Source organism: Channa argus, chromosome 1 (genome assembly GCF_033026475.1).
Source record: "Channa argus isolate prfri chromosome 1, Channa argus male v1.0, whole genome shotgun sequence".
Taxonomy (NCBI): Eukaryota; Metazoa; Chordata; class Actinopteri; order Anabantiformes; family Channidae; genus Channa; species Channa argus.
In genome coordinates, this window is record NC_090197.1 from 28127682 (window position 1) to 28199770 (window position 72089).

Genomic DNA, 72089 nt, shown 5'->3' on the forward strand with positions numbered 1-72089 from the left:
GCAGCTCAACCATCAGGATTCTGTTTCTGTGGAGTGACCCCACTTGAAGCCAGACTGGTTAAAATCGAGGAGGTTGTTCTTGGAAAGAAAGTCAGAGTTGATTGAAGATTGCTCATTATATGGTCTTGGCCAGAAATGGAAGAATAGAGACAGGTAGGTAATTCAACACAAGGGAGGGATCAAGAGAAGGCTACCTAAGCAGTGGGGTAATCAGGACCTGATTGCATGAGGTTGGAAAAGTGCCTGTTGTGAGAGATGTGTTGATGATTGTGTAATAGCTGGCATTAATGCAGTTACAACGGATCAGATCCAGAGAGCAGGTGGTCAGATGGTTAGGGAGGAGGAGGGTGATACATGGTCCTCAGTCAAAGTTGAAAATGAAGAGAGCGATGCAGTGTTGGAAGAAGTTAGCAGGATATCATCAACCGGAGGAGACAACTATGAACTAATGGCAGAACCTCATTATTAAAGAAGCCGGCAAAGCTATCCACAGTGAGAGAGGTGGATGGAGGAGGTGGAGATAGGAAGGAAAAGGACTTTGGTACTCGTGCGGTAAGCGGTATTGTGTCACTTCCTGTTTCTGCAAACTCTTGGATTTCCACCGAAGGACTGTCTCCACACCATGTAAAATAATCCAGCTTGTCAGGCCCCGGTTCAAACCTCTGTCCTTCAGCCCATCTTCTTTTATGTTTTTTTTTTCCCCACTGTATTTAGGGGATTTAGGTCACATTATCAAATGCAGATAAAAGAATGTAAATTTAAAAATGAATTTGAATTAAGAATATGAGCATCAGTGACAACAACAGTGGGGAAGAGACTTTGTTCCAGGGTGATAATGATGATGAGAGATGTAATTTTTCTATTTGAAAACTCACAATTGCTTTTACAATTTAAGGCATTTTTTTTTTTTTTAAGAAAATCAAGTCGTATCTCTTATATGCAGAACATTCAAAATTATAATCAATGAAATCCTTCTAAAATTTCAAGGTGGCTAAATAAAATATTATATTCTTCACTTCCTCAAACCCAACATTCCTCTTTTCATTCAGTTGTTACCTTTCAGGAGTTGCCACAGCAAATCATGTGTCTCCATCTAACCCTGTCCTCTGCATCCTCTTCTCTCAACTAACTTCTTGTCCCCTTTCTCTACATCCATAAATCTCCTCTTTGGTCTTCCTCTAGACCTCCTGCCTGGCAGCTCCAACCTCAGCATCCTTCTACTGATATATTCACAATGTCTTCTCTGAATATGTCCAAACCACTTGAATCTGGCTCTCTAACTTTATCTCCAACAAATCTAACATGAGCTGTCCCTCTGATGTCCTCATTGCTGATCCTGTCCATCCTCGTCACTCCCAAAGAGAACCTCAACATCTTAAGCTTTGCTACCAACAGCTCTGTCTCCTGTCTTTTCTTCAGTGCTGCTGTCTCTAAGCTGAACAACATAGCTGGTCTCACCACCGTCTTGAACACCTTTCCTTTCATTCTTGCTGATACTCTTTTATCACACAACACACCTGACACTTTTCTCCACCCGTTCCAACCTGCTTGCACTCACCTCTTCACCTCATTTCCACACTCTCTGTTGCTCTGAACCATTGACCCTAATTACTTAAGGTCCTGCACCTTCTTCACCTCTGCTCCCTGTAACCTCACCGTTCCACTTAGGTCCCTCTTATTGACACATGTATTCTGTTTTACTGCGGCTAAGCTTCATTCCTCTGTTTTCCAGAGCAGACCTCCACCTCTCTAGATTTTCCTCCACCTGCTCTCACTACAAATCACAATGTCATCTGCAAACATCATAGTCCATGAAGATTCCTGTCTAAACTCTTCTGTCATTCTGTCCATCACCAGAGCAAACAAGAAGGGGCTCAGAGCCGATCCTTGATGCAGACCTCCACTTTGAACTCCTCTGTCACACCTACAGCACACCTCACCATAGTCTTACAGCTCTCATACATGTCCTGCACCACTCTAACATACTTCTCTGCCACTCCCGACTTCCTTATACAATACCACAGCTCCTCTCTTAGCACCCTGTCATACGTTTTTTCTAAATCTACTAGGACACAATCCAACTCCTTCTGACCCTCTCTGTAGTTCATCAGCATCCTCAAAGCAAATACTGCATCTATTGTACTCTTTCTAGGCATGAAACCAAATTCCTGCTCACAAGTGCTCACCTGTCCTTAGCTTAGCTTTCACTACTCTTTTCCACAGCTTCATTGTTTGGCTTATCAGCTTTATTCCTCTGTAGTTGCCACAGCTCTGCACATCTCCCTTGTTCTTAAAAATGGGCACCAGTACACTTCTCCTCCAGTCCTCGGGCATCCTCTCACTCTCCAAGATCTTGTTAAACAAACTAGTCAGAAACTCTAATGCCACCTCTCCTAGACACTTCCATACCTCCACAGGTATGTCATCAGGACCAACTGCCTTTCCACTCTTCATCCTCTTCAACGTCCTCCTTACTTCACTCTTACTAATCTTTGCTACTTCCTGCTACACACCAGTCACTTCTTCTATTCTTCGTTCCCTTTCATTTTCCTTATTCATAAACTCTTTAAAGTTCTCGTTCCATCTTCCCATCACAATCCTGGCACCTGTCAATACTTTTCCATCCTTATCTTTAATCACCCTAACCTGCTGCACATCCTTCCCATCTCTATATATTTGTCTGGCCAACCTGTACAAATCCACCTCTCCCTCTTTAGTGTCCAACCTAGCATACAAGTCCTCATATGCTCTGTGTTTGGCCTTTGCCACCTCTACCTTCACCTTACGCTGCATTTCCGTGTACTCCTTTCTACTCTTTTCCCACTTCTTCCTAGCTAACCTCTTTCTCTGTATACACTCCTGAACTTCCTCGTTCTACCACCAAGTCTCCTTGTCCACTTTCCTCTTTCCTGATGACACACTGAGTACCCTCCTACCTGTCTCCCTGACCACATTAGCTGTAGTGGTCCAGTCATCTGGAAGCACCTCCTGACCACAGAGAGTCTCAGCTCCTCCCTGAAAACTACACAACACTGTTCCTTTTTTAACTTCCATCAATTTGTCCTCTACACTGCCTTTGTCGTCTTCATCTTCCTCACCACCATAGTCATTCTACATACGACCATCCTGTGTTTCCTGGCTAGACTCTCCTCTACCAATACTGTACAGTCACTGATCTTTCAGATTAAAACCTTAGCATAAGATGTAGTCCACATTAGTGCTTCTACCTCCGCTCTTATATGTCACCGTATGTTCCTGCCTCTTCTGGAAGAAAGTGTTCACTATAGCCATTTCCATCCAGTCTACCACCATCTGTCCTTCTGCGTTCCTGTCCTGAAAACCAAACCTGCCCATCACATTCTCATCACTTCTGTTCCCTTCACCTACATGTCCAGTGGAATCTGCACCAATCACCACTCTCTCACCTCTGGGGATGCTCTGAACCACTTCATCTAACTCAATCCAGAATTTCCCCTTCCCTTGAAACTCACATCGTACCTACGGGGCATAACCACTAACAACACTGAACATCACGCCTTCAATTTCCAGCTTCAGACTAGTCACCATACCTAATACCCTCTTTCACCTCTAGAACGTCCACAAAAACTCCTCTTCCTCAACTCTGACATTTTTTATTTATTTGTCCATTCAGCTTATCCCGTGATTTCAGAGTCGCCACAGCGGATCATTGTCCGCATGAGAATTTGGCATAGTTTTTTTTATGCCGGATGCCTTCCTGATACAACCATCCCCAATTTCTACCGGGCTTGGACCGGCACCTCACAGCTGGGGATGGGGATGGGCTGTTAAGTGTTTTGCCAAGAGACACTTGGACATATAGCCGGGACCGACGATTGAACTACTGACCCTGTGGTCTGTAAAATGTATACATTGTATACAAAAAAAAAAAAAAACATTTGTAAAAGTGGACAAAGCAGATGTAGACATGTTCTGAGTGAGGACATTGTTAACAAAAGGTTAATGAGGGGGGAGAGATGTAGGGCTGGACCGTGTACTAAATGTGTGGATTAACAGATTATACTGTATATTGGAATATACTGATGATCAAGTCACGTTGAGATTGTTGTTTTAGCAACATATCAATCATCTCTAATCTTCTCTGGAGCAGGTTTGCTCAGGTTGAATTGGTGTAAAGAAGACAACATGTTAGATTTAAATAGTGCTGGAACAAGAAATTAATCTAACCATGGAGAGAGAGACAGAAAATTATGTGATGCAACAATATAGTTAGACTTAGAGACCTAAAGAACCCATTCCTGTACTATTCCAATGAATATTGAATATTGAATATATTGAATATTATGGAGGATTGGCAGAGGTAGAACTATACTAAGCACATTCACTCAGTTACTGTACTTGGGAAATATTTTAAAGTACTTGCACTTAATTTTAATGTTTCTCTTTGATACTACTCAGATGCTGCACTACATTTCAGAGGAAATTGTTTTTACTTCAAGAATTTATTTTTATTTAAACATTTCCACTGCAGCCTGATCTGTACTTCCTCTTTTATTTTAATGCAGCCAAATTACTGTTACTGAGATCTGGATAAAGTTCAAGATGATCCCACAGTCTAGAACAACACAATTATATCACACCTGCAAGCTGTCAGCATACTCAAAATACCAAGTTAGATAGTGTGATGTTTTTGACCCTGTTTATTTAAACACACTTACTCATGAGGAATAATAAGGTGATTCTGGTCTGATGCAGATCTTTGTCCCTCTAAGATATGTATTTTTATCTTTTTGCAGTTTAAAACAGCCCAACAGGAGACAGTTTCGTCACCTTTTTTTATTTTTACACTTTATACAGCAGATTGCAGACATGTGTAGGTGTCTGGTCATCTCCAAATGTTGTCAGATAATTCTTGGTAGGGTTAAAATGAAATGGTATCACCTGTCATTGGAATTAAATTCTCTTGTCTATTTGTGAAGTCAAATCGACATGAAAGTAAATTTTAAATCATCAGTTTGAGGATCATCTTCTGTTAAATGTTTTAAGAATTTGAGAAGCATGTGAGAAATTTAGGATTATGAGATGCTCCACTGAACAAAACTGCTGTCAAACATTTGAAAGACAGGACTTTGTTTTAAACTAGTTTCTCCTCTGTGTCTGAAAACATTTTCTATTCTAATTTAATGAATGATCATATTGTCTCAGCCTTTTTTAACGTTCAAATTGTAATTTTTTTAGGAATTACATTAATTCTTCCAATTACTTACATTTTATTGTTGAAACATGTTTTTTTGCTACTATCTTAGTTATACATTTTGTAACAGAGCCACACACCCCTGTGTCTGTGTCTGTTTGCATTGAACTGATGAATGTGGATAAAATGAAACTAAACTGTTTAACAGCTTTTCACCATTTGCATAAATATTTGCATTCCTGATTCTCATGTTATCACGAGTTCCTGTGTTACATTTACAGCTATTATTTGTCCATATGGTAAAATAAGTAAGCAACATAAATCCTACCTTTGAGAGTCTACTGGTTTTGCCTCTGCAAACACACAGTCTGTGGTAATTTGGCAAGTAATCAAGGGAGGGAAGTGAATTAGACAAACTTGTGGAGGAAGTGGGTTTGCAAATGTGTTCCACTGTCTGACAAGTAGTTCTGACTATAATCAGAGGCATTACACTGTGATACACTTTGACAATTAGGGTGAATAATTATCAAAGTGCTGTTCATGTTTATGGCACCTTGCCTTTTGAAACGAGCAGACAAATCAATACATCTGATTTTCTGCAAGTAATTTTCTTGGCCCTGTGGTCTTAAAATATACCCATACATGTAAATTATTAAAAGTAAAGTTAGCTAACAAAAGGCTGGGAACAACATCAGAGCCGAAAACAGTGGACATGTGACTTATTTAAAAGCCAAAGATAGGGATAGAGCAATTTTGAGGCTCGACCTTGGAGTCCTAAACAGTTACACTCCATTTATCCACTTAATGCTCTAGCCTGTCTGGAGAGAGTCTGACTTAAGGTAAGGAAGGAACAGAGGGAAGTGGCTTTTGTGTCATGACTGGCATTTACATTATTAGTTATGCAAGTGCATAATTTTTATGTCTACTGGTATTTTAATGATAATGGATTCCAACCTCTGTGCGTGCAAGTCCTGAGTAACAACGAGTTGACAGCAAGGCAGACAAAGAGCTTGGTGTGATATGATGATAATTTCTTCATAATAAGACAAAAGAAAAAAACATTCCACAAGATTTATAAAAATCCAGGGCAGGTGATGGCAGAAGCATCTGGAGAGGTGGGGTGGTGAACAAGCAGGATTTCTATTGGCAGAGGAGAGAGACAGTGGGTAAATCTTTGTGGTTTTGAAGAGTATTTGAACCAAGATGGAGGTGGAAATGCGGTGGGAGGATGGCATCAGTCACACAATGAGTGTTTAAACTGCCAACAGAACAGGTTCAAACAGAAAATGGAAAATTCAAGCCTACAACATTCAGCTAGTGAGAGGGACAGTAGAACAGGTTATATAGATAGTGGAGCAGGTGAATTCACTTGAGCTGATGAGAAGGAACAGAGGTGGCCAAGACAGGGAAGACAAGATAGTCAGCTGTCTACAAAACAGGAAGTGGTCATTGCAGTTTTTTCAATTGACCTTTTTTTTAAATTGAGCGCTGTAAAAATTTAAAAACAAAAATTTACTTATATAAAGTACATAGATTATGTTGCTTATATGGAACTGGGGTCATATGGATTCACGGTATTTTGGAGAAATTTTTATCATCTGGTTTGATCAAAGACATTTAAACTCTAGGATAAGAAATGATTCGGAGAAGTGACAGTGATGTGTTAATGTCATTTAATCAGACACAAGATCAGACACAAGAGATGTGTTTCATTATCATATTTACAATAAATTAAACCATCAAACATTGAGTGTTTACTTAATTACAATGAATCTAAAGGCTTCTCCAGATTATATACGAGTTTTCTTGATGGGGCTGTTGGCAAACACAGATCTTATTAAACACGCTTCAGTATGTTACTGTCACTTTTAATGATCATAAGTTCTCATTTTTCAGTTTTTACAATAAAATGCATAAACATTTTCAATTCAGACAGACTACAATACATGGTAGAAAACTATAAGTAATAGATCATAGTACACAGCAGAAAAAGTTTAAATTAAATAAATGAGAAGGCTTCTTTTGTCTTTTTTGTTTATGTTGCAAAATGCAAAGGGAAGATTCTTTTTATTTGTGGTCCTGTAGTTTGTTACAAATCTTCTGCAAATATGTACTGAACTGTAATAAACTGAGGTGGAAAGAGTTCAGAAGTATCATTACTGTGGTGAAATTGTACCCCGGGAACAGGGATTGAACCACTGACCCTGTGATCCGTCGATGACTACTAACTGAGCTACAGCCGCCCCATTACTAGGTATTTTGTTTATGGGACCCCTCCCAGGAAATACAGGAGTATAACACTGAGCTAAGTTCCTCAAAAAAATAACATCTAATTTTCTACTGCGGTTGAACTATATACACCAAGAAACATCCAACTGGGGCGACTGTGGTGCAGGAGGTAGAGCAATTGTCCACCAATCCCGCAAACCAATTGGTTTGATCCCTGGCTCCTCTGGTCACATGTCTTTGAGCAAGACACTGAACCCCAAGTTAGTTGCTCCTGGTGAGTGTGGGTCAGCTGAATGGCAGCTCCCCCAATAGTGTGTGAATGTTTGTGTCATTGTGTGTGTGAATAAGAAGAAGTGTAAAGTGCTTTGAGTGCCAATAGGCAGAAAAGTGCTATATAACTGCAGAACATTTACTATTAACCAACGTGTTGATCTATTGATATCATTACTTTCCATTCTACAACAACACACAGAGGCCAAAACCTTGCCTACAGCTCCTTTCCTAAGCAAAACATACAGAAAAGAGTCTCCATTAGGATTGAACTGAAGCACAATGAATGACAGCTCAGTCAGGAAAATAGTTTTTCTAGTTTTTTTTGCCAGGAAGAAAATTATGCTGGGCAGGAACAGCAGTGTGTAAATAAGCAGCACCAGAACCAACGTGGCCACAATTCGTCTTTTTTCATCAGGGGGGACAAGGATGGCTGCAGACAGAGCTTTAAGGGTCTCACCCAGTGAGAAAATGAGCAGTGGATATGGAAGAAGGAGGAAAACAGCAAAAATGGTTTGTGCAACATAGGTATCAACCCATGAAAAGACAAGGAGGAAAAAGACAAGAGCAAAGGCCAAGACCACAACACAGACCATCAGAGAGATCTTGATTGTTCGTCTGAAGCGGTACCACAGTGGCCATCTGATGACCAAATACCTGTAATACAAGAGAGACTGATGGAGGAGCATCAGAGTTACTGGGAATAGACACAGATTCAGCTACTCGCACACTGGATAGATGCATAACTACCTTTCCAGGGAGACGCACACCATGAAGCCAACACCAGCCAGCAGACCAAAGATGTATAAATAGGAGAAGGTATCCGAGACTATATCTGCAGTGTCTGTCATCAGAACACTCATGGAGCAGAGCTGAATAAGGTCAGTGAGGAGAAGGTTGATGACGTAAATTGGACCAGCTTTGTCTTTTCGCACCTGCAGAATTTTAGTAAAAATGTAAAAACGGTCATGCAGCCAGCTATGAAGCCACCTCATCGACTCTGCTTTGCCCAGTTGCAGTTACAACCATTTATGCATTTTAAAATAAATCACATTTTCGTTATTGCATATAGAAATATAAGCTCTGACGCCGACTGATCACAGCCACAAAAAGCATTTACGCCTGTTTTTCAGATATGACCAATTCTGTCATGAAGACAGGTGCATTTATCAAACAGTATCATCAGCATGTCGTGTTTTGGAATGCAAGGTGCACCTCTCACCTCTGCCTATGCAAATTTAGGAAAAGCATGAGACAAGTTTACATTATGTTTAATGTAATTTATGTCTAAATGTGCGCACTGTAAGATAATTTTCTTTACTTTCCCAAAATTGTCCAAGCCTCATTACACCATGTCCCAAAGTCAGGTCAGTGTCGTTTCCAGACAGGCTGGACAACAGACACAAGACATCCAGTAATAAATAGCATTTAGAATGTGACTATATAAACAGTTCTTCGCTCTTCAGACTTTGTCATTAAATTTGAAATGAAATACTGGCCAGTTTTTACACATACTAAAACTTAACCATGTAACACAGTCTAAATACCAGTGGTTTGAAGTCTAAACATAATCATAATACACACTCCAGAGAAAATACATCATAGATGGCCACTAGGACTGAAAGAAATCCAGCTGCAATGATAACGTATGTCACCACATTTAGAATGAAGCATGTTGATGACGATCCATCTTTATATTTAGTGGTGTTGCCGTAAGCGTAACTAATGTTCCGTGAGGTGCTGTTGAAGTCGTAATTTCCCATTCTCCACAGTGACTCCTATAACAGAGTTAAAGGTTTTAAATAAATCTCACATATTTCAATGAGGTGCATCTTCACCCACACTAAATATAAATGTAGGTGAAAAATAATATTTTATCATTGAAATTAAAAAACAACTGTAGGCTGTGACATTTATTATCTGCAACAACATCAACATTGACCCTATGGAAAGTCACAGCATCATTCAACAAAATATTCTGAAGTGAATCATTCGTTGGCTTCAAATTGCAGTGGGTGACATAACTCTATAGTGCTGGACACCTCTCGGTAATCAAAGTGTCACAATACAAAAAAGTTACTTATATATAATATATGCATATGTATCAGGATGTCGGTCGTTAAAACTTCCTCCTGTCCACAGTGTCTATGTATGTTTCCAATGAGAACACAACCACAGTTTACAGTCGAGCTTTAAGATATTATATCAAAGGAATTTCAAGTATGATTTTTTGTCACACAGTAACTTTATTTCTCATGAGCTCAATTTGGATGTAAGAAAATGAAAAAACCTATGAATGTCATAGGCCTGGGATAAACTGTACCCCCACAGTCCTGATCTGTCAGCTTATCACTGTTTACATATTCATTTGCTTCACAGTTCTTCATCGGTATGTGTGGTAATCTGTATTTCTTATATTTTGAGTAATATCTTTATTTTGGTCTATTCAGTCAAATAGGCAGATTTTTGTATACTGTGATATTTTACTTTAAGACAAAGTTTGTAGACAAAATAAATCTTTAGTAGCACAATCCCAAGCTATTCATATTCCTGTTTCTCATTTGTCAATACATTTAGAATGTTTTATGTATTAGATCATACATATAATAATATAAATAATGCAAAACAAACCTTATCTCCAAAGGATGGAGGACCAGAGACTTGTCTTCATTTGCTAGAGTCTACTACTTTTCTTTACACAGTCTGCTTTAATGTGGAAACTACTAGAGGGAAGTACATTTCATATTTACTTCCACTGAAGATTGAGCAATGGAGAGTTCAAATGAAACTCAGCAAAAAAAAAGGCAATGGGAATCACCAGCCATTTATTTATGAAAACCAGCGATGAAGTCTGTTTTGAAAAAGTGAACAGTTTTAAAAAGTTTTAGTGACTCCTCAGGAAATTAGCTTATTAAGTTAGGATCTAAAAATGAACAGTTTTTGTGCTTTTTGGAAATGAGTTACTCTAATCATTTTGGAGTTTATACTATTAAAACCTCACACGTTTATTCTTTTAACAAATCAGCCTTCAGCTTGTCTCTTCAGGAGTCACCACAGTAGAACATGTTACGTATATTGATTTGGCATGAGGTTTTACACGCGATGTCCTTCCTGCCGCATTCCACCCAATTTTTATCTGGGCTCAGGACCAGCACCAAAGTTGCCCGTAGGTGGCTGGGCGGGGCTACACCTGGTGGGGTGGGATTCAAACCCGTGGCCTTCTGCATCCCAACCCAATCCTCTACCACTGATCCACCAGGCCTCCCTATGTTTTATCCCTTTAACTTTTGTCGTAATTGTCATTAATTGTCATTGGAAATTCATAAAAAAGGTTGCCTTCATGGCAAACTTACACAACAAAAGGCCTCAAAAATGGAAAAACCTAAGGAAAAAAATTGGTAACTAATAACTACCAGGTATCAACTGTTTTTGTATAAACACAAATCTTTTTACATCACAATTTTTCAATGTCTGCTGTTAAAATGGTGTCAAAGTTTTATTTGAAAAGCTTGTTGTATAAAATGTGGAATAAAAACTATGTGCAATGATTTAAAGACCCAAAAACAGACAGTGGAGAAGTGACAGTGGCAACAACAGGACCCCCAACCCCTTCAGCCAGAAATAAAAAGATCAATGAGGAGTAGCAGCAGTGGCACAATGAAATCAGGGACAAAAAATTTGTATTTCCTAGGTGTCTCTTCCTTTCCCAGTACTTTTAGTTCTTTGTGTTGTGCTGAGTTTGGCCTGTCTGAAGCTAAAACCACTGGACTCATTGTCTCTTTTTACACAAAGCCACTGAATTCATAGTAAAATGTGCCTTCATTGAATGGTGTCAAATTTAGATCTAGAAGAAGCCACAGGATTTGCACCACTATGAAAATATTGTTTACAAAAGCCTTTTACTTGAGCCTTTGTTTTTTTTTTTTGTCCTTTCGGCTTATCCCATGAGTTCAGGGTCGCCACAGGGGATTACTGTCCACATGTTGATTTGGCAGTTTTTACATCGGATGCCCTTCCTGACACAACCCTCCCCAATTTCTACCGGGCTTGGACCGGCACTGCACAGCTGGGGATGGGAAAGGGCCGTTGGGGGTTCAATATCTTGCTCAGAGACACCACAGTAAAACAGCCATAATTACAAACACAGTCAAACTGGGCTCTCTTACCTGAATCCAGGTGATGTTTAGTCATCTTCCATGTCTATAAATTCATGGCAGCTTACACCTGTGTAAAGTTTCTATTCTGCAGCAAATACAATTCTGTTCAAGGCCATGGACACTTTTATAATTATTTTTAATTATTTATTAACTTTTATAATTATTTAAAACATTAAGTTTACATTACATTTATTGTGAAGCCGTGGGAAATGTAATCTGTTCTCACTAATATTTACCCTTTTTACTTAGAAAAACTTTGGTACAGGACCTGATAATTTGTTAGGAGAAGAAATAGACACATTCGAGCTGTGGTCAAGCTGTGGTATAACTTCTCATGGGCTGTTGTGCAAGCAGGTTGGAACAGGTGGAGAAAAGTTCCAGGTGGGTTGTGTGATAAAAGAGTATCAGCAAGAATGAAAGGAAAGGTGTTCAAGATGGTGGTGAGACCAGAGATGTTGTTCGGCTTAGAGACAGTGGCACTGAAGAAAAGACAGGAGGCAGTGCTGGAGGTAGCAGAGCTTAAGATGTTGAAGTTCTCTTTGGGAGTGACGAGGATGGACAGGATCAGGAATGAGGAGATCAGAGGGACAGCTCATGTTACAAGTTTTGGAGATAATTATATTGTATTTCCTTTTATTTTGCTTTGTTTTACTATGCTTTCTGCTGCTAGGTAAATCTGATAACTGCCTGACCTGGATAAATGTAGGTTAAAAAAAAAATTGAATGCAAGTATTTTATGAAATTTGACTTAAACTCATACCTTTATTCAACAGAATCAATGCAAAGGGTGATACTGAGATCTTGACTGCAGTAAACTGGGCAGGTCCAGCTCAAAAATAGTTGTTTTAATGCGCAAAATGTCACGCAGGTTGGAGTCGCTTAGTCTTGTTCTCACACGGTTCCTATTCATGTTCATAACTGAGAATGTCTTCTCGCACAAGTATGTCGAGCCAAATAAGCTCAACATTTTCTTAACAAATGTTCGAATCTCTTGGAACCTGTCTTCATGCAGCTGCTGGTAAAAGTTGACAAGAGGGAGTTGTTGGTGGCGGCTGGAACACTCAATGTCACACTGCAGCTCAATGAGCTCCAACTGCAGGTGGGCTGGAACGTCACTGGGATCCACGGAAAAAGGAGAGGAAAAAAGCGTGATCTCCTCTTCAATAGTTGCAAAATCCCTGAAAAGCTGTTGAAACTCCTCAGCCAGAGATGAGATGTTTGCGGCATACGTCCTCATTTGTGCATTGATATTGTGCGCTGGAAAACAGGATATTATTTCTTGCAGAAATGTGTGGTATTGGGCTGCGTTTGTGACCGGTGGTTTTGGAAAAGTAGCAGCTTGGTCCGAAAGGCTTTGATATGTGACTACAGTTGGCTTATCACTGCATTTTGCCCCTGAAGCCTCGTGTTCAGGGCGTTCAGATGTCGGGTTATGTTGACTAAAAATCCATAATCAGCCAGTCAAATAGGATCAGTTGTTCAATTTCCTCTTTAAGAGAGTAGAAACGATGCAGTGCAGACCCCTGACTGAGCCATCTTACATCAGCCTAATACACAACATCTCCGTATTCAGCGTGAATGTCCAGTAGAAAATGTTGAAACTGGCGTTGGCACAGGGCCTTGAGTGAATATAATTAATAGCCTTTGTGACCGGTTTCATAACGTGATCATATTTCAGATTTTTGGCACATAGAACTTGTTGGTGAATAATACAATGGAGTTTTACAGCTTTACCTCCTTCTTCGCTGTCTTTGTTACACCACAGTTAATAATCAACTGTGCTAGCCATCCATGGCAGGTGCACCATCCATAATAATCCCCGTGATTTTATTCCACTGTAGTTTTATATCATCTACGGCGGAAGAAACAGAATCAAATAAATATGTCCCTCTTGTTTGGTCCTTAAGGCTCTGTAGGTGAAGTAGCTCTTCACTCACGTTTATTTCACTGTCCATTCCTCTCAAAAAAAACCGTAATTGAAAAAAAATCGTCGCAGGCTAACGAAAATAATTCAAACTCCACTCCTTTTGCCTCCAACTGTCTCTTAATATCAGATGAAACTTCTTCAGCCCTCCGTGACACAGTGCTACAAGCCAGGCAAACATTGGCGAACTGTTGCTTTTTCTCAGGACAAATGTTCTCTACCATTTTCATCACACAGTCTTTAATAAATTCACCCTCAGTAAAAGGTTTGCAGTGCTTGGCAATCAGCGTTACCACCTCATAGCTTGCCTTTGTGGTATTTTCATTCGACTCAATGGCTCTTGTGAAAAAGCGTTGCTTTGCCGTTAAACCAGCTTCAAGTTGCTTCAATTTTTCAACACGTTCGTTCCCAGTTAGCTTGTCATAATTAGCATGTTTTGTCTGGTAGTGCCTCTTTATATAACTCCTTGAACACAGCCACAGTCTCTTGGCAAATTAGGCAGAGACAGTTGTTTCGTAACTCAGTAAATAAATATTCCAATTTCCACTTGTCCTGGAAACGGCGGCCTTTTCCCATTTCCTTTTCTTACTTCCAGTTGCCATTTTACAAATGGGCAATAAAACAGATCAGGCCGAACTCTCAGGGTTGTGAGAGTTCGGCCACAAGTTTACTGCTATCTTGTGGTGAAATATAACATTGCTTTTTTTACGCGTGTATTTTATACTGTGGGCAACAGTACTGGTGGGCCATATATTATTGATTTTATGACAGAGGCTTCGGGCCAGTGGAAATATGAACGCAGGCCGCATTTGGCCCGGGAGCCGGACTTTGGGCCCTCTGATTTAAACCAACCTAGTGCAGTTCCTTTAATACCAATTTCATGTTCCAGAATCTGTAATGAAATGTTGTGATCAATGGTATCAAATGCTGCACTAAGATATAACAGAACAAGTATAGAGACTAGTCCATTATCTGATGCCATGAGAAGATCGTTGGGGACTGTTTCTGTACTATGATGAACCTTAAATCCTGACTGAAAGTCTTCAAACAAATTATTCCTATAGAGGTGGTCACATAATTGTTTTGCAAATACTTTTTCAATGATTTTAGAAATAAAGGTTTCTTCAGATTAGATATTGGTCTGTAATTGGCTAAAACAACTGGGTCAAGACAGGGTTTTTTAGGTAGTGGTTCAATTACAGCTACCTTATAGGCGTGTGGTACATAGGCCTATAAGGCTAGATATAGATTGATTATATCTAATACGAACGTATCTATTAAGGATAAAACTTATTTGAGCAGTTTAGTTGGAATAGGGTCTAGCAGACAGGTTGTTGGTTTAGATGAGGTAATAATTGAAGTTAGCTCAGAGAGATCTATGGGTAAAAAGCAAAAGGGATTAAAGCCTTATCAATGATTCTAGCACTGCTGTACATGAAGATCTATCTGTAATATTTTGGTGGCATATCTGGTGAATTCTTTCTCTAATAGCTACAATTTTATTCATAAAGAAAGTCATTGCTGCTCAGAGTTAAGGGAATACTAGGCTCAACAGAACTATGGCTCTTAGTCAGCCTGGCTACAGTGCTGAACAGGAACCGGGGGTTGTTCTTGTTTTCTTCTATTAATGATGAATAATATGCTGTTCTGGCATCGCAGAGAGCTTTGTTGTACATTTTTAAACTATTTTCCAGGCTAAATGAGATTCTTCTAAATTTCTCCAACTCCACTTCCTTTCTAACTTTCATGTTGCCTGTTTTAAGTTGCGTGTTTGCGAAATATACCATGGAGATCGCCTCTTCTGGTTTACTGCCTTCTAGGATACTGCAGAGGGGCATGTAGGACTGGATCTCCGCATCCTAGGCTCACCTCTGGCTTGTCATACTTTTGGTTGTCTAATAAAAGTGACACTTTAGTTTCAAAGAAGACTAAACAGAGTGTAAAACGACTCGTCTGAAGTTATGTTATTGGGAATTTAAAAACTTCAGGTGAAGTGCACAAAAATAAGGGAAAATAATTACAATAAAAATGTTTAACCTAATTAAATGCAAATTGTTGGAGACTGGACTGGAACAAGACCTGAGCTGCCCTTAAAAATATTGGAGTTTCTGTTTCTATATTTGATAATTGATTTGAAATTGTTCTTCTGACATGAACTTAAAAGTTAATTGATTGATAAAATACAGTCAGCCAATCCATTATTTAATATCAACTTGATTTCTATTTATGCACCGGGAACCTTTCTGCAAAAGAACCAAATGACAGTGTGTAAGTAAGCAGCACCTGGACCAATAGTCCCAAGTGTTTTTTCTTTAGATGCTGATAGCTCCAGACAGAGCTCTAATGATTCCACTGAGGAGTCGGCTGGTGAGTGCTGCCTTGACCTTCGACACATGGAACGTGGGATGAATCCTTAGTGGTCTGTGTAAGCGCATGTAGCACACTTGACAAAACACGCAGACAGGATCTTGTGGTTTCTCTCTCTTTACTGCAAAATTACAGACAAACAGTACACTGTTGTTAACATCGTTCTGTCTCGTGTCTCGTCTCAGCGCACAGTGTGTCGGCGCTGCCTGTACACACCCGACCTGAGCATATTTAACACATACTCGTAACAATTATAATAAATGTTTGGCACCAATAACGAAACAGTACTACTACAACTTCAGTCCTTATACCTGACATCTTTACAATTACATGTAATGCAATTTAGATTTTTCTCATTCAAATGTACCATACAGGGTCCTAATCCCAATGGCCGAGTTAGCTTAACTGCTACCTTGTCATTGCTAACATCTAACTCGTGCCAACGCACACTGAGTGGGAGCAAACGGCCAACTTTCCCACTTTACTCATCAACCTCTGCTTTATATGAAACTTTAATCCTCCTATCAAATACCTCGTCAGCTTACCTGCAAAATTACAGACAAACAGTACACTGTTGTTAACATCGTTCTGTCTCGTGTCTCGTCTCAGCGCACAGTGTGTCGGCGCTGCCTGTACACTCCCGACAGAAACGCTCGCTAAAGGGCGTCTCCCTCTTGTGGCGAATATCGGTAACAACACTTATAAAAGCTCAATGTTGTCTGTGTGCAGCAGACTGAAGTGCAGATGTCTCAAAATAAGGTAAACTAGCAAATCAAATGTGCCAAAAGAACAGTGTAGAATATGAACTAAGATAAAATGGGGTTAAATAACAATATATGTGTTGGGGCTCTAACCTGTTTGAATTCACTGCCCTCACACGCAGCTTGACAGCCGTGGGGTTAATGACCTAGGCGACGACCAACAAAAAGGACCAACAAAGCGAGGGCTCAGTTGTTTGGGACTGAACAGCCACCGCTTGTGTCACGCTGTTCATTACCTCAGGCATTATTACCTGTGTACATGTTTCCATATACTGCTCCATATCAAATGGCATACGCGAGAGACCATCAGCGTCATTGTTTGCTCTGCCGGGACGGTACTTGATGGAGAACTGGAAGTCGGCGAGTTCTGCTACCCACCTATAGGTGGTTGCGTTCAGCTTGGCAGTGGTAAGCACATATGTGAGAGGGTTATTGTCGGTGTAAACTGTGAATGCTGGAGCATAATACAGATAGTCCCTGAACCTCTCACATATTGCCCACTTCAGAGCCAGGAACTCCAATTTTCCCGAGTGAAGGTGGTAGTTTTTCTCTGGAGCTGTTAGAGTCCGGGACCCGTATGCAACCACAGCCAACTTTCCCTGCTGCTTCTGATAAAGCACAGCTCCAAGCCCTTCCTACGAGGCATCGCAATGTAGGGTAAATGGCTGCTCGAAGTCAGGATATCCTTATACGGGTGGCTGAGAAAGAAGGTCAATGAGCTGGCACAATACCTGCTGATGTTCCTTTAACCATGTAACTGGATGACTTGATGACAACTGGCCTCCACTGTTTCGCTTGTTTTTGTCCTTTTTTACTTGTTTGTGCTTTGCTTTCACCATTTTGTCTGAGGAGAGGAGATCATACAGAGGCTTGGCTATGCGAGAGAAGTTTGGGATATAGCTTCGATAATATGAAACGAATCCCAACAACTTTCTTAACTCTCCTACAGTGGTGACTTTTCTTTGCTTCAATGCCTGCACAGGGGCGATGTCTGCAGGATCCATAGTGTAGCCATCCTTTGTGACCAGCCTCCCTAGAAATCTCACCTGATTTTTGAAGATCTCGCATTTTTTTGGTGTTAGCTTGACCCCATGGTTCTTATAACTGTGTAATACACTTCTCAGGTCACTGAGGTGGTCATCAAATGTCTTAGAATGGACCAGATTATCATCCAAATATGGTAGACAGATCTCATCTCGCAGTCCCCCTAGACACTCTTCCATCGACCTCTGGAACTCTGCTGGTGCAGATGACAATCCAAAGGGGATCCTCACCCATTCGTACAAGCCCCAGGGTGTGATGAATGCAGTGAGAGGGCGGCTTGACTCTTCCAGGAAGCCTTGGTGGTAAGCCTTCCCTTGGTCGAGGACAGAAAACCAAGAGCTTCCCTTCAGACTGTTGAGCAGATCTTGTATTCGGGGTATTGGGTGGCGATCTGGAATGGATTTCCTATTTAGCTCCCTATAGTCACAGCACAGATGTAAGCTTCCATCCCTTTTCCTCACACATACAATGGGACTGGAGTAAAACGATTTTGATTTCTTGATCCAGCCTCTGTTCAACAGATCTTCCAGATATTCTTTTACCTCCTTATGAAGTGGCTTGGGGATGGATACATATGTCTTCTTCACCGGTGTGGGGTCACTCAGGCGTATTTTGAGCTGCAGTGATGGAATGGTCCCCACGTCATATTCATCCCGAGAACAAGCTCCACACTCCTCCCTCAAGACCTGTTTGACCTGCTGTTGTTGTGCTAAAGAGAGATGACTGAGGGGGACTGGGGGGTCCCAGCTATTTTTATCACCATTCACTGTCATGTCTCCTTGCACTGTCTCCTTAGTCTCTATTTCCTGTTTTTCTTGTGGCTTTTGGTTCACCGTTCGTATTTCATTCTTTCCAACCGGTTCTGCCGGCGCAGGGTAGATGGATTTAACTACATGGGTCTGCCCCAGTATGGTTCTTGGAGGGAGATAGATATCATGAGCAGTGTTATTAGTCACTGGGATAGTAAAGCGGGACCAGGTGCCTCTCTGTAACCGCACCACACTCTGTTCAATGTGCAGCCCCTCCGGCAGCTGTGGGTGTGAGCGGGGTTCAAAAAGGACATCTTGTTGCTCTGGGAGGGGGCCTACACGTACACTGCATTTAAGTCCTTTTGTCTGACCTGGAGGAATAGTCGTAATCTCTTTACCTCCTTTGACCATGCCTTCTCCTAGCCTGTCATCTCCACTCCTCATTAATTTCAGAAAGACTTCGGTCCTTTTGCAGTCAAAAGAGAATGCTGCACTGACAGCCTCGGAAACCCCACGGGGTGGGTCTATGCCCTTCTCTAACAGATGTTCAATTACATTATATCCAATAATTGGTTCTTCAGCCACACCATCTTCATTAGCTACCAGCATTGGGACTAAGAGTTCCAATTGTGTGGTGTGGTCTGATGGCAGTTTAAATTTAACTTCCACCCACCCAGAGAAGGGGATCGGTGTCTGGTTCACGGCTCTTCCATCTAGTGTTTCTGATCCAAGGATCTCTGCAATACTCTTCACCATGGTATTTGGGATGTGCCGTTGTCTCCAGTTCTCATTTATCAGGCAGACTTGTGACCCAGTGTCCCACAGTGCTCTTGTCTCAACCCCGTTCAACAGGCAGGTGATCATCAATTTCTTCCCAATCAGGCTGAGCAACCGTGCTCTGCGTCTTGGAGAGAGAAGACTGACACTGATCATGTCATTTCTCTGTGATCCAATGTCTTGTGCTCTAACATCCCTTTTGTTCTCTATACCTTGGATACTGTCATCAATCAGCTTGTAAACATCTCCAGATGGCTTACTTTTCTTGTCTGCTGATAGTGTTGGTGTTGCAGTGCTTGCTGACAATTCTACCTGTCCTGGTTTTTTTTCCGTGCTCCTCCTCATCCTACACCCACGGGATAAGTGACCGCTTTGCCCACATTTGAAGCAATGGTCACACTGTTCTCCCTTTTTGTTGTCCTGACATTTTCTGCAGCTACGTTCGCTGCTTACTCGTTGCTGTACTGGAAGCTTAGGAGATCCATGGATAACTTTTTTTATTTCTTCCATCTCTTCTTTCAGTTTTTTGATTGTGTCCAGCAGTTCAGCTTCCATTTGAGTGGTTGCTGGTGGTGTTTTTTGCATTTTAATTTTGGTGGGCATGGAGGAGAACTGTTCTTCACCACCAACTGCTCTCACTGTTGTCTCAGGGACTGGTGATCTTTCTGCTTTTATTTCTCTCACCTTGAGTTCTTTACTGTTCTTTCTGAATTTCTGCTGCCGTTCCCACTCTAGGCTGGCTGCTTCATTTGTTTTTGCAATCAACACGTCATCAGTGACGGCTGGGTCATCCAGATAATCTTTTAGCTGATATTTCACACTGTCACTAATTAGCCCCGTCCGCACCGCTCTCAGAAACTTCCTCTGAACCAGCTCAGGGCTGTACTGCTCATCTGTACCAGGCTCTCTGGAAGAAGCTAACAGTCTCTCTTTTAGCTCTATTGCCCTAAAGAGGAAGTTTTGTGGGGACTCGTGATTATCCTGGGTGATGTTTATCAGCCGATGGTACAGATCAACAGAGCTATCCTCCTTGTAATGTCCCTTTAAAATGGTGCGCAGCTGGGAAAGAGTGAGGTCTGTTTTAATCTCCAGCATATCGCGGAGGTTCAACCCTGGGCTTACAGCTCGGACCACTGCCTCAATAATTTCCGCCTCACTATGGTTTTTCTTTAGTCCCATGTCAATCTGGTGGATGAGGTTAGAAAAAGACAGCTTGTCCCTCTGCCCTCTTTCTCCAATTTGTCCATTAATTTTGAACTCCCTCCGAAGAGTTACTTCAGGTGACTGTGTAACTGTGGACAAGGCTGGTTGGTGAGGGGAAGCATGACTTTGTTGCTGACTAGTTATTCTGTTAGTTAGCTTCAACATTTCCTCCTCAAGTTTCTTGGTAGAGGCCTGAAAACTCAGTTGTAGTTCTGCATATTGTTCTTGTAAGCTGGCCAACATAGCAGCATCTTTGCTTGCCCTACCCCCTGTCCCCTGTGCTTGGTCACCTCTTTCCTTCACCTCTTTAGCATTTGTTAATAAGTGGACTAAAAACTCATGAGCCACTTCCTCTTCCTCATTTTCAACAGCTATTTCTGCTGCTTCGGTTATTAACCTGATCAGCGTGTGCTTTTTGGACTGTTTGTCAGTGGAGATTTTTGCTTGCAAACACACCTCTTGTAGCTGCTCCAACCTAAGAGATACCAGGGTCTCACTCAACTGGTCTTGCAGGTGCTCCAGCGCCATTTCGTTTGTGTTGCCTCTGCAACCTCACACTGTCTTCTCAGTAGCACAGCTGATCCCCGTACGGGCCACCAAATTTTGTAGCACACTTGACAAAACACGCAGACAGGATCTTGTGGTTTCTCTCTCTTTACTGCAAAATTACAGACAAACAGTACACTGTTGTTAACATCGTTCTGTCTCGTGTCTCGTCTCAGCGCACAGTGTGTCGGCGCTGCCTGTACACACCCGACCTGAGCATATTTAACACATACTCGTAACAATTATAATAAATGTTTGGCACCAATAACGAAACAGTACTACTACAACTTCAGTCCTTATACCTGACATCTTTACAATTACATGTAATGCAATTTAGATTTTTCTCATTCAAATGTACCATACAGGGTCCTAATCCCAATGGCCGAGTTAGCTTAACTGCTACCTTGTCATTGCTAACATCTAACTCGTGCCAACGCACACTGAGTGGGAGCAAACGGCCAACTTTCCCACTTTACTCATCAACCTCTGCTTTATATGAAACTTTAATCCTCCTATCAAATACCTCGTCAGCTTACCTGCAAAATTACAGACAAACAGTACACTGTTGTTAACATCGTTCTGTCTCGTGTCTCGTCTCAGCGCACAGTGTGTCGGCGCTGCCTGTACACTCCCGACAGAAACGCTCGCTAAAGGGCGTCTCCCTCTTGTGGCGAATATCGGTAACAACACTTATAAAAGCTCAATGTTGTCTGTGTGCAGCAGACTGAAGTGCAGATGTCTCAAAATAAGGTAAACTAGCAAATCAAATGTGCCAAAAGAACAGTGTAGAATATGAACTAAGATAAAATGGGGTTAAATAACAATATATGTGTTGGGGCTCTAACCTGTTTGAATTCACTGCCCTCACACGCAGCTTGACAGCCGTGGGGTTAATGACCTAGGCGACGACCAACAAAAAGGACCAACAAAGCGAGGAGCAAACTTCTTGTTCTCCACCCCAAGGGGAAGGTCCGCGGTGGAAAGCCAGATCTTTTGGCCCGGGGCATACTGTTGGGCAGGAGAGTGCCGCTTGTTGGCCCACTTTTTGTAACTAGACACTGACTTGAGAAATGTCTGGCATGCTCCTCGCCAGGCAAGGTGACAAAGTCGTACCACAGCGGCGGGCAATAGAACCATAACATCACAGTCTTGGGTAGAGAACAAAGGTTGTTGGTAGCCATAGACCACGTGGCTGTAGATGGAAGGGAGTTGTGAGCATACACCCCCCAGACCACATTTCTTGACCACGTGGAGGTATCCTGTGTGCACACTAAGCGCAGGCCAGTCTACAGTTCCTGGTTGAGTCTCTCGGATTGACCGTTTGACTGTGTGAAAACCGGAGGACAGGCTGACTGAGATCCCCAGCAGACGACAGAACTTCGCCCAAAATAGGCGAAGGAGAACTCTGGTGGAATGTCTGGGAGTCTCGGCCTGTGCACACTCAGGACAAGCGGCCACATACTCCTTAACATCCTTGGGCATGGAGGACCACCAAAAGCGTTGCCGGATGACAAAAAGGGTTCTAGCGACACCAGGGTGACAGTTTAATTTAGATCCTCGGGAATATAGAGGAGATAAGGAGGACAGGGACAGGGTGTTGTTGCTTGGGCGAGGACGTGAATGACCTCTTCTTCGAGGTAAACCTTGGCTGCAGCTAGACGAACGGAAGAGGGTAAATTGTAGTCAGGGTCCTGGGGCTGGTCATCCGGGTCCCGCATGCAGGATGAGGCATCTGCCTTGCAGTTCTTTGAGCTTGCGGGGTAGGAGAGGGTGAAGGCGAATCTAACAAAGAAAAGGGCCAACCTGGCCTGACGAGGGTTCAACCATTTGGCAGAGCAGAGGTATCAACCTCCACAATGAATGGGAGGTCAGGGTTGGGCAAGGTGAGTATGGGGGCTGTGACTTGGGTTTATTAAAGGAAGTAGAAGCTTGGAGCGGACCATGTGAACTTGACGTTAGACAAGGTGAGCTGATGAAGAAGAGCTGCTATGGAGCTATAGCCTTGATGAAGCTGGGCAGTAAAAGTTGGGCAGCAGGTTGATGGCGCAGTCATACGGTCTCTGAGGGGGCGATGAGGTGGCATTGGACTTATTAAGAACTTCCTTAAAGTCATGGTACTGAGAGGGGAATCAGGAGAGGTCAGGGTAATTGGTGTCAAGGTCTTCAATTGGGACAATGGGAGTCTGAGCAGAATGAAGACATGAAGCTAAGCATGGGGTACTCCAAACCAGAATCTTGCTGGCTCACCAGTCAACGTGGGGGATATGTGTCTCCAACCATGGTATGCCGAGGACCAGGGGATGCTTACGGGATTCGATGACGTGGAACAACAGGCTTTCTAAATTATTGTCTATGGCTAGGGAAACCGGCTTGGTTTTAAACTGTACCTTGTGTAGTAGTTGGTTGTTAAGTTGGTTGTTGAGAGGTTGAGGAAAAGGTGTGAGTGGAAACTAGAGTCGATTAACTAGGTGTCTGTCTATGAAGTAGGTGTCAGCTCCCGAATCAATAAGCGCAGGTACAGGAACTTGGCGTGGAGTGGGGCCAACCAAAACTTGGGTTAGGGAGCGTGAGTTTGGGGGATCCAGACAAGGAATGGCTCAGTAGTGACCCCCTTACCTCTACTGAGCCGATTCTTTTTGCTGGGAGGGTGGAAACTCTATGATCTGATGCTGCACAATAGAAAGAGAGGCCCTTCTTGAATTGTCGTTCCCTCTCCTTGGGAGACAGGTGAGAGCAACCAAGCTACATGTGTTCTGAAACAGGACAGCAGTACTCATAATCCTTAGCGTAATTTATATAGTTGGCAACAGAGAGAGTCAATAGGGAGCTGCAGGGGAGTAGCAGGGGATCGAACCAACAACCAACTGCGGGATCGGTGGATGACCACTCTTCCTTCCTGCACAACAGTCGCCCCATGATAGAACCCTGGGATGTAGTATAGACGGAAAAAAGAAGAAGACCAAGAACTGAACTCAGCAGCACACGGGTAGAGAGGTTATGAGAATTAGAAACATGTCCCTGCCAGGACACCTTGAATGTTCGTCCCGATAAGTAAGACCGAAGCCAGGCTAGAGCTGATCCAGAGATGCCAAAGTCAGAGAATGTGGACAAGAGGATCTGATGGTTCACATTGTCAAAGGCTGCACATAGGTCCAGTAGGATTAAAACAGAAGACTCATCCGTGGCTTTTGCAGCTCAAAGCGATTTCACGACCATCAGGATTCTGTTTCTGTGGAGTGACCCCACTTGAAGCCAGACTGTTTGAAATGGAGGAGGTTGTTCTTAGAAAGAAAGTCTAAGAGTTTATTGAAGATTGTTCGTTCTATGGTCTTGACCACAAATGGAACAATAGAGACAGATAGGTAATTCTTCACAAGGGAGGGATCAAGAGAAGGCTACTTAAGCAGTGGGGTAATCCGGGCCTGCTTGCATGAGGTTGGAAAAGGGCCTGTTGTGAGAAATATATTCAAGATTTGTGTAATAGGTGGCATTAATGCAGTTACAACTGCTGAAAGGAGAGTGGAAAGGATCAGATCCAAAGAGCACGTGGTCAGATGGTTAGGGAGGAGGAGTGTGATACATTGTCCTCAGTCAGAGTTGAAAATGAGGAGAGCGATGCAGTGTTGGAAGAAGTTAGCAGGATGTCATCATCTGGAGGAGAGAACTATGAGCTGACGGCAGAACCTCATTATTAAAGAAGCCAGCAAAGTCGTCGGCAGTGAGAGAGGTGGATGGAGGAGGTGGAGGTAGGAAGGAAAAGGACTTGGACGTTGGACTCGTGTGGTAAGTGGTATTGTGTCACTTCCTGTTTCTGCAAACTCTTGGGTTTCCACTGAAGGACTGCCCATGAACACCATGTAAAATAATCCAGCTAGTCAGGCCCTGGTTCAAACCTCTGTCTCTTGCCTATAGGGGGATCACCTCAACAGCTCTTCACAATCCTTCCCATCCTCTGCAGTCTGCCAACGAATGATGTCTGGTGGTCCCAGCACCACACAGAAAGCAAAACTCTTCAGCGATCCCATGATGGGAACAGATCTTAATCACAGACATTTTTCCACCTACACCAACAAACAGGACAATGCGTCTCAGGTTCTTCTGTGTGCAGTTTGAGAGAGGAGACAGGGGCTGTGGGACCGAGTTCTTATTAAGAGAATATTGCTTATTTACAATATTTACAATTTGTTCAAACTTGTTGTGCTCCAGGAAGGTCATGCAACAGAATTTAGAAATTCTCCCTCTTTCAACTCTTCCTCCTATGCTCTGTCTACAGAATTTTAAGATCAGATTCAATAATAACACACATATGTGACCAAAACAGTTATAATCAGATATCATATCTAAATTGAATACCAAAGATTCAGGACATGACTATTACATAAATGTACATAAAGCGTGTGTTTATTGGCAGCATACAGAATAGTATATTCAGTTCTTTTTAATTCAACTATATTTATAGAGATAAATTACAATAAAATGTAAAGAATGCATTTTAAATAATAAGGGAAAGACTTTACAGATTGTTAGGGAAAACCAGACAAATGCCCTTTAAGTAAGTGAGAAAAAAAACTCTCTGTAGGTATCACAATATATGACCATATGAACTTCATATCAGTGTTGATGCAGATCCACATTACAACAAACCATTAACCACTGTCCTGTACAGTATGCAGCTCCATGTCTCCATATAGTGAACAAACATGAAGTCTTCCATGGAGCCTATTTTTATTAAGTTAAAGTATTGATGGGTTATTGATGCCCTTAATCCATAAATATGGATGTGAGTGATTAACAAATTAGGCAATCTAATATTATCATAAACTGCTATTTGCAAAAGTTTGTGTATTTACCAAAAGTCCCACAATTCGTAATTTTTCTTCAGAGGGGACACTGATGGTTGCAGACAGAGCTTTAATGGTTCCACCCAGGAAGAAGATGAGCAGGGGAAACGGAAGGAGGAGGAAGATGCCAAAGAAAGTGTTTGCAATCTCACTGTCATCCCACAAAAGGCCAGGGAGGATATAAGCAACAGGAATGGGCCAAATCACAACACAGACCACCACAGAGATCTTGATTGTTCTTCTGTGATGGTACCACAGGGGCCAGGCAATGACCAAGTACCTGTAACACATAAAATATCTTTAATCTGCATCAGTATTATCTAGTAACACAATGATCAGCTACACACATTCAGTACCTTTCCAAGGCGACGCAGACCATGAAGCAAACACTGGCCATAAGAGCAATGAGGTGCATATAAGGAAAGATTTCATAGGCCTGCAAATATCTGACCACTTCAGCGATCATCAGAAATGAGAAGGTTGATGACGTAGTTCGGAGCAACATGATCCTTTCGTACCTGCAAAAAATAAAAAAAACATTGGTAAAAGTGGACAAAGCAGATGTAGACATGTTCTGAGTGAGGACATTGTTAACAAAAGGTTAACAACGGGGGAGAGATGCAGGCCTGGACCATGTACTTAATGTGTGGATTAACAGGTTATACTGTATATTGGAATATACTGATGATCAAGTCCGGTTGAGGTTGTTGTTTTGGCAACATATCAATCATCTCTAATCTTCTCTGGAGCAGCTTTGCTCAGGTTGAATTGGTGTAAAGAAGACAACATGTTAGATTTAAATAGTGCTGGAACAAGAAATTCATCTAACTATGGAGAGAGAGAGAGAACATTATGTGATGCAACAATATAGTTAGACTTAGAGACCTAAAGACCCATTCCTCTACTAGTCCAATGATTTCCGGCCAACTAAAATATAAAAATGCGTAACTGTAATCATAGGATGTATAATTTTACTTTAATTCAAATGTGCTGAAGCACTAAGATTGAAACACAAATGTGTAACAGTCTAAATACTTATGTTTTAGACATTAAGCCTCTGTCATCATGTACACACCAGAGAAAATACAGCATAGAAGGCCGACAGAAATGATAATGCACGTCAAGACATAGATGATGTCCATTGATGGTTTAACATTCCTATCAACATTGCTGGTTTTGTTGCTGTAACCAAAACTATTGCTCTGTTTGGTGTTGTTGATGTAAAACTGTTCCATTCTTCAGAGGGAAACCTGAAAAAAGAGAAGGTTTGTAACATCTGTAGCTTTTTACACAAATGCTGTACAACTACAGTACAGTACAAATCATGAAGTAAACCAGTATTTTAGCCTGACAGTGATGGAATTAGTAAAAAGTCCTATGCAGTTCTAAAATTCATACATCACACATTAGTTTTATAACCTTCTGTTTCTGGGCAGAACATTCTCCACCCTCAGTCTACTGCTCTCACTCCTTTTCTCCTTTTTAGAAACCTTTTCCCTTTTTAGCACTTTGATAAGCACCTGTGAGCATGGAGTGACCCTGGGTCACTACAGTGTGGGATGGTCTGTTGTTAGACAATAACTTACTTTGGAGCAGTTCTGCAAACACTTCAAGACAAAACTTGTATATGAGACAAAGTTTGAACAACATTTCAAAAGTACACTGAGTACAAGTTTCCATTATAAATAGGTAAAATGCTAAGAGTAAAATGCATTAATTTAATCAAACTTGATTTTCCATCACATGGTGTCAGCAGTTTCTTTTCAGCTAAGGAACCTTGCTGCATGTTGTCCCCTGTACTTCAAGAAACCTTATGAGATTAAGTTCTGTATATTAGCAAACCTTGAGGCTCTGATTATCCTTTTTTATTTTTATGCCAGATGAATCAATACCTTTGATTTGCTTCTTTGATAAAATGAAAAAGAGTAAGTGTTTTTGGTCTCGACTGTTGAGCTTATGGAGGATTGGCAGAGGTAGAAATATACTAAGCACATTCACTCAGTTACTGTACTTGGGAAATATTTTAAAGTACTTTTACTTAATTTTAGTTTTTCTTTGATACTACTCAGATGCTGCACTACATTTCAGAGGAAATTGTTTTTACTTCAAGAATTTATTTTTATTTAAACATTTCCACTGCAGCCTGATCTGTACTTCCTCTTTTATTTTAATGCAGCCAAATTACTGTTACTGAGATCTGGATAAAGTTCAAGATGATCCCACAGTCTAGAACAACACAATTATATCACACCTGCAAGCTGTCAGCATACTCAAAATAACAAGTTAGATAGTGTGATGTTTTTGACCGTGTTTATTTATACATATTTACTCATGAGGAATCAAACTGATTCTGATCTGATGCAGATCTTTGTCCCTCTAAGATATGTATTTTTATCTTTTTGCAGTCTAAAACAGCCCAACAGGAGACAGTTTCGTCACCTTTTTTTATTTTTACACTTTATACAGCAGATTGCAGACATGTGTAGGTGTCATGTCATTTCCAAAAGTTTTCAGATAATTCTTGGTAGGGTTAATTTGAAATGGTAATGGCCAGGCGTACACACAGTAGGTGAGATAAATAAATTTGGCAGTTGGTGCGATGACAACTACCTTAAACTAAAAAGGAGGTTTTTATTGACTTTTGTAAAAAGAAAGACAGAGCATCACCTGTCAGTGGAATGAATTTCTCTTGTCTATTTGTGTCAAAATGTCAAATCGACATGAAAGCAATTTTTAAATCTTGCATCAGTTTGAGGATCATCTTCTGTTAAATGTTTTAACAATTTGAGAAGCATGTGAGAAATTTAGGATGGCGAGATGCTCTACTGAACAAAACTGCTGTCAAACATCTGAAAGACAAGACTTTGATTTAAACTACTTTCCCCACTGTGTCTGAAAACATTTTCTATTCTAATTTAATGAATTTACATATTGTCTCAGAGTCATTTTTCACTTTTAAATTGTAATTTTTAAGAACTACATTAAATCCTCCAATTACTTGGATTTTATTTTTGAAAAACTATTAATTATTATTATTTTTTTGCTACTATTTTAGTTATACATTTTGTCAGAGAGCCACACACCCCTGTGTCTGTGTCTGTTCGCATTGAGCTGATGAATGTGGATAAAATGAATCTAAACTGTTTAACAGCTTTTCACCGTTTGCATAACTATTTGCATTCCTGATTCTCATGTTATCACGAGTTCACGTGTTACATTTACAGCTATTACTTGTCCATATGGTAAAATAAGTAAGCAACATAAATCCTACCTTTGAGAGTCTACTGGTTTTGCCTCTGCAAACACACAGTCTGTGGTAATTTGGCAAGTAATCAGGGGAGGGAAGTGAATTAGACAAACTTGTGGAGGAAGTGGGTTTGCAATGGACAAGTAGTTCTGACTTTAATCAGAGGCATTACACTGTGATACACTTTGATAATGTTCCCAGAGTGAATAATTATCAAAGTGCTGCTTATGTTTATGGCACCTTGCCTTTTGAATTGAACAGACAAATTAATACATGTGATTTTCTACACGTAATTTTCTTGGCCCTGTGGTCTTAAAATATACCCATAGGTGTAAATTATTAAAAGTAAAGTTAACTAACAAAAGGCTGGGAACAACATCAGAACCGAAAACAATGGACATGTGACCTATTTAAAAGCCAAAGATAGGGATAGAGTAATTTTGAGGGTCGACCTTGGAGTCCTAAACAGTTACACTCCATTTATACACTTAATGTTTTAGCCTGTCTGGAGAGAGTCTGACATAAAGTAAGGAAGGAACAGAGGGAAGTGGCTTTTGTGTCATGACTGGCATTTACACTATTAGTTATGCAAGTGCATGTTTTCAATGTCTACTGGTATTTTAATGACAGTGGATGCCAGTAGAACAGGTTATATAGATAGTGGAGCAGGTTAATTCACTTGAGCTGATGAGAAGGAACAGAGGTAGCCAAGACATGGAAGACAAGATAGTCAGCTGTCTACAAAACAGGAAGTGGTCATGGCAGTTTTTTCAATTGATCTTTTCTTTCAATTGAGCGCTGTAAAAATTTAAAAACAAAAATTTACTTATATAAAGTACATAGATTATGTTGCTTATATGGAACTGGGGTCATAGGATTCATGGTATTTTGAAGAAATTTTTATCATCCGGTTTGATCAAAAACATTTAAACTCTAGTATAAGAAATGATTTGGAGAAGTGACAGTGATGTATTAATGTAATTTAATCAGACACAAGATCGGACACAAGAGATGTGTTTCATTATCACATTTACAATAAATTAAACCATCAAACATTAAGCGTTTACTTAATTACAATGAATCTAAACGCTTCTCCAGATTGTATACAAGTTTTCTTGAGGGGGCTGTCGGCAAACACAGATCTTATTAAACACAATTGTAATTTTTCTGTTTTTACAATAAAATGCATGAACATTCAGACAGATTATACCACATGGTAGAAAATTGTAAGTAATAGATCATAGTACACAGCAGAAAAAGTTTCAATTAAATAAATGCGAAGGCTTCTTTTGTCTTTTTGGTTTGTGTTGCAAAATGCAAAGGGAAGATTCTTTTTATTTGTGGTCCTGTAGTTTGTTACAAACCTTCTGCAAATATGTACTGAACTGTAATAAACTGAGGTGGAAAGATTGCAGAAGTATCATTACTGTGGTGAAAACGTAACCCGGGAACAGGGACTGAACCACTGACTCTGTGGTCCGTGAATGACTGCCCTACCAACTGAGCTACAGCCGCCCCGGTACTAGGTATTTTGTTTATAGGACCCCTCCCAGCAAATACAGGAGCATGATGCTGAGCTCAGTTACTCAAAAAAATACCCTCTAATTTTCTACTGTGGTTGAACTATAAACACCAAGAAACATCCAACTGTGGTGCAGGAGGTAGAGCAATTGTCCATCAATCCCGCAAACCAATTGGTTTGATCCCAGGCTCCTCTGGTCACATGTCGAAGTGTCCTTGAGCAAGACACTGAACCCCAAGTTAGTTGCTCCCGGTGAGTGTTGGCCAGCTGCATAGCAGCTCCCTCATCGGTGTGTGAATGTGTGTGTGATTGTGTTTGTGAATAAGAAGCAGTGTAAAGCGCTTTGAGTGCCAATAGGTAGAAAAGTGCTATACACCTGCAGAACATTTACTATTAACCAACTCTATTGATCTGTTGATATCATTACTTTCCATTCTACAACAACACACAGAGGCCAAAACCTTGTCTACAGCTCCTTTCCTAAGCAAAACATACAGAAAAGAGTCTGCAATAGGACTGAACTGAATCATAATGAATGACAGCTTATCAAGGAAAGCGCTTTCTCTAGTTTGTTTTGCCAGGAGTAAAATGATGCAGGGCAGGAACAGCAGTGTGTAAATAAGCAGCACCAGAACCAACGTGGCCACAATTCGTCGTTTTTCATCAGGGGGGACACGGCTGGCTGCAGACAGAGCTTTAAGGGTCCCACCCAATGAGAAAATGAACAGGGGAAATGGAAGAAGGAGAAAAACAGCAAACATGTTTGGTGCAACATAGATATCACCCCAGAAATAGAAAGACAGAAAAAGGACAAGAGGAAGGGCCCAGACCACCACACAGACCATCAGAGAGATCTTGATTGTTCGTCTGAAGCGATACCACAGTGGACATCTGATGACCAAATACCTGTAATACAAGAGAGACACATGGAGGAGCATCAGAGTTACTGGGAATAGACACATATTCAGCTACTTGGACACTGGATAAATGCATAACTACCTTTCCAGGGAGATGCACACCATGAAGCCAACACTAGCCAGCAGACCAAAGATGTATACATATGAGAAGGACCTCCGGATTATATATGCACTGTGTGTCATCCAAACACTCATGGAGCAGAGCTGAATAAGGTCAGTGAGGAGAAGGTTGATGACGTAGATTGGAGCAGTATTGTCTTTTCGCACCTGCAGAAAAATGTTAGTAAAAATGTAAAAACACTGATGCAACCAGCTATGAAGCCACGTCCTCGTCTGCTTTGCGCAGTTGCAATTACAACCATTTGTGCCTTTTTTAAAAATTACATTTTCAGTGGTGCATATAGAAAAATCTACTCTGAATCTGGCTGATCACTGCCACAAGAAGTATTTACGTCTGTTTTTCAGATATGACCCATTCTGTCATGAGGACATTTGGTTCATTTATCAAACAGACTCATCAGCATGTCGTGTTTTGGAATGCAAGGTGCACCTCTCACCTCTGCCTATGCAAATTTAGGAAAAGCATGAGACAAGTTCACATTATGTTTGCAATGCAATTTGTGGGAAATTCAGCCTCTGAAAGACCAGGCAAACTTAATACAGGTGCTTAAGAGCTATTGTGGTGTAGAAATGAAACCAGTTTACAAAAATGGCTAATTGGTGAAGCATCAACAATAATGCAGACGTTGTGCCAAATCACTCTGATAAAGAGATAACTGAGCTACAGGAAAAATCAACCCTCATCTATGGTCACAACACCTGAAGGGGACCTGGGAGTTGGGCCACTGCTCCTTTGTGTCGAAAGGAATAAGTTGAGTTATCAGGAGGCCTCATGGGCACCTCCCATTGGACTGTCTCTCGGCAACTCTAAAGGGGAGGAGGTCACAGGGCAAACCCAGAACAGGCTGGAGAGATTATTCCTCTCAGTTGCTCTGGGAACAACTCAGCATCCCCTAGGAGGAGCTGGAGAATGTGGCAGGGTCAAAGGTCATCAGGATTATCTTAATGAACAATCTGACTGAGTAGATTCCATAGTAAGTTACATAAAATACATTAAAATGCTGCCAGCTATTCTCTGTCTGAATGAGAAATGTTTCATGCTTCCTTTTATCACTGTTTGATCCATCTATGCATCAAAGGCATTGGATTACACAGTGAACAGTGTAATTTAGTTTGACTTCTTTTAAAATTCATGTTTATATTATAAGCAGATTTTTAGAGGACTTCATAGTCACAATTATATTTTAATCTATTTAGTCTATTTGGCTCTGTTGTAGGTTACAGCGGTTAAATGCTGACATTGTGGTTTGCCTGCCTAATGACAAATATCGCACTTCCAACTTTAACCTGTTTCTTTGCCTTTGTCTGCAGAGCAGGAAGGTGAGGAATCAAGACCATAACAAATGGTTAAACCAGCTCAAGTATAATCTGGTATTAGGGTTGATTAATTGACTGCAACTGCATGTTATGAATCAGTTTTTTTTCAGTGAGGACTGGCTGCATAACACAATCTCCTTTGTGCACTACAGTTCAACAGCAGCACAAAAACCCCTCAACGGAATCAATTTCTCTTAGTGTGAACACAAACTGAACATTAGGAGAGTTAACCGCAGGACTGTTGGATTAGATTGATTTAGTTTGAGCCCGATAAACTTACAACTGAGTGGAAATTTAGTCATCACAGCAAAGTCACCACATAGTTTCCATGATGTCAGTTAATGCATTAAGTGCAGCACATCCAGCTTTTTATAACTTTTGGTGAATGTAAGCTAATGTCTTCGTAGCAGTTAGTGATTAAGCAACAAACCTGTTGTGGAGAACACATAATGGTGGATGGGGAACTTATGGCACAGCTGAAATTATCGCTTCCGATCATTTTATGAGTGTTCATTTCCATCATTTCATATTTCGTTAATTTTCGAAATTGAGATTTTAGGCCAGTACCCGAACCAGTACTGATCCAGTTAAATTAACCTTGAATTTACCTGAGCTGTCTTCTCCCTCTCTGCTGCAGACAGGGACACTTGCCTGAGGTCCACACTCACTCATAATTAGAGAGAAGAAGCTGCTCAAGAATTATCTTTTCTTATTCACTAATCTCAGTGGTGTCTTGACGAGCTAATATCACGTGATATCCTGACACAAATATTTCTTTGCTTGCTCTAATTAACCTTTAAAAACAAAATGTGTGCACTGTAAGATAATATTCTTTACTGTCCCAAAATTGTCTTTGTCTTTAGACTTTGTGTTTCAGCACATTAAATTTGAAATGAAATAATATGTTCTAACTAGAAGTATCAGCTTGACTTTTAGCAGCTTCACATTCATGTAGAAATGACTGTGTAGGAAGAATAGCCAGTTTTTACACATACTAAAACTTAACCATGTAACACAGTCTAAATACCAATGGTTTGAAGTCTAAACATAATGATAATATACACACCAGAGAAAATACGGCATAGATGGCCACTAGAACTGAAAGAAATCCAGCTGCAATTATAACATATGTCACCACATTTAGAATGGAGTCTGTTGATGACCATCCATCTTCATAGTCAGTGGTGTTGCCGTAAGCGTAACTAATGTTCTGTGAGGTGCCGTTGAAGTCGTAATCTCCCATTCTCCACAGTGAATCCTATAACAGAGATAAAGGTTTTAAATATATCTCACATATTTCAATGAGGTGCATCTTCACCTGCACTAAATATAAATGTAGGTGAAAACAAATAACAACTGTAGGCTGTTTACTATCTGTAACAATCATCTATCCGTCATCATTTCCTTGTTATTGTTTCGATGAAAAAACAGATAAAATGAATCAACTTTTGTATATATTAAAGGAATTTCGATATATTAATTTTTATCACACAGTTTATTTTACAAGTTTATTTCTCATGAGCTCAATTTGGATGTAAGAAAAGGAAAAAGCCCATGAATGTAATTGGCCTGGGAAAAACTGTACGCCCACAGTCCTGATCTGTCAGCTTACCACTGTTTACATATTCATTGCATTCCTGTTTCCACAATGCAACTCAAACCTTACATCTGAAACCTTAGAAACGGCAGCTTGACTGCATTTGATTTACCTGACCATCAAGCTTTTAAATAATACATTTGCTGGTTTTCTGTCACAGAGAAGGCATTTCAAGTAGATTTTATGTACGTATTTTATCTTTGTGATGCATCATGATTTCTAGTCCATTGTTTTCATAGTTCAATTCAAAGATAGGTCCCAGGTTAGGTATGTTAAAAACATAAAATAAGAAGTATACAATAGCATAAAACGTGTGCCATAAACAGATAACAATAAATAACAGACAGAATGAAATAACAGATAACAGAGGAAATAATAAAATAATGTCAAGTCAGACTGTGTCAAAGGCCAATGAAAACAAGTGGGTTTTAAAAACGGATTTAAAAACAGGCAAGGATGAGGCCTATCTGATGTCCAAGGGCAACTCGTTCCATAGTTTTGGAGCAACCACTGTAAAAGCTTGGTCTCTTCAGCTTACATTTAGTTTTTGGTACAAAAAGCAGCAGCCGGTCAGCTGATCTAAGCAACCGTGGTGGAACGTACTGCTATGCTGACATTCATCAGCATAGTAGTGAAACAAAATGACATGTCTTCCAAGGATGGAGCCCAGGGACCGCAAATACAAAGAAAAGAGGATAGGGCCTGTCCACAGGACAGAGGAACACAAGTCCCCCAATTGTACACAAAAACATGTATCTTTTAAGTAGGACCTGAACCAATTTAGAGCTAAGCCCTTTATACCGACCTAGTGTTCTAAGCAGGAGATTAAAATATCATGGTCCTCTGTGACAAATGCAGCAGGTAAATCAAGTAATAAAAGGACAACATAGTCACCAGAATTAGAGGCTAGAAAAACATCATTAAGCACATGCAAAAGAACAGACTCAGTAATGTGTTTCATTCTAAAAATAAATTGGAAGCCTCAAGTAAGTTGTGCTCATTTAAAAGTGCTATTATCAGACTATAAACAATTTTCTCTAAAATCTTAAATAAAAAAGGCAATCTGCAAATTAACAGGAACATGTGGATCTAGCCCAGGTTTCTTGATAAGAGGCTGATCTATGGCATGTTTAAATTTTTTGGGGACCAACCCAGACGTTAGACTGCAATTTATAATGACGAAAACAGGTGGTATGAAAAAAGTATGAAAACCCTCTTTAAAACCTCGGGAAGGAAGAGCATCACAAGGTGAACCCGAGGGCTTTAAATGACCAACAGTCTCCTTAACCTGAGACAAGGTGACAGGCTCAAACTGATGAAAGACAGCAGAGCATAAAGCAGCTCTCTTATCACGATAAGATAAAACTTTACAAAATCATCTTACAGAACAAAACAACAAAACTGATACGTTTGCATTATTAAATATCAGACCTCTCTTCTAAATCCCTGTTAGTAAATGACTTAATAAGTGATCATCTATTTGATTTATTCTGTCTTAATGAAACTTGGTGGCAGTAGGAAGAATATATCTAAATTAGTCAACGTCCCCAATTCATATTTATTATCAATGTTCTAGAAGCAAAGGACGAACACCACTTCTATTTGTTATCATGTACCATCTTCCAGTCCCTTATTCAGAGTTTTTGATTGAGTTTTCAGGTTTTTATACGATTTTGTGCTTAGTAAAGATAGATAAGTGTTTACCAAAAAATGCTGTGAACACATTTAAAGGACACCTTCACTGGTTTTGAACTCTTCGTTTGGTTCTAGTTTAGGTACCATTAATGGGTGCTATTAAACCTTCTATTGACTTCTCTATATCGAAATATCTCTACATCTATCTGAAAAATCCCTCCAGATGACATCACTTGGAGGAATCTTCACTTAAGATTATATCATGTTGTTGCTCAAACTATGAAGTTTGTAATCATGGTCAACCTTTTTCTTCAGAGCTCCCCCAGATGACATCATCTGAACTACTAATAATGGAAAATGTCTCTAAGGGATGTCATCAAGAAGCAGAGAAATATTTTAATATAGTGAAGTCAGAGCTAAGTTTAAAAGCATTAATGTACAATTTCCCCCTAAACTAAAGCCCTAGAGAGCAAGTTGATAATTGGTGAAGTCATCCTTTAAAGAAATGATTCTTTCACCATTTACTATGCCAAGTCTCAATACAATGGAGAGTAGCCACCTTAACTTTACTCCTGTACTGCCTCACTACACACAATACTCAATACTGTTTCCCCTCTGAAAAAGAAGGCAGTAAACCAGAAGAGACGATCTCCATGGTATAGTTCACAAACTCACAATTAAAGGCAGGCAACATGAAAGCTAAAAAGGAAGTGGTCTTCCAATAATTTAGGAGATTTACATTTAGCCTGGAAAAACACAAAAACACGAACAACCCCCAGTTGCCATAGTTCTGTTGAGCCTAGTTTTCCCTTAACTCTGAGTCTCTCAATGACTTCACAACTTTCTTTATGAATAAAATTGTAGCTATTAGACAAGAATTCACCAGATCCTCCACTAAATATTACAGATAGATCTTCATATACAGCAGTGCTAGAATCATCGATAAGGCCCCAATCCCTCTTAGACTGCTTTTTACCCATTGCATTTATAGATCATCGTAGTACAGAAACAGCACTTGTAAGAATCACCAACGATCTTCTCATGGCATCAGATAATGTGCTCATCTCTATATATGTTCTGTTAGTGCTGCATTTGATACCATTGATCACAACATTTTATTTCAAAGACTGGAACATGAAATTTGGATTAAAGTAACTGCACTAGGTTGGTTTAAATCTTTTTTGGCTATTATCTCAAGTTATTTGTCCATAATGTTTCTCTTGTATTTAGAGAAGAGAAACAAAGAGAAACTTTGTCTTTCAAAGTTCTAAACTGTTCACTTGTAACAGCTTATAGATTTATGTGAATTCACATTTTCCTTTCTTTCAGTACATTATGAGTCTTTAGGAAATACATTAACCATAACATTTAGATCAGTAAAGTAGCATTAATCTTACCAGTGAAAGCCAGAAGACTAAATGTGTTTCCTCTATCACAGTTGAAGTCAGATGACTTTTTACATCTGCAAAGTCACAGATTGTGTTAAGTGTGTTTGTCTATCTCTTCATCTCTCTATCTATGTAAGTGGAGTATAACGTTTAGATATTTGCTCTTAGATTTTGTGGAGCAAAGGGTAAAGTATCTGTAATTAAATCCGCTTAAGAAAGAACATATATGTGAAAAAGTACATAGCTTTTCACCACTGGTACCTTCATTAGTCTGGGTTGGATTCAGTGAGCCAAAAGTACAAATCCCGACTTTGTCTATTGAAATAAATATGTTAAAATAAAAATGTTTAAAAATAAAAATTACATTTTTTTAAAAATAGTATATAAAATAACAGTCTTAGTATAATCACAAGGACTTAATTTTACTTACTTAAGTTAATACATCTTGTAAAAGGATTTCAAGATATATTGTGCCAAAAGTAGGAAAACACATGTTGACAGAGGTGAAGGTTTTGTTTGTGGTCCATTAAATGTGTTATCGTAATGATTTATTTGAGTATATTATGGTCATTTTGTGACCACAAGCTTGTTGTAAATTTGTAAATTTGTATAATTATGGTGTAGAATTTTATTAGTAAATCTTGTACTTTGCCCTTGAGCTAGGAGTTGTATGTTACATAGTAAAATAATCTAGGAATGAATTTAAAAAATACATTTACTCACTGTTATGCATTTGTGTTGTACAGCTGTTCATGTACATGTGGTCGGAAACTGTATAGATCTCAAACTACATTTAATAATTTAGTAATTGAACTTTCTATTCTAAATGCAGAGTATAAAATTACACTCTACAGAGTGCAAGTGAAGTTTGCATCAACATGAGACAGATTCAATTCTTAGTTACACTCTACCACAATCTCCAAAAAAAAAAAACTGAGAAATAATATCATTGTAAAAGTAGAGCAGCTGAATTGGGTTGGTCATAATGTTTAGCCTGATCGATGTATATAATAACGATCGTTCTATACGAGCACAGGTACAAGTACACAAAGGCAGGATCGGGCCTGATCATTGCTGTATTGCTTGTATTGAATTAAGCTGTCAATAAAATAACGGGACGAGAACAACAGATACATATTTACTAAGTCGTCAAAGTAGCTAAATTACTGAACAATTAATCAAGAGCTTTTTCCTTCTATGTTTTATTGTTTTATTTTTTCCTGGAGTCTAAAAGAGTGGAGAGTTGACAAGCCAGGATTCCACCTTCAGAGCGTGGGAGGATGGATTTTTCCTCTTCGACATCACACCTGAAATGAAAAGAACAATCTGGGTCAGATAAACTTGAGATCTCATTTAAACAGTAGGTGTCAACGATAAACACAGACACACACACACAGAGACACAGATTCTATAAGTGCTCCTTTGTGTTGAAAGGAATAATATGAGTTATCAGGAGGCCTCATGGGCACCTCCCATTGGACTGTCTCTGGGCAACTCCAACGGGGAGGAGGTCACAGGGCAAACCTAGAACATTCTGGAGAGATTATTCCTCTCTGTTGCTCTGGGAACAACTCAGGATCCCCCAGGAGGAGCTGGAGAATGTGGCAGGGTCGAGGGTCATCAGGACTATCTTAATGAACAATCTGACTCAGTAGATTCCATAGTAAGTTACATAAAAGTTGAACATTAAAATGCTGCCAGCTATTCTCTGTGTGAATGAGAAATGTTTCATGCTTCCTTTTATCAATCTTTGATCCATCAAAGCATCAAAGGCATTGGATTACACAGTGAACAGTGTACTTTAGTTTGACTTCTTTTAAAATTCATGTTCATATTATAAGCAGATTTTTAGAGGACTTTATAGTCACAATTATATTTTAATCTTTAGTCTATTTGGGTCTGTTGTAGGGTACAGCGGTTAAATGCTGACATTGTGGTTTGCCTGCCTAATGACAAATATCGCACTTCCATCTTTAACCTGTTTCTTTGCCTTTGTCTGCAGAGCAGGAAGGTGAGGAATCAAGAGCATAACAAACGGTTAAACCAGCTAAAGTATAATCTGATATTATGGTTCAGAAATAAATAGCATTTAGACTGTGACTCTATAAACAGTTACCTACAGTATTTCGCTCTTCAGAATTTGTCATTAAATTTGAAATAAAATAATATGTTCTAACTAGAAGTATCAGCTTGACTTTTAGCAGCTTCACATTAATGTAGAAATGACTGTGTAGGAAAAATAGCCAGTTCTTACACATACTAAAACTTAACCGTGTAACACAGTCTAAATACCAATGGTTTGAAGTCTAAACATAATGATAATATACACACCAGAGAAAATACAGCATAGATGGACACTAGGACTGAAAGAAATCCAGCTGCAATGATAATGTATATCACCACACATAGAATGAAGTCTGTTGGTGACAATCCATCTTTATAGTTAGTGGTGTTGAGGTAAGCAAAACTAATGTTCTGTGAGGTGCTGTTGAAGTTGTAATCTCCCATTCTCTACAGTGTCTACTATAACAGAGATAAAGGATTTAAATATATCTCATATATTTCAATGAGGTGCATCTTCACCTGCACTAAATATAAATGTAGGTGAAAACAAATAACAAGTGTAGGCTGTCACATTTACTATCTGTAACAATCATCCGTCATCATTTCCTTGTAATTCTTACAATGAAAAAACAGATAAAATGAATCAACTTTTGTTTACCTATAATATTCTGCACAGGTACAGTCTGAAACTGTACATACACACGCTTTTAAATAATCACAGAACATAAAGTGATCGACAAATTTTACCTTTGAAAGTTGCAAACTGCATGCGTTCATACACCAGCTTTATTATTTTCTCATCTTCATCCAAACAGTGTAATTATGATAAATGACAACCTGCAGCAGGCTCCTGATGATCTTCACTTGCTGTTCTTAGGGAATGATGCAAAACATGATCAGACATGAATATGTAAAACCATTCTGTCAGCAGTGATGTGCATTGTACTGTAGGAATAGTTTGGGATTTTTCAACCTGGTCTTAATAGAAACTTGAGTCTTTATGCTTATGTATCAGGATATCGGTCGTTAAAACTTTTCCTCCTGTCCACAGTGTCTATGTATGTTTCCAATGAGAACACAACCACAGTTTACAGTTGAGGTTTAAGATATTATATCAAAGGAATTTCAATATATGAATTTTATCACACAGTTTATTTCACAAGTTAATTTCTCATGAGCTCAATTTGGATGTAAGAAAAGGAAAAAGCCCATGAATGTAATTGGCCTGGGATAAACTGTACGCCCACAGTCAAGCTTGTAAATAAGGTGACATTTGCTGGTTTTCTGTCACAGAGAAGGCATTTCAAGTAGATTTTATGTACGTATTTTACTCGTTGTGATGCATCATGAATTGTAGTCCTGTCACGACCATGACTCCACTCCGTGTTGTCCTGGTGAGCATCACTGTCTCTTCCCTCTGCTCTGATCTCCCTGTCTCTCCCTCCCCGCTGCACTAACTATCAGGCTAGATTCACTACAACTGTTACCTCCCTTTCTTAAACCCTGGTCACCTGTTGTACCCCGCCTGATTATCTTCCTGTTTTCCCAGAGTGATCAGTCTCTGTGTTTACCCAAGGTTTTCTATGTGTAAATTATTTCTCTGTTAACTGCTCAGCCAATGCCTTTGAGGATTTCTTGTGTTTTTTCTATCCAAGTATGTTTGTTTTTTTGTCATGCTGATACTTCGAGGAATTCCTGCTCATGGACAGTGTACCTCAGCTGCCCTGCTGGCTTTCAGAGCAGTAAGTGACTTTACGTTTTAAGTTTTGACTTCAGCACCGTGGATTATTCTTAGAAGACGAGTTTTGCGCAAGCCGGAAGATAAGAGTTGTTTTTGTTGATACTATGTTGATTTGATACTTTGTATGTTTAGTTGTTACTTTGTTAAATTCCTGCTCTATTTTTCTCCCTGGGTTTTTTCCCAGCCGTCCTTAGTTGTCCCGCACCTTTTGGGCTCCACATCACCACCACCGCTCTGCACTCTACCAAAGTAAGATTGTAGTTACGCCCCAATCTTTCCCCATGACGTAGATGGTTTTGCTCACATCTGTTTTCTCTTCCCCCCTTCCTGGCCATCTCCTTCACTCACTCCTGCCCCGAGTCACCACCCTGGGTACCCCATCAACTACTCATTCTCTTAATAAATTAACATTGCCTCCCACTCCTCTGTGCTCTGCTCCTTTTGGTCCTGCTGATTTCGAATCCTGATAAGTCCATTGTTTTTCATTAATTCAAAGATAGGCCCCAAAAATAGAATCATAAATGAACAGACGATTTGAAAGGACAGCCACTTCTGCTGTGGAAGGATTTCAGATTTAATATGAAGATGAAGGTTTCTTGGACTTTTATCACACATTTATAAAACAGCAACTGTTACACGAAGTGAGGTGCTGTAGTGAGTTCCAGCTTCGAGAGAAACAATTCTTTCAATTTTATTTGCTCACAGTTTTTTATCATTGAAACAGGGCTGTCACATACAGAGGCAGCCAAAAAGGCGGCCTGGTGGCTGAGTGGTAGAGCATTGGGTTGGGATGCAGAAGGCCGTGGGTTGAAACAACTAGATTGACCAAAGTGCTGTACAGGTTAAAAACATAACATAAGAAGTATACAATAGCATAAAACATGTGCCATAAACAGATAACAATAAATAAGAGACAGATTAAAATAACAGATAACAGAGAAAATAATAAAATAATGTCGAGTCAGACTGTGTCAAAGGCCAATGAAAACAAGTGGGTTTTAAGAAGGGATTTAAAAACAGGCAAGGATGAGGCCTATCTGATGTCCAAGGGCAACTCGAACCATAGTTTTGGAGCAGCCAATGCAAAAGCTCTGTCTCCTCAGCTTACGTTTAGTTTTTAGAACAATAAGTAGCAGCCGGTCAGCTGATCTAAGCAACCGTGGTGGAACGTATGGATATAGAAGCTCTAAGAGGTACAGTGGGGGAGCCCCATTTAAACATTTAAAAACAACTATAACAAGTTTAAGATGGATCCTTAATTCCACATGCAGCCAGTGAAGTGAAGATAAAATAGGAGAAATGTGCTCATATTTTTGCGTGCCAGTTAAAAGACGTGCTGCCGCTAATCTTACTGCTGAAAGCCAGAAGACTAAATGTGTTTCCTCTTTCAGAATTTCAGTCAGATGACTTTTTAGATCTGCAAAGTCACAGCTTGTGGTAAATGTGTTTCTCTATCTCTTCATCTCTCTATCTATGTAAGTGGAGTATAAACTTTATATATTTGCGCTTAGATTTTGTGGAGTAAAGGGCCATAACCATAATTAAATCTGCTCAAGAAAATACATATATGTGAAAAAATACATATATGTTTTTACCACTGGTACCTTCATTAGTCTGGGTTGAATTCAGTGAGCCAAAAGTACAAATCCCGACTTTGTTTATAGAAATAAATAACTGATAAAAATTTGGCCTTAGTATAATCGCAAGGACTCACAAGGATTTACTTAAGTTAATACATCTTGTAAAAGGATTTCAAGATATATTGTGCAAAAAGTAGGAAAACACATGTTGACAGAGTTGAAGTTTTTGATTGTGGTGCATTAAATGTGTCATTGTAATTATTTATTTGAGTATATTAGGTTCATATTGTGACCACAAGCTCGTTGTAAACTACAGTGTATAATTATGGTGTAGAATTTTATTAGTAAGTTTTGTACTTTGCCCTTGAGCTAGTTGTTGTATGTTACATAGTAAAATAATCTAGGAATGAATTTAAATTGTACATTTACTCACTGTTGCATTTGTGTTGTACAGCTGTTCATGTACATGTGGTGGGAAACTGTATAGATCTCAAACTACATTTAATAATTTAGTAATTAGACTTTCTAATCTAAATGCAGAGTAAAAAAATACACTACAGAGTGCAAGTGAAGTTTGCATAAACATGAGACAAAGTCAGTTCTTGGTTACACTCTACCACAATCTGCAAAAAAAAGAAACGAGAAATTATATCATTGTAAAAGTAGAGCAGCTGAATTGGGTTGGTCATAATGTTTAGCCTGATCGATGTATATAATAACGGTCATTCTATACGAGCACAGGTACAAGTACACAAAGGCAGGATCGGGCCTGATCATTGCTTTGTATTGAATTAAGCTGTCAATAAAATAACGGGACGAGAACAACAGATACATATTTACTAAGTCGTCAAAGTAGCTAAATTACTGAACAATTAATCAGGAGCTTTTTTCCTTCTATCTTTTATTGTTTTTTTTTTTCCTGGAGACTAAGAGAGTCGAGAGTCGACAAGCCAGGATTCCACCTTCAGAGCGTGGGAGGATGGATTGTTCCTCTTCGACATCACACCTGAAATGACAAGAACAATCTGGGTCAGATAAACTTGAGAACTCATTTAAACAGTAGGTGTCAACGATAAACACAGACACACACACATAAAAACACACAAACATGCACTTACACACACACAGACACAGAGAATATAAGTCCAACCTTACTTCCAAAGAAGGACTCAAACTGGGCTATTGGACTGGGAGCTTCAAAGCAAAAGAAAATAACAGGCTGGTATTGTTGGGAAATCTATGTTAATCCTCTTTGTAATAAATTATTGATCCTTTTGTTGAAACTGCATTGACTGTGTGTCAGTTGCCCTTGTTTCAAAACCTAGTGACCCAAACACTTAAATATCTTATAGAGGTTTATTGGTGAGGTATTACACAGGTTACAAAAGCAACCATTGCCCCCCATGAATTAAATAAATATTGTTTAAGTATTAACTTGAGCCCATAAAGAGGAAGAATGTATTTAAAAGATTCAGCAATATAAAAAGACTAAAACCTAAATTATCTGAGCTGTCATCAATATGAATATTAAAATCACCTTTTAAGATTAAATCTGAACCACTTAAGAACAGAAGACCAGAAAACATTAAACGTGTTCTAAAAATGAGCTATTTTAGTCAGCTGGGCGACTGGCTGTGATTCAGTTCTGTTCAAACCACACCAGCATGTTTCTGCTCTACCTGAACTTCTCAATGCACAGCTCAGTAATGGGGGGAACATTTCAAGTTTGTCTCAGTGATAAATAAAAAGTCTCTGTACTTGATTTGGTTTGTTTCCAATGAACCGCGCATCCCTATTGTTAACAGGTTCATTATGCACTTCTGTAGATCATGCAAAAGTAAAACAGCTGTGCAAAATTATAGTTAAACAGTAATGATTGATAATGTTTAATTATTATTCATGATCCATCCGTAGCCTTTAGTAAAGAACCAGCTTTTATTGTTTGTGACCACATATATGTTTACACATACATTTTGCAATGCAATGTGACCTCTGCATTTAACCCTGCACCCTGGAAGGAGCAGTGGTCAGGTGCAGGTAGCTTATCTTGCACAAGAGCATATCTGGTGCATGAGCTGGGATCTGAATTAAGGGACTTTTGTATCTCAGCCTGATGCTCATTGATCTTTCTTTCGTGCTGACAAGACAAAGCAGACAAATGAGACTATTTGCATGTGTTGCTCTCTAGTGACCGTTTGAAGTGAGCAGTCAGTGAGATGATGTTAGAAGGTATTTTACATCACATGTTAAATGTGTTCATTTCACCAAGGAATTTAATTAACCATAACATATTTTGTCTTGTTAACAGTCTGAATAAGGATTCTGCAGAAATCTAATGTATTCAGGCCACAAGTTTAGGTCATGTACAGATTCATAACAACACATAATTATTAATTGATTATTTGTTATATTAAGAGTCAACATCTGCAAATATATATTTTATTAGCGTAAATGCTCAGTTGGAAATGCTCTCAATTGTTCTGAATTAAAAGTACATAACATATTAAAAATACTCAAGTCCACTAGTGATTATATACTTTTAAACAAACATTTAAAAATACAATAGAATTTAAAATTCTAATTGTTACTTACAGTACTTTGATTTGATCTTTGAAGCAGCTACTGTACCAGCACTGAGTCCAAATTTGTGGACAATTCTATTCTTTTCTATTCTATTCTACAACCCCAATTCCAAAAAAGTTGGAACAAAGTGTAAAATGTAAATAAAAACAGAATGCAATGACTTCCAAACCACATCAACCCATATTTTATTCAAAATAGAAGATAAACAACAAAATCAGATGTTGAATCTCAGAAGTTTTAACATTTCATGGAAAATATTAGCTCATTTGGAATTTGATTACAGTAACACATCTCCAAAAAGTTGGAACAGTGCGATGTTTACCATTGTGTAGCATCCCCTGCTCTATGTCTGTAAACTGACTGTAAACTTTAACTTTAATTTCAATAACACTTGATTTGTCCCCAGGGGGCAATTTAAGGCACAGAGGGTAGTACAGTAGGAACAAGAGAGTGCTCGCATCTGTGAAATAACACAATTAAATGGAATGAGATGGACCAACATGAGTACAATAAAACTGTTGTAGTGATAATGGGATCAAATAGGCCAGTTATTGCAAAACAACTGCAAATAAATGTGTAAAAAATATAAGTATAACCTATATAAGATATAGTGTAACAAAAGCAAGAAGGTAAAATGATTGGTATAAAAATTTAAATAGAAAACTAACTGCATATATTTCAGAATTATACTTAGCTTGCAAATATTATTGCACAGTATGTAAACACAGGTATATAGTCCAGATCTGTATATGAGTCTGCATCACAGAGCATATCAGTTTATGAATCAGTCTATTGGTTGGTAGTTTGGAGGATGGCGGTTACTGGGTTGGGGGAAGGGGAGGGAGGGGAAGGGGAGGGAGGGGAGGGGTTGGCTGTGAGTTGAGGAGTTGGACAGCCTTGTGAACAAAGGTTGTTCTCCTCCTGCAGCTGGCACAATGCAACTGTCCTTCTGGCCTTGGCATTGCCAACTCCCATGCCTGTGCGATATGCAAAGTGCAGAGGGTCCATCAGTGAGTCAGTTTTACCCATCACCATTTACCCATTACCAATTTTGACGGCCTTCTTCATTGCCTTCATTGCAATAGAGGTGAGGGCCCCGAACTGGATTTATTTTGGTTTTGAGGGCTCTCACCATATCTTCTGTGTTAAATGTGAGAGCAGAGTGACTGGGTTTAGATGAGGAAATAATTTCTTTGAGCTGGGTGCTGTTGTCTGTCATAAATCTGGAGCAGAAGGAGTTAAAGTCATCAGGGAGTTTTGCTGGGTTATTACCTAAAACCTGTATAGTCCTGCTGGTGGGGGGAGCAGTATTCATAGCTGCCGTGCTCTTGAGGCCCTGCCAGGTTGAGCTGAGGTACCGTCAACAAAAGATTGCCCAATTTTGTCTTTGTACACCATCACCATCAAAGCTTGACAGTTTGAATGGTGTGCTTGACCTCCCTGTTTACCTCCTTCTTTTTCATCTCAAAACCAGTGAGGAATATTGAAGATTTCCTTGAGTTCTTTAGTAAACCAAGGTTTATTGTTGGGGAAGACTGTGACAGTTTTGGTGGGAATGATGATGAGTCCACACAGAAGGAGATGTATGATGAAACTGTGTCTAATTGCTCATTGAGGTAGAGGATGTGGATCTGAGGCAAATTCAATCAGTGGATTTAAATCATGCCTGTCGTCTGATAATCCTGTGCCTGGGCCACTGTTGACCTTCACACCTTCAAGTTTTCTTCTTTAAGTTGTAAGAGGATTCTCTTGGTTAGGTTCCACCTTCCTTTACCTGGAGCCTACTGTGTGTATTAATCTGTGTACATATTTGTACACAGATTAAAGAAAAAAATATTTATGTTTTGAAGTCAAAAACAAAAATTAAATAATAAAAGCTAAATCATTCAAGTTAGACTTTAAAATTGTTTGGTCCTAAACACGTTTCTGGGGAACCACAATGAATATTTATATTATTTACATACCTTTGAACAGTGCTTTGTTCTGTAACGTACAATGCTGATTTTGTGCTGATAAGATGTAGCTGATATTTGATTTCATTGTTTGCTTATCTTCATCTAGAATTTGCAATAGAAATAGACCAAGTTCAAATAAGGCTCCTATTCTCAAAAATGTATTGAAAACAGCATTTAAACGAGCCTTAAAATATAAAGGCATTTGTAAGGTGTGTGTGATGGTTTACACACATTGATGACATTGGTTTCCAACCTACAGCAAATTTAAAATGAATGAAGTGGCCAAAAGTTTATAACCACCTCTTCTTATAAAGCACTCCAGTAAGACTTTACCACCCACTATGACGACAATAATAAACAAAGTAGAATTATCATCTTTCTTAAGAACTGTGAACTTGTAACATTGCGTGTGCGGAACACGCAATGTTACAAATTCTCTAATGAATTATTTATTTATCAAATATGCATACATCACACAATTTTGGCTTAGAATATGTTTTAGAAATGACTATGAAATTTACTAATAACAGTGGATTTGACTGTGGTACTGATCTCAGCTCCTCAAAATAAAACATCTAATTTTCTGCTGTGGTTGAAGAATTGATATCAATACTTTCCATTCTACAACAAGACACAGAGGCCAAAAACTTGTCTACAGCTCCTTTCCTAAGCAAAACATACAGAATAGAGTCTGCAATAGGACTGAACTGAACTATAATTAATGACAGGTCACGAAAGGAAAAGTTTTCTCTATTGTTTTCTGCCAGGGACCAAATGATGCTGGGCAGGAACAGCAGAGTGTAAATAAGCAGCACCAGAACAAACATTGCAACAATTCATCGTTTTTTATCAGTGGGGACACAGGTGGCTGCAGACAGAGCTTTGAGGGTCCCACCCAGGAAAAAAATGAGCATTGGATATGGCAGGAGGAGGAAGAAAGCAAAGATGTTTTTTTCAAAGCGATAATCAACCCTGAAACACACGAAGGACATAGACAAGAGGAAGAGCCCAGACTATGACAGAGATCAACAAAGAGACTTTGGCTGTTCCTCTGAAGTGGTACCACAGTGGCCAGACAATGACCAAATACCTGTAAAACAAGAGAGACCCACAGTAGTGTGTAGGTATGTAGGGAAAAAATTATCTGCCACAGATGGAGCTACACACTTATCAGACAGATGGTACCTCTCCAGGGCGACACACACCATGAAGCCGACACCAGCCATTACACCAAAGTGGTAAATGTAAATGATTTCAAAGCTCAGAAAACACTGCACCACCTCAATGACATGTTCCTTTCTCACCTGCAGGAAAACATTGAGAAAAGGGAATAAAGCACATGGAAATAGTTGCCATGTAACATTTGCATTTTTCTTTCAGATATGACACATTTTGGACCAATCATGGTGTCTTGTGTTTGTGAGGCGTGGACTTGCATTTCAGGGAGGATTGCACAAATAATGTGAGGAAACATGTTAACAGAGATAAGTTATGCCTCATTCACTTTGGTTGTGCACTTTAATTTTGCAAGGAAAATTATGCCTTGGGAAAGATGACGAAAACAAAGCAGATGATATATAACCAGAATCTAGAATTTTATATTTTATATACAATATTGCAAACTACTTTACACTGTCAAGTCCCAGCATTTATTCGAATAGGTTTACAAAAGACATGTGGGACATAAAGCTTTTAACTGATGTGCAAAGGAAGTTGGAGAGAACTATTAAGGAAGTTCAATTTTGTTCTTTTCCCTTAAAATCTCATTGGTTGCTTTGGTTTTCTGTTCAGGATTCTTCTGAATGATGAAAGGAAGACAATGATGCATAACTACCTTTCCAGGGAGATGAACATCATGAAGCCAACACTAGCCAGTAGACCAAAGAGGTATAAATAGAAGAAGGTCATGAAGATTATATTTGCAGGGTTTCTCATCAAAACACTCGTGGAGCAAAGCTAAATAAGGTCAGCGAGGAGAAGGTTGATGACATAGATTGGAGCAGTATTGTCTTTTTGCACCTGCAGAAAAATGTTAGTAAAAATGTAAAAACGCTCGTGCAGCCAGCTATGAAGCCACCTCCTCAACTCTGCTTTGCCCATTTGCAGTTACAACCATTTATGCAGTTTTTAAAAATCACATGAAGACATTTGGTGCATTTATCAAACAGATTCATCAGCATGTCGTGTTTTGGAATGCAAGGTGCACCTCTCACCTCTGCCTATGCAAATTTAGGACAAGCATGAGACAAGTTTACATTATGTTTGCAATGCAATTTGTGGGAAATTCAGCCTCTGAAAGACCAGGCAAACTTAATACAGGTGATTAAGAGCCATTGTTTATGGTGTAGAAATGAAACCAGTTTAGAAAAATGGCTGATTGGTGAAGCATCAACAATAATGCAGACATTGTGCTAAATCACTCTGATAAAGAGAAAACTGAGCTACAGAGCAAATCAACCCTTATCTATGGTCACAAGCTCAGAGTTCTGACACCTGAAGGGAGCTGGGAGTTGGGCCACTGCTACTTTGTGTTGAAAGAAATAAGATGAGTTATCAGGAGGCCTCATGGGCACCTCCCATTGGATTGTCTCTGGGCAACTCCAACGGGGAGGAGGTCACAGGGCAAACCCAGAACAGGCTGGAGAGATTATTCCTCTCAGTTGCTCTGGGATTAACTGAGGATCCCCCAGGACGAGCTGGAGAATATGGCAGGGTCAAAGGTCATCAGGACTATCTTAATGAACAATCTGACTCAGTAGCTTCCATAGTAAGTCACATAAAAGTTGAACATTAAAATGCTGCCAGCTATTCTCTGTCTGAATGAGAAATGTTTCATGCTTCATTTTATCACTGTTCGATCCATCTATGCATCATAGGCATTGGATTAAACAGTGAACAGTGTAATTTAGTTTGACTTCTTTTAAAATTCATGTTTATATTATAAGCAGATTTTTAGAGGACTTCATGATCACAATTATATTTTAATCTTTAGTCTATTTGGCTCTGTTGTAGGTTACAGCGGTTAAATGCTGACATTGTGGTTTGCCTGCCTAATGACAAATATCGCACTTTCAACTTTAACCTGTTTCTTTGCCTTTGTCTGCAGAGCAGGAAGGTGAGGAATCAAGAGCATAACAAACGGTTAAACCAGCTAAAGTATAATCTGATATTAGGGTTGATTAATTGACTGCAACTGCATGTTACCAATTAGTTTTTTTCAGTGAGGACTGGCTGCATAACACAATCTCCTGTGTGCACTACAGTTCAACAGCAGCACAAAAACTCCACAACGGAATCAATTCCTCTTAGTGTGAAAACAAACTGAACATTAGCTACAGGACTACAGGACTGTTAGATTGGACTGATTTATTCTGGGCCCAATAAACTTGTAACTGAGTGCGAATTTAGTCATCACATCATAACAGCAAAGTCACCACATAGTTTCCACAATGTTTTCTTAAAAAAATGGAAACTGGATGAAAGCACAATGAACATGAAATCAGTCTCTATCACTGATCCTTGTCATCAGTGGCACTTTAGGTTGAACAGTTATTGCATTAAGTGCAGCACATTCATCTTTTTATAACTTTTGGTGAATGTAAGCTAATGTGTTTGTAGCAGTTAGTGATTAAGCAACAAACCTGTTGTGGAGGACACATAATGGTGGATGGGGAACTTCTGGCACATCTGAAATTATCACTTCCTGCACGATTCCGATCATTTAATGAGTGTTTTGATCATTTCCATCATTTCATAGTTAATTTGCGAGATTGAGATTTTAGGCCAACACCCGAACCAGTACTGATCCAGTTAAGTTAACCTTGAATTTAACTGAGCTGTCTGCTCCCTCTCTGCTGCAGACAGGGACACTTGCCTAAGGTCCACACTCACTCATAATTAGGGAGAAGCTGCTCAAGAATGATCTTTTCTTATTCACTAATCTCAGTGGTGTCTTGACGAGTTGATATCATGTGATATCCTGACACAAATATTTCTTTGCTTGTTCTAGTTAACCTTTAAAAACAAAATGTGTGCATTGTAAGATAATTTTCTTTACTGTCCCAAAATTGTCCAAGCCTCCTTACACCATGTCCCAAAGTCAGGTCAGTGTCGTTTCCAGTGGTCTGACTAAACATGTTCAAATTTTACTTTTGAACTGCATGCGTTCATACACCGGCTTTATTATTTTGTCATCTTCATCCAAACATTGTAATTATGATAAATGACAACCTGCAGCAGGCTCCTGATGATCTTCACTTGCTGTTCTTAGGGAACGATGAAAAACATGATCAGACATGAATATGTAAAACCACTCTGTCAGCAGTGATGACAAACTGTGCATTGTACTGTAGGAATAGTTTGGGATTTTTCAACCTGGTCTGAATAGAAACTTGAGTCTTTATGCATATGTATCAGGATGTCGGTCGTTAAAACTTTTCCTCCTGTCCACAGTGTCCATGTATGTTTCCAATGAGAACACAACCACAGTTTACAGTCGAGTTATAAGATATTATATGAAAGGAATTTCATGTTTGAATTCTTGTCACACAGTTAACTTTATTTCTCATGAACTCAATTTGGATGTAAGAAAAGGAAAAAACCTATGAAGGTCATAGGCCTGAGATAAACTGTACGCTCCTGATTTGTCAGCTTATCACTGTTTACATATTCATTTGCTTCACAGTTCTTCATCTGTATCTGTGGTAATCTGTATTACTTATATTTTAATATCTTTATTTAGCTCAATTCAGTCAAATAGGCAGATTTTTGTTTACTCTTGATATTTTACTTTTAAACAGTTTGTAGACAAAATAAACTAACATTAACAGGTTGGACTGTAGTGTAGTAGCACAATCCCAAGCTATTCATATTGCTGTTTCTCATTTGTCAATACATTTAGAATTTTTTATGTATTAGATCATCCATAGAATATATATAATGCAAAACAAACCTTATCTTCAAAGGATAGAGGAGCAGAGACTCTGTGTAGCGAAAAGTAGAAGACTCTAGCAAATGAAGCAGTCTGCTTTAATGTGGAAACTACTAGAGGGAAGTACATTTCATATTTACTTTCACTGAAGACTGAGCAATGGAGAGTTCAACTGAAACTGAAAAAAGGCAACAGGAATCACCAGCCATTTATTTATGAAAACCAGCGATAAAATGAACCAGTTTCCCAGAGAAGGTCGGTTGCAAGTCTGTTTTGAAAAAGTGAACAGTTTTAAAAAGTTTTAGTGACTCCTCAGGAAATGAGAAAACATAATTTAGGAGCTAAAAATGAAGTGTTTTCACTAAAGCAGATGTGCTTTTTGGAAATGAGTCACTCAGATCATTTTAGAGTTTATACTATTAAAAATAATACTTTATGCTTTATTCTTTTAACAAATAGGCTTGTCTCTTCAGGAGTCACCCCAGTAGAACATGTTACGTACATTGATTTGGCATGAGGTTTTACAGTGGATGTCCTTCCTTCCGCATTCCACCCAATTTTTATCTGGGCTCAGGACCAGCACCAAAGTGGCCCATAGGTGGCTGGGCAGGGCTACACCTGGTGGGGTGGGATTCAAACCCGCTGCCTTCTGCATCCCAACCCAATGCTCTACCACTGATCCACCAGGCCTCCCTATGTTTTATCCCTTTAACTTTTGTCGTAATTGTTGTCATAGGAAAGTCATAAAAGAAGTTTGCCTTCATGGCAAACTTACACAACAACAGGCCTCAAAAATGGAAAAACCTAAGGAAAAAATTGGTAACTAATAACTAGCAGGTAGCAACTGTTTTTGTATAAACACAAATCTTTTTACATCACAATTTTTCAATGTCTGCTGTTAAAATGGTGTCAACGTTTTATTTGAAAAGCTTGTTGTATAAAATGTGGAATAAAAACTGTGTGCAATGATTTCAAGACCAAAAAAATAAAGACAGGATCAGGAACAGACAGTGGACAAGTGAGTGGCAACAACAGGCCCCTCAACCCCTTCAGCAAGAAATAAAAAGATCAAGTAGGAGTAGCAGCAGTGGCACAATGAAATCAGGGACAAAAAATGTGCATTTTCTAGGTGTCTCTTCCTTTTCCAGTACTTTTAGTTCTTTGGTGTGTTGTGCTGAGTTTGACGGGAGTTTACAAAAGCCTTTTACTTGATATTAAAATGAAGACTGATCATATGATACTGCCAAATGTTAAAAAGTTTTTTTCGGCTCATCCCGTGAGTTCAGGGTCGCCACAGGGGATTATTATCTGGATGTTGATTTGGCAGTTTTTACGTCGGATGCCCTTCCTGACACAACCCGCCCAAATTTCTACCGGGCTTGGACCGGCACTACACAGCTGGGGATGGGAAAGGGCCGTTGGGGGTTCAGTGTCTTGCCCAGAGACATCACAGTAAACCAGCCAATTACAAACACAGTCAAACTGGGTATCCAGATGATGTTTAGTCTTTTTCCATGTCTTTAAATTCACGGCAGCTTACACCTGTGTAAAGTTTCTATTCTGCAGTAAATACAATTCTGTTCAAGTCCATGGACACTTTCATAATTATTTAGAATTACTTATTAAATTTTATAATTATTCACAACATTAGGTTTACATTTATTGTGAAGCCGTGGGAAATGTAATCTGTTCTCACTAATATTTATGCTGCTTTTAATGAGAAAAACTTTAACTGAAACCAAATAATTTGAAGAAATAGACACATTCGAGCTGTGGTCAAGCTGTGGTATAACTATTCATGGTCTGTTGTGCAAGCAGGTTGGAATGGGTGGGGAAAAGTGTCAGGTGGTTTGTGTGATAAAAGTGTATCAGCGAGAATGAAAGGAAAGGTGTTCAAGATGGTGGTGAGACCAGAGATGTTGTTCGGCTTAGAGGCAGTGTCACTGAAGACAAGACAGGAGGCAGAGCTGGAGGTAGCAGAGCTTAAGATGTTGAAGTTCTCTTTGGGAGTGACGAGGATGGACAGGATCAGGAATGAGGACATCAGAGGGACTGTCATGTTAGGATGAAGCTGCCAAGCAGGAGGTCTAGAGGAAGACCAAAGAGGAGTGTAGAGGTGATGTTACTCAAATCTGACGCTCCTGACACTTCAGCACATACTTCACTCCGGAGATTGTTGTTAGACAAACATTGAACATTTATTGTACTTGTTTCTCAACTTAGCCGATGACAGATCAATTGTACATACAACTTTAAGCACAGTAACCTTACACACATGTTCACACACTCGCAGAACTTGGTATGAAACGTGTGCCTCTACAGCTACAAACAGAACCTTTTTCTTCTATCTTGTTGCGGTCCAAACCTTTCTTGTAGTCAGTTCCTCTGCTCCAGCTACCGTGTCACATCTGCACCCTTCAGTAGCTGAGCTGAACTCTCTTGCTTTCTTGTACAAACTTTTATCACTGCATTGTTTCCTTGACCACTGGTCAACAAACTTAAACGTAAACTACAAAGGGAACCATCAAAGGCAACCTATCAAAGCCATGCTATGTCACTAATCATCATGATTATGTCACTGATCATCAGACCACCCACAGAAGCAGATCTCAGGTACATTGTGTTTTGTAGACTACACCAGAGTGGGTGTGGGAAGGGTACTACAACCATTTGAGTCCCCCTTTTAAAAGCGTCTCCAGTAAAAGTGTGGGCGGGCAGTGCAGAAATTTCTGCATTTCTGCTCGAAACTTTAATGATTGACCCAAAATACTGAGCTGAGTGGGGTGTTAATGGCCACCCTGGCCATTGGCCACTGCTGTGTGTGGATTAGCTAGATTGACTAGATGAAGGCTCCAATCTCATTAATTTAGACCCTGAAATTTTTATCTTCTAAGCAGTAAACATAAATTGTTACTATATGAGGGAAGCTGCCCTTAACCAGTGTGACTCCATAAGTAATTGCAGTTTCAGGCATTAAATTAAATGTATAATTGACAGTTCTAACAGTTACATGTCTCGTGTGAAGCAGGACTTTTACTCTGATCTGTAAGTGAAACTGCATAATGTTTAATCTCATTCTGTTTAACAACTATTTGAGCTTCTACTGTGTGTTTGTGTTTGTATCATTTTACAGTGCAGTCATAAAATCAGCACAAACAGAAGATGGTTAACAGCGACTGGTTGAAGTTGAGTAACAGGTATCCAAATGTCACAACATCAGTCAGCATGACTAATGTTTCTGTCTATCTTATTCATCTGGAGAACTTTGGCTGCAAACAGAATCAGGCACTATTACCCAAGTATTTTTCATTTTTCTCACACTGTGTTCTGCATTTAGTCAGCATTACAATTCAATTTAATTCAACTTTATTTATATAGCGCCAATTCACAACAAAGTCATCTCAGGGCACTTTACAGAATAAAGTCAAGATTATAAAGATGTAAAGACAGAACCCAACAATTCCCCCTGGACCAAGCCATAGGCAACAGTGGAGAGGAAAAACTCCCTTTAACTTAAGAGACCTCCAGCAGAACCAGGCTCAGGGTGGGCGGCCATCTGCCTTGACCGGTTGGAGTGAGTGGAAAGAGAGAAAAGAACAGAGCAACAAAAAGCAACAACAAAACATTGCACAGGTTGGTAGGACCAGTAGCTGCACACTGGAAGACACACAACTTCAAAGCCGAGGACACCTGCAGAAAGGGACAGAGAAGGACAAAGACAACTACGGGAGAAAACACAGAGTTATGGACATACAGTGGTGACAATTGCGGGGTGAGAGGAGAGGAGATACGAGGAGGGACAAGAGGAGGCAAGGAGCTCAGTGCATCGGGTGGTGGGTCCCCCAGCAGTTTAAGCCTATAGCAGCATAACTATAACTAACTATATGCTTTATTAAAGAGGAAGGTTTTAAGCCTAGACTTAAAAGTAGAGAGGCTGTCTGCTTCCTGAACCTGAACTGGGAGCTGGTTCCACAAGAGAGGAGCTTGCTAGCTAAAGGCTCTGCCTCCCATTCTACCTTTGGAAATTCTGGGAACCACAAGTAGGCCTGCATTTTGAGATCTAAGTGGTCTACTGGGATGATATGGTGCTATGAGATCCTCTATATATGATGGAGCCTGACCATTCAGAGCTTTATATGTAAGAAGCAGGGTTTTAAATTCTATTCTAAATTAACTAGGAAGCCAATGGAGAGAAGCTAGTGAAGGTGAAATATGATCTCACTTGATAGTTCCAGTCAGCACTCTTGCTTCAGCATTTTGGATTAATTGCAGGCTCTTTAGGGAGTTACTGGGGCATCCTGAAAGTAGGGAATTACAGTAGTCCAACCTAGAGGTAACAAATGCATGGACCAGTTTTTCGGCATCACTTAGAGACAGGATGCTCCTAATTTTGGCAATGTTCCGTAGGTGGAAGAAGGTTGTTCTAGAGATTTGTTTTATATGTGAGGTAAAGGACAAATCCTGGTCAAAAATAACTCCAAAGTTCCTTGCAGTACTGGAGGCCAGACTTATGCCATCTAGAGTAATGATATGGTTGGACATTATATTTCTGAGATTTTTGGGCCCAAATACTTCAGTTTTGTCTGAGTTTAGAAGTAAAAAATTGTGGGACATCCAAGCCTTTATGTCTTGTGGGCAGGCTTGAAGCTTTAATAACTGATTATTTTCATCTGGTTCCATAGATAATTATAGCTGGGTATCATCAGCATAGCAGTGGAAATTTATGGAGTGTTTTCTAATAATGTTGCCTAAAGGAGACATGTATAAAGTAAAAAGTATTGGTCCTAACACAGCATTGTGGAACTCCATAGCTATGATCATAACTGAGAATGTCTTTTCGCACAAGTATGTCGAGCCAAATAAGCTCAACATTTTCTTAACAAATGTTCGAATCTCTTGGAACATGTCTTTTTCCAGCTGCTGGTAAAAGTTGACAAGAGGGAGTTGTTGGTGGTGGCTGCGACACTCCGTGTCACACTGCACCTTAATGAGCTCCAACTGCAGGTGGGCTGGAACGTCACTGGGATCCACGGAAAAAGGAGAGGAAAAAAGCGTGATCTCCTCTTAAATAGTTGCAAAATCCCTGAAACACTGTTGAAACTCCTCAGCCAGAGTTGAGATGTTTGCGGCATACGTCCTCATTTGCGCATTGATATTGTGCGCTGGAAAATGGGTCATTTTTTCTGGCAGAAATTGGAAATGTGTGGTATTGGGCTGCGTTTGTGACAGGTGGCTTGGCTTTGATATGTGACTACAGTTTTCTTATCACCGCATCTTGCCCCTGAAGCCTCGTGTTCAGAACGTTCAGATGTCGGGTTATGTTGACTAAAAATCCAAAATCAGCCAGGCAAACAGGATCGGTTAGTTCCGGCATCGGTTGTCCCTTTTTTGCTAAAAATTGTCCAATTTCCTCTCTGCAGTGCAGACCCCCGACTGAGCCGACTTAGTGTGATACACAACATATCCATATTCAGCGTGAATGTCCAGTAGAAATTGTTGAAACGTGGTGGCACAGGGCTTTGGAGCGAATATAATTAATAGCCTTTATCACACAGTTTCATAACATGATCATATTTCAGATGTTTGGCACATAGAACTTGTTGGTGCAGAACAGAATCAAACAGAATCAAATAAATCTATCCCTTTTGTTTGGTCCTTAAGGCTCTGTAAGTGAAGTAGCTCTTCACTCACGTTTATTTCACTGTCCATTCCTCTCAAAAAAATCCGTAATTGAGCGGTGTCGGATGCATCCGTGCTTTCGTCGAAGGCTAACGAAAAAAATTCAAACTCCACTCCTTTTGCCTCCAATTGTCTCTTAATATCAGGTTAAACTTCTTCAATCCACAGTGTCACAGTGCTACAAGCCAGGCAAACATTGGCGAACTGTTGTTTTTTCTCAGGACAAATGCTCTCTACCATTTTCATCACACAGTCTTTAATAAATTTACTCTCAGTAAAAGGTTTGCAGTGCTTGGCAATCAGCGTTACCACCTCATAGCTTGCCTTTGTGGTATTTTCATTCGAATCAATGGATCTTGTGAAAAAGCATTACTGTGCCGTTAAACCAGCTTCAAGTTGCTTCAATTTTTCACCACGTTCGTTCCCAGTTAGCTTGTCATAATTAGCATGTTTTGTCTGGTAGTGCCTCTTTATATTGAACTCCTTAAACACAGCCACAGTCTCTTGGCAAATTAGGCAGAAACAGTTGTTTTATAACTCAGTAATAAAATATTCCGATTTCCACTTGTCCTGGAAACGGCGGCACTCGCTGTCAACTTTCCTTTTCTTACTTCCAGTTGCCATTTTAGAAATGGGCAAAAAACGGATCAGGCGCAAAACGGGGTCGCAAGAGTTCGGCCTAGAGTTTACTGCCAACTTGTGGTGAAATATAAAATTGCTTTTTATACTGTGGACAACAGTACTGGCGGGCGATATATTATTGATTTTATGACATACGCTTCGGGCCAGTTGAAATAAGAACGCGGGCTGCATTTGGCCCGGGGGCCAGACTTTGGGGCCTCTGATTTAAACCAACCTAGTGCAGTTCCTTTAATCCCAAATTCATGTTCCAGTCTCTGTAATGAAATGTTGTGATCAATGGTATCAAATGCAGCACTAAGATTTAACAGAACAAGTATAGAGACTAATCGATTATCTGATGCCATGAGAAGATCGTTGGGGACTTTTACCAGTGCTTTCTGTACTATGATGAACTCCAAATCCTGACTGAAAGTCTTCATACAAATTATTCCTATAAAAGGTGGTCACATAATTGTTTTTAAACTATTTTTACATTTATTTTAGAAATAAAGGGGAGATTAGATATTGGTCTGTGGCCCCTTCTCCTTACTTCCTGTTCCTGTTTTTTTTTGCCCAGCTTGACCTCTGTTTATCAGTTTTCCTTAGTCCCCCTCCATGTACTTACCTTTTATTAGTTTTTATGTTTATCCGAGCCTTATTATTTCCTGAGCCTTTGTTGTCCTAAGTTATGTAAATCATGTTACCATCTTACTTTCTATTAATCTAATCCCCCTCATGTTCTGGTCCCTTTGGTTAGTTTGTCTGAGTCTTCTTTGTTCTGAATCCGGTTCCTAGTACCCTCCTGTTAGGAGTGACTTCTGTTCACTATTTACATCTGTCAATAAAGCCCCTCGTTATTTGCTATCCCTCTCACAGTCTCTTCACTTGGGTCCTCCCTTAACCAAAACCGTGACAAATATCTGGTGAATTCTTTCTCTAATAGCTACAATTTTATTCATAAAAAAAGTACTAGGCTACTAGAATACCAGGCTCAACAGAACTATGGCTCTTAGTCAGCCTGGCTACAGTGCTGAACAGAAACCGGGGGTTGTTCTTGTTTTCTTCTATTAATGATGATTAATATGCTGTTCTGGCATCGCGGAGAGCTTTTTTTTTTTTACATTTTTAAACTATTTTTCCAGGCTAAATGAGATTCTTTTAAATTTCTGTAACACCACTTCCTGTCTAACTTTCGTGCAGCCTGTTTTAATTTGCATGTTTGCAAACTATACCATGGAGATTGCCTCTTCTGGTTTACTGCCTTCTTTTTCAGAGGGGCAACACTATCGAGTATTGTACGTAGTGAGGCTGCAGAATTGTCAACAAGATAATCTACTTGTGCAGGAGTAACAATAAGGTGGCTACTTTTCATTGTATTGGCATATGGCGAAGCAAATGATGAAAGAATAATTGTTAAATTATGAGTTTCAATTCCATACGTAAGGACAAGGTCTAACGTTTGACTAAAACAATGAGTGGGTTTATTTACATTTTGGGGAAAAAAAACAATTAAATCTAATAATGAATTAAATGCAATGCTCAGGCAGTAACTGTCAGCATCTACATGAATGTTAAAGTCACCCACTATAACGACTTTATCTGTACTAAGCACTAAATCAGAAAATTCAATCCAAAACTCTGAATAACGGACTGGAGGACGGTACACGATAACAAATAATAGTGGTTATTGAGTTTTCCAGTTTGGGTGTGAAAAGTTAAGAGTAAGGCTCTCAAATTAGTTATAACTATGTTTAGGTCTGGGGTTTATTGATAAGGGAGGGATCAAGAGAAGGCTGCTTAAGCAGTGGGGTAATCTGGACCTGCTTGCATGAGGTTGGAAAAGTCCATGTTGTGAGAGATGTGTTTATGATTGTGTAATAGCTGGCATTAATGCAGTTACAAAAGATCAGATCCTGAGAGCAGGTAGTCAGATGGTTAGGGAGGAGGAGGGTGATACATTGTCCTCAGTCAGAGTTGACAATAAGGAGAGCAATGCAGTGTTGGAAGAAGTTAGCAGGATGTCATCATCTGGAGGAGACAGCTATGAACTGATGGCAGAACCTCATTCTTAAAGAAGCTGGCAAAGTCATCGGCAGTGAGAGAGGTGGATGGAGGAGGTAGAGGTAGGTAGGAAAAGGACTTGGACGTTGGACTCGTGCAGTAAGCGGTATTGTGTCACTTTCTATTCCTGCAAACTCCTGCGTTTCCACCGAAGGACTGTCTCCACACCATGTAAAATAATCCAGCTATTCAGGCCCCGGTTCAAACCTCTGTCTCTTGCTAAACAGGACAGTGTGTCTGAAATACTTCTGTGTGCAGTTTGAGAGAGGAGAAAGGGGCTGTGGGACCGAGTTCTCATTAAGAGAATATTGCTTATTTACAACATTTACAATTTGTTAAAACTTGTGGTGGTCCAGGAAGGTCATGCAACAGAATTTAGGACTTCTCCCTCTTCCGACTCTTCCTCCTCTGCTCTGTCTACAGAATTTTAAAATCAGATTCAATAATAACACATATATGTGACCTAAACAGTTACAATCAGATATCATATCTAACTTGGATACCAAAGATTCAGGACACGACTATTACATTAATGTACATAAAGTGTGTGTTTATTGGCAGCATACAGAATAGTATATTCAGTTCTTTTTAATTCAACTTTATTTATAGCTCTAAAGCACAATAAAATCTTCTGAATGCATTTTACATAATAAGGTAAAGACTACAGATTGTTAGGGAAAACCCAACAAATGCCCTTAAAGTAAGTGAGAAAAAAAACTCTCTGTAGGTATCACAATATATGACCATATGAACTTCATATCAGTGTTGATGCAGATCCACATTACAACAAACCATTAACCACTGTCCTGTACAGTATGCAGCTCCATGTCTCCATCTAGTGATCAAACATGAATTCTTCCATGGAGCCTTCTTTTAATGAGTTAAATTATTGATGGGTTATTGATGCCCTTATTCCACAAATATGGATGTGAGTCATTAACAAATTAGGCAATCTAATAGTATCATAAACTGGTATTTGCAAAAGTTTGTGTATTTATATTCTTTATGCTTAGAATTTCTAGTATTGCAGTTTTTAAGCCAGATGCCCTTCCTGACGCATCCCCAATTTCTACCGGGCTTGGACGAGCACTGCACAGCTGGGGATGGGGATGGGGTGTTGGGGGGTCTTGCCCAGAGACACTTCGACATTTAAATGAGACCGGCGATCGACCATGTGGACTGTAAAATTAATAAATTTCAGAGTTTACATCAATATACTCTGTGATATATGTATGTTCAGCAGTTCTGCGTATTGTTGACCAACTTCTGTCACTCACGCAATAGGATGGGTCGGGCCACATTTCTAGTACTTCTTTCTTATCTCTTCATTCTCTGCCTACATGGAACTGACTGTGTTTCCATCATTCATTGATGATCTGCTGATATTGCTGTGGTTTGTTCTGCAACAACACACAGTCGCCAAAAGCTTGTTTACTGCGCCTTTCCTGAGGAAAACATACATAAACAAATCAGCCAGAGGACTGAGCTTGAGTAAAAAGACTTACTGGTAAAGAGAGGGTTTTGGTCTTTGTTTGGGCATGAGGTCAGAAATGAGAAGGTTGATGATGTAGATCGGAGCAACATGATTGCAACATGATTGCACCTGCAAAAAAAAAAAAAAGAAAACATTGGCAAAAGTGGACAAAGTAAAGGGGAGGGAAGTGAATTAGACAAACTTGTGGGGGAAGTGGGTTTGCAAAGGTGTTCCACAGTCTGACAAGTAGTTCTGACAATAATCAGAGGCATTACACTGTGATACACTTTGATAATTAGGGTGAATAATAATCAAAGTGCTGCTCATGTTCATGGCACCTTGCCTTTTGAAACGAGCAGACAAATCAATACGTGTGATTTTCTACACGTAATTTTCTTGGCCCTGTGGTCTTAAACTATACCCATAGGTGTAAATTATTAAAAGTAAAGTTAGCTACCAAAAGGCTGGGAACAACATCAGAACTGAAAGCAGTGGACATGTGACTTATTTAAAAGCCAAAGATAGGGATAGAGTAATTTTGAGGGTCGACCTTGGAGTCCTAAACAGTTACACTCCATTTATCCACTTAATGCTTTACCCTGTCTGGAGAGAGTCTGACATAAGGTAAGGAAGGAACAGAGGGAAGTGGCTTTTGTGTCATGACTGGCATTCACACTATTAGTTATGCAAGTGCATGTTTTCAATGTCTACTGGTATTTTAATAATAATGGATGCCAACCTCTGTGCGTGCAAGTCCTGAGTAACAAGGAGTTTCTTCATAATAAGACAAAAGAGAAAAACATTCCACAAGCTTTATAATAATCCAGGGTAGGTGATGGCAGAAGTGTCTGGAGTGGTGGGGTGGTGAACAAGCAGGATTTATATTGGCAGAGGAGAGAGACAGTGGGTAAATCTTTGTGCTTTTGAAGAGTATTTGAACCAAGATGGAGGTGGAAATGCGGTAGGAAGATGGCGTGAGTCACGCACTGGGTGTTTAAACTGCCAACAAAAATTGAAAATGGAAAATCCAACCCTCCAACATTCATGTAGTGAGAGGGACAGTAGAACAGGTTATATAGATAGTGGAGCAGGTAAATTCACTTGAGCTGATGAGAAGGAACAGAGGTGGCCAAGACAGGGAAGACAAGATAGTCAGCTGTTTACAAAACAGGAAGTGGTCATGGCAGTTTTTTCAATTGATATATATATTTTTTTTTTTTTCAATTGAGCGCTGTACAAATTTAAAAACAAAAATTTACTCGTATAAAGTACATTGATTGAACTGGGGTCATAGGATTCACAGTATTTTTGGAAAAATCATCTGGTTTGATCAGACATTTAAACTCTAGGATAAGAAATGATTTGGAGAAGTGACAGTGATGTGTTAATGTCATTTAATCAGACACAAGATCACACACAAGAGATGTGTTTCATTATCATATTTACAATAAATTAAACCATCAAACATTGAGCGTTTACTTAATTACAATGAATCTAAAGGCTTCTCCAGATTATATACGAGTTTTCTTGATGGGGCTGTTGGCAAACACAGATCTTATTAAACACACTTCAGTATGTTACTGTCACTTTTAATGATCATAAGTTTTCGTTTTTCTGTTTTTACAATATAATGCATAAACATTTTCAATTCAGACAGACTATACAACATTGTAGAAAGTTGTAAGTAATAGATCATAGTACACAGCAGAAAAAGTTTAAATTAAATAAATGAGAAGGCTTCTTTTGTCTTTTTGGTTTGTGTTGCAAAATGCAAAGGGAAGATTCTTTTTATTTGTGGACCTGTTACAAACCTTCTGCAAATATGTACTGAACTGTAATAAACTGAGGTGGAAAGACTGCAGAAGTATCATTACTGTGGTGAAATTGTACTTAGGTCAAAATAAAATTACAAATGTAAAAATGTAATATTTTAAAAATTACTGAAATAAACATTAACTTATATAGTGATTTTACAATATTGATTCCCATTCACACACACACTCATATACTGATGGCGATGGCTGCCATCCAAGGGGCTGACCTGACCCACCGGGATTACCTTGGGGTTCAGTTTCTTGCCCAAGGACACTTGGACATGTAGCCGGGAAAAGGGATTGAAGCACTGACCCTGTGGATGACTGCCTTACCATATGAGCTACAGCCGCCCCGTTACTAGGTATTTTCTTTATAGGACTCCTCCCTGGAAATACAGGAGCATGATGCTGAACTCAGTTACTCAAGAAAATAACATCTAATTTTCTTCTGTGGTTGAACTTTAAACACCAAAAAACATCCAAGTGGGGCGACTGTGGTGCAGGAGGTAGAGCAATTGTCCAGCAATCCCCCAAACCAATTGGTTTGATCCCCGGCTCCTCCAGTCACATGTCAAAGTGTCCTTGAGTGAGACACTGAACTCCAACTTAGTTGCTCCCGGTGAGTGTTGGCCAGCTGCATAGCAGCTCCCCCATTGGTGTGTGAATGTGTGTGTGATTGTGTGTGTGAATAAGAAGCAGTGTAAAGCACTTTGAGTTCCAATAGGTAGAAAAGTACTATATAACTGCAGAACATTGACTATTAACCAACTCTGTTGATCTACTGATAACATTACTTTCCATTCTACAACAACACACAGAGGCCAAAACCTTGTCTACAGCTCCTTTCCTAAGCAAAACATACAGAATAGAGTCTGCAATAGGACTGAACTGAAGTGTAATTAATGTCAGGTATTTAAAGGAAAGGTTTCCTCTAGTGTTTTCTGCCAGGAACCAAATGATGCTGGGCAGGAACAGCAGTGTGTAAATAAGCAGCACCAGAACCAACATGGCCACAATTCGTCGTTTTTCATCAAGAGGGACACGGATGGCTGCAGACAGAGCTTTAAGGGTCCCAACCAGTGAGAAAATGAGCAGGGGAAATGGAAGAAGGAGGAAAACAGCAAAAATGGTATGTGAAACATAGGTTTCACCCAAGAAATAGACAAGGAGGAAAAAGATAAGAGGAAAGGCCCAGACCACGACACAGACCATCAGAGAGATCTTGATTGTTCGTCTGAAGCGGTACCACAGTGGCCATCTGATGACCAAATACCTGTAATACAAGAGAGACACATGGAGGAGCATCAGAGTTACTGGGAATAAAGACAGATTCAGCTACTACCACACAGGATAGATGCATAACTACCTTTCCAGGGAGACGCACACCATGAAGCCAACACTAGCCAGCAGACCAAAGAAGTATAAATAGGAGAAGGTCTTGTGGATTATTTTTGCAGTGTGTGTCATCCAAACACACCTGCAGCAGAGCTGAATAAGGTCAGTGAGGAGAAGGTTGATGACGTAGATTGGAGCAGTATTGTGTTTTCGCACCTGCAGAAAAATGTTATTAAAAATGTAAAAACACTCATGCAGCCAGCTATGAAGCCACCTCCTCGACTCTGCTTTGCCCAGTTCCAGTTACAACCATTTATCAAACAGACTCATCAGCATGTCGTGTTTTGGAATGCAAGGTGCACCTCTCACCTCTGCCCATGCAAATTTAGGAAATGCAAGACAAGTTAACATTATGTTTGCAATGCAATTTGTGGGAAATTCAGCCTCTGAAAGACCAGGCAAACTTAATACAGGTGTTTAAGAGCCATTGTTTGTGGTGTAGAAATGAAACAAGTTTAGAAAAATGCCTGATTGGTGAAGCATCAACAATAATGCAGACATTGTGCTAAATCACTCTAATAAAGACAAAACTGAGCTACAGAGCAAATCAACACTCATCTATGGTCACAAGCTCAGAGTTCTGACACCTGAAGGGGAGCTGGGAGTTGGGCCAATGCTCCTTTGTGTCGAAAGGAATAAGATGAGTTATCAGGAGGCCTCATGGGCACCTCCCATTGGACTGTCTCTGGGCAACTCTAACGGGGAGGAGGTCACAGGGCAAACCCAGAACAGGCTGGAGAGATTATTCCTCTCAGTTGCTCTGGGAACAACTCAGGATCCCCTAGGAGGAGCTGGAGAATGTGGCAGGGTCAAAGGTCATCAGGACTATCTTAATGAACAATCTGACTCAGTAGCTTCCATACTAAGTCACATAAAAGTTGAACATTAAAATGCTGCCAGCTATTCTCTGTCTGAATGAGAAATGTTTCATGCTTCATTTTATCAGTGTTTGATCCATCTATGCATCAAAGGCATTGGATTAAACAGTGAACAGTGTAGTTTAGTTTGACTTCTTTTAAAATTCATGTTTATATTATAAGCAGATTTTTAGAGGACTTCATAGTCACAATTATATTTTAATCTTTAGTCTATTTGGCTCTGTTGTAGGGTACAGCGGTTAAATGCTGACATTGTGGTTTGCCTGCCTAATGACAAATATCGCACTTTCAACTTTAACCTGTTTCTTTTCCTTTGTCTGCAGAGCAGGAAGGTGAGGAATCAAGAGCATAACAAACGGTTAAACCAGCTAAAGTATAATCTGATATTAGGGTTGATTAATTGACTGCAACTGCATGTTATGAATCAGTGTTTTTCAGCGAGGACTGGCTGCATAACACAATCTCCTGTGTGCACTACAGTTCAACAGCAGCACAAAAAACTCCACAACGGAATCAATTTTGCTTAGTGTGAACACAAACTGAACATTAGGAGAGTTAACTGCAGGACTGTTGGATTAGACTGACTTAGTTTGAGCCCAATAAACTTACAACTGAGTGGGCATTTAGTCATCACATCATAACAGCAAAGTCACTGCATAGTTTCCATGATGTCTGGGTGAAAGAAGAATGAACATGAAATCAGTCTCTATCACTGATCCTTGTCCTCAGTGTCCATGAGAACCTGGGGCACTTTAGGTTGTACAGTTAGTGCATTAATTGCAGCACATCCAGCTTTTTATAACTTTTGGTGAATGTAAGCTAATGTGTTCGTAGCAGTTAGTGATTAAGCAACAAGCTTGTTGTGGAAAATACATAATGGTGGAAGGGGAACTTCTGGCACAGCTGAAATTATTGCTTTCTGCACCTTTCCGATCGTTTAATGAGTGTTTTGATCATTTCCATCACTTCAAATTTCGTTAATTTGCGAAACTGAGATTTTAGGCCAGTACCCGAACCAGTACTGATGTTGTTAAATTAACCCAAAGTCAGTGCAGTGTCCATTCCATACAGCGTAGACAACAGACACAAGACATCCAGTCAATATATAGCATTTAGACTGTGACTATATAAACAGTTACATACAGTATTTTCCTCTTCAGACTTCGTCATTAAATTTGAAATGAAACAATATGTTCTACCTACCCACTTGCACAAGGTCCACACTCACTCATAATTAGGGAGAAGCTGCTCAAGAATTATTTTTTCTTATTTACTAATCTCAGTGGTGTCTTGACGAGTTGATATCACGTGATATCCTGACACAAATATTTCTTTGCTTGCTCTAGTTAACCTTTAAAAACTAAATGTGCGCACTATACGATGATTTTCTTTACTGTCCCGAAATTGTCTTTGTCTTTAGTCTTTATGTTTCAGCACATTAAATTTGAAATGAAACAATATGTTCTACCTAGAAGTATCAGCTTGACTTTTAGCAGCTTCACATTCATGTAGAAATGACTGTGTAGCAAAACCATGTAACACAGTTTAAATACCAATGGTTTAAAGTCTAAACATAATGATAATTTACACACCAGAGAAAATACAGCATAGATGGACATTAGGACTGAAAGAAATCCAGCTGCAATGATAACGTATATCACCACATCTAGAATGAAGCCTGTTGATGACGATCCATTGTAACTAATGTTCTGTGAGGTGCTGTTGAAGTCGTAATCTCCCATTCTCTACAGTGAATCCTATAACAGAAATAAAGGTTTTAAATATATCTCACATATTTCAGTGAGGTGCATCTTCACCTGCACTAAATATAAATGTAGGTGAAAACAAATATTGTATCATAGAAATTAAAAAACAACTGTAGGCTGTGACATTTACTATCTGTAACAACATCAACATTGACCCTATGGAAAGTCACAGATTCATCTTCTCATTCAACAAAATATTCTGAAGTGAATCATTAATTGGCTTCAAATTGCAGTGGGTGACATAACTCTATAGTCCTGGACACCTCTCGGTAATCAAAGTGTCACAATACAAAAAAGTTCCTTTTATGTCATAATTTCTTGTGAATCTTACAATGAAAAAACAGAAAAATGAATCATCTTTTGTTTATCTATAATATTCTGCACAGGTACAGTCTGAAACTGTACACACACACGCCTTTAAATAATCACTGCACATAAAGTGATCAACAAATTTTACCTTTGAAAGGTGCAAACTGCAAGCGTTCATACACTGGCTTCATTATTTTCTCATCTTCATCCAAACAGTGTAATTATGAGAAATGACAACCTGCAGCAGGCTCCTGATGATCTTCACTTGCTGTTCTTAGGGAACGATGCAAACATGATTAGACGTGAATATGTAAAACTATTTTTGTATACACTGATATTTTACTTTAAGACAAAGTTTGTAGACAAAATAAACTAACATTTACAGGTTGGACTGTAGTGTAGTAGCACAATCCCAAGCTATTCATATTCCTTTTCCTCATTTGTCAATACATTTAGAATTTTTTATGTATTAGATCATCCATAGAATATAAATAATGCAAAACAAACCTTATCTTCAAAGGATAGAGGAGCAGAGACTCTGCTTCATTTGCTAGAGTCTACTACTTTTCTTTACACAGTCTGCTTTAATGTGGAAACTACTAGAGGGAAGTACATTTCATATTTACTTCCACTGAAGATTGAGCAATGGAGAGTTCAACTGAAACTCAGTAAAAAAAAAACGGAACCACCAACCGGAATCACCAGCCATTTATTTATGAAAACCAGCAATAAAATGAATCCGTTTCCCAGAGAAGGTCGATTGCAAGTCTGTTTTGAAAAAATAAACAGTTTTAAAAGGTTTTAGTGACTCCTCAGGAAATGAGCTTATTAAGTTAGAAGCTAAAAATGAACAGTTTTCTCAAAAAAGCAGAAGTGCTTTTTGGAAATGAGTCACTCTGATCATTGTGGAGTTTATACTATTAAAAATAACACTTTATGCTTTATTCTTTTAACAAATCAGCTTGTCTCTTCAGGAGTCACCACAGTAGAACATGTTACGTACATTGATTTGGCATGAGGTTTTACAGTGGATGTCCTTCCTTCCGCATTCCACCCAATTTTTATCTGGGCTCAGGACCAGCACCAAAGTGGCCTGTAGGTGGCTGGGTGGGGCTACACTTGGTGGAGTGGGATTCAAACGCGCTGCCTTCTGCATCCCTACCCAATGCTCTACCACTGATCCACCAGGCCTCCCCTATGTTTTATCCCTTTAACTTTTGTCGTAATTGTTGTCATAGGAAATTCATAAAAGAAGTTTGCCTTCATGGCAAACCTACGCAACAACAGGCCTAAAAAATGGAAAAACCTAAGGAAAAAATTGGTAACTAATAACTAGCAGGTAGCAACTGTTTTTGTATAAACACAAATCTTTTTACGTCACAATTTTTCAATGTCTGCTGTTGGTGTCAAAGTTTTAATTGAAAAGCTTGTTGTATAAAATGTGGAATAAAAACTGTGTGCAATGATTTCAAGACCCAAAAACTAAAGACAGGATCAGGAACAGACAGTGGAGAAGTGAGTGGCAACAACAAGCCCCTCAACCCCTTCAGCAAGAAATAAAAAGATCAAGTAGGAGTAACAGCAGCGGCACAATGAAATCAGGGACAAAAAATGTGCATTTTCTAGGTGTCTCTTCCTTTTCCAGTACTTTTATTTCTTTGGTGTGTTGTGCTAATTTGGCCTGTCTAAACCTAAAACCACTGGACTCATTGTCTCTTTGGACAAAAAGTTACTGAATTTATAGTAAAATGTGCTTTAACATCATTGAATGGTGTCAAATTTAGATGTAGAAGAAGCCACAGGTTTTGCACCACTATAAAAATATTGTTTAAAAAAGCCTTTTACTTGATATTAAATAAAGACAGTTTATTTTTTGTCCTTTCGGCTTATCCCATGAGTTCAGGGTCGCCACAGGGGATTATCGTCCGCATGTTGATTTAGCAGTTTTTACATCAGATGCCCTTCCTGACACAACCCTCCCCAATTTCTACCGGGCTTGGACCGGCACTGCACATCTGGGGATGGGAAAAAGCTGTTGGGGGTTCAGTGTCTTGCCCAGAGACACCACAGTAAAAAGGATGGACAGGATCAGGAATGAGGACATCAGAGGGACAGCTCATGTTAGGTTGGAGCTTCCAGGCAGGAGGTCTAGAGGAAGACCAAAGAGGAGTGTAGAGGTGATCTCACTCAAATCTGACGCTCCTGACACTTCAGCACATACTTCATTGTTGTTAGACAAACATTGAACATTTATTGTACTTGTTTCTCAACTTAGCTGATGACAGATCAATTGTACATACAACTTTAAGCACAGTAACCTTACACACATGTTCACTAGCAGTTTCAACAAACAAGTTTCTCAAATTATGTCAGAACTCGCAGAATTCGGTAAGAAACCGTGTGCCTCTACAGCTACACACAGAACCTTTTTCTTCTACCTTGTCGTGGTCCGTGTGCCTCTACAGCTACACACAGAACCTTTTTCTTCTACCTTGTCGTGGTCCACACCTTTCTTGTAGTCAGTTCCTCTGCTCCAGCTACCATGTCACGTCTGCACCCTTCAGTAGCTGAGCTGAACTCTCTTGCTTTCTTGTACAAACCCTTAGCACTGCATTGTTTCCTTGACCACTGGTCAACAAACTTAAAGGTAAACTACAAAGGGAACCATCAAAAGCAACCTATCAAAGCCATACGATGTCACTAATGACATCATCAGTACAGGGAATCACCAAACCACCCACAGAAGCAGATCTCAGCTACATGGTGTTTTGTAGACTACACCAGAGTGGGTGTGGGAAGGGCACTACAACCAGTTGAGTCCCCCTTTTAAAAGCGTCTCCAAACTTTAATGATTGACCCAAAATACTGAGCTGTGTCGGGTGTAAATGGCCACCCTGGCCATCGGCCACTGCTGTGTGTGGCTTAGCTAGATTGACTAGATGAATGCTCTAATCTCATTTATTTAGACCCTGAAATTTATATCTTATAAGCAGTAAAAATAAATTATTATCCAGCAACCATAACAATTGTTACTATGAGGGAAGCTGCCCTTAACCAGTGTGACTCCATAAGTAATTGCAGTTTCAGGCATTAAATTAAACGTATAATTGACGGTTCTAACAGTTACATGTCTCGTGTGAAGCAGGTTTTTTGTCTGTTCTGTAAGTGAAACTTCAACTTCAACTTTATTTATATAGCGCCAATTCACAACAAAGTCATGTCAGGGCACTTTACAGAATAAAGTCAAGATTATAAAGATATATAAAGAGAACCCAACAATTCCCCCTGGAGCAAGCCATAGGCAACAGTGGAGAGGAAAAACTCCCTTTAACGGAAGAAACCTCCAGCAGAACCAGGCTCAGGGTGGACGGCCATCTGCCTTGACCGGTTGGAGTGAGTGGAAAGGGGAGAGAGAAAAGAACAGAACAACAAAAAGCAACAACAAAACATCGGGC

At 39.6% G+C, this 72089-nt stretch overlaps 2 protein-coding genes and 1 long non-coding RNA gene across 4 annotated transcripts; all 3 read right to left on the reverse strand.

Annotated features, from left to right (window-relative positions):
* Positions 1-25611: 25611 nt before the first annotated feature.
* On the reverse strand, positions 25612-27244 carry LOC137131011 (uncharacterized). Its single transcript, XR_010914936.1, has 3 exons — positions 27117-27244; positions 26398-26559; positions 25612-26321 (listed from the first exon to the last, which is right to left on the reverse strand). It is a non-coding gene; the product is annotated as an uncharacterized lncRNA (long non-coding RNA).
* A 3934-nt stretch (positions 27245-31178) lies between these two features.
* On the reverse strand, positions 31179-46787 carry LOC137123202 (G-protein coupled receptor 4-like). The gene is made up of 4 exons (XM_067497007.1): positions 46575-46787; positions 34231-34422; positions 31810-31994; positions 31179-31716 (listed from the first exon to the last, which is right to left on the reverse strand). Exons 1-4 carry the CDS (start codon positions 46785-46787, stop codon positions 31179-31181), a joined length of 1128 nt encoding a protein of 375 aa, XP_067353108.1.
* A 17048-nt stretch (positions 46788-63835) lies between these two features.
* Positions 63836-69222, reverse strand: LOC137131016 (G-protein coupled receptor 4-like). Of its 2 annotated transcripts, none has more exons than XM_067511782.1 (5): positions 69142-69222; positions 68783-68907; positions 68152-68316; positions 65653-65837; positions 63836-65559 (listed from the first exon to the last, which is right to left on the reverse strand). In XM_067511782.1, exons 3-5 carry the CDS (start codon positions 68299-68301, stop codon positions 65022-65024), a joined length of 873 nt encoding a protein of 290 aa, XP_067367883.1. In that variant the 5' UTR covers positions 68302-68316; positions 68783-68907; positions 69142-69222; the 3' UTR covers positions 63836-65021. The 2 variants fall into 2 exon arrangements, with proteins under 2 accessions (XP_067367883.1, XP_067367874.1); XM_067511773.1 differs by having other exon boundaries at positions 68783-68902; positions 69142-69221.
* Positions 69223-72089: the final 2867 nt, after the last annotated feature.

Coding starts and splice junctions, on each gene's coding strand:
- LOC137123202 (XM_067497007.1), bottom strand. CDS start 46,787: ATGGTGATGGGTAAAACTGACTCACTGATGGACCCTCTGCACTTTGCA. Junction 34,423..46,574: donor CCTCCCCTTCCCCCAACCCA/GTAACCGCCATC, acceptor TCTCTGTTATAG/GATTCACTGTGGAGAATGGG. Junction 31,717..31,809: donor GTGTGCATCTCCCTGGAAAG/GTAGTTATGCAT, acceptor CTTGTATTACAG/GTATTTGGTCATCAGATGTC.
- LOC137131016 (XM_067511782.1), bottom strand. CDS start 68,301: ATGGGAGATTACGACTTCAACAGCACCTCACAGAACATTAGTTACAAT. Junction 65,838..68,151: donor TCTATGCTGTATTTTCTCTG/GTGTGTAAATTA, acceptor ATTTTTCTGCAG/GTGCGAAAACACAATACTGC. Junction 65,560..65,652: donor GTGTGCGTCTCCCTGGAAAG/GTAGTTATGCAT, acceptor CTTGTATTACAG/GTATTTGGTCATCAGATGGC.